The sequence below is a fragment of the Arachis hypogaea genome, chromosome 18, assembly GCF_003086295.3.
Source record: "Arachis hypogaea cultivar Tifrunner chromosome 18, arahy.Tifrunner.gnm2.J5K5, whole genome shotgun sequence".
Lineage (NCBI taxonomy): Eukaryota > Viridiplantae > Streptophyta > Magnoliopsida > Fabales > Fabaceae > Arachis > Arachis hypogaea.
In genome coordinates, this window is record NC_092053.1 from 90,241,557 (window position 1) to 90,313,645 (window position 72,089).

Genomic DNA, 72,089 nt, shown 5'->3' on the forward strand with positions numbered 1-72,089 from the left:
AAGGCTCAATACAGCTACCAGGAAGGATCATTTTCCTTTACCATTCATAGACCAGATGCTAGAGAGACTAGCAGGCCATGAATACTACTGCGTTTTGGATGGCTATTCAGGTTACAACCAAATTACAGTAGATCCTAAAGACTAAGAGAAAACAGCATTCACATGTCCATCTGGAGTATTTGCCTACAGAAAGATGCCATTTGGTATGTGCAATGCACCTGTAACCTTTCAGAGGTACATGCTCTCTATCTTCTCTGATATGGTAGAGAAATTTCTGGAAGTCTTCATGGATGACTTCTCAGTATTTGGAGACTCATTCAGCTCCTGTCTTGACCATCTTGCACTTGTTTTGAAAAGGTGCCAAGAGACTAACCTAGTTTTAAACTGGGAGAAATGTCACTTTATGGTGACTGAAGGAATTGTCCTTGGGTACAAAATTTCGAACAAGGGAATAGAGGTGGATCAAGCTAAGGTAGAGGTAATTGAAAAATTACCACCACCTGCCAATGTTAAGGCAATCAGAAGCTTTCTGGGGCATGCAGGATTCTATAGGAGGTTTATAAAGGATTTTTCAAAGATTGCAAAACCTCTAAGAAATCTGCTAGCTGCTGACACACCATTTGTCTTTGACACAGAGTGTTTGCAGGCATTTGAGACTCTGAAAGCTAAGCTGGTCACAGTACTAGTCATTTCTGCACCAGACTGGACATTACCATTTGAACTAATGTGTGATGCCGGTGATCATGCCATTGGTGCAGTATTAGGACAGAGACATAACAAGCTTCTGCATATCATTTATTATGCTAGCCATATTTTAAATGACACGCACAAGAATTACACAACCACAGAAAATGAGTTACTCGCAGTGGTTTATGCCATTGACAAGTTCAGATCTTATTTAGTGGGATCAAAAGTGATTGTGTACACTAACCATGCTACTCTAAAATATCTCCTCACAAAGCAGGATTCAAAACCCAGACTCATCAGATGGGTGTTGCTTCTGCAAGAGTTTGATATAGAAATAAAAGACAGAAAAGGGACAGAGAACCAGGTAGCAGATCACCTGTCCCGGATAGAACCAGTAGTAGGGGCGTCCCTCCCTCCTACTGAGATCTTTGAAACCTTTCTGGATGAGCAACTCTTTGCCATTCAGGAATTACCATGGTTTGCAGACATTGCGAACTATAAAGCTGTGAGATTCATACCCAAAGAGTACAGTAAGCAATAAATGAAAAAGTTGATTTCTGATGCAAAGTACTACTTATGGGATGAACCATATCTCTTTAAGAGGTGTACAGATGGAGTAATCCGCAGATGTGTGCCTAGAGAAGAGGCACAGAAGATCCTATGGCATTGCCATGGATCACAATATGGGGGACACTTTGGAGGTGAGCGAACAGTCACAAAGGTTCTCCAATGTGGTTTCTACTGGCATACTCTCTATAGAGACTCCCGAGAGTTTGTAAATAACTGTGACAGTTGCCAGAGAGCTGGTAATCTGCCTCACGGTTATACCATGCCTCAGCAAGGGATCCTAGAGATTGAGTTGTTTGATGTATGGGGTATTGACTTCATGGGGCCTTTCCCACCATCATACTCAAATACTTATATTCTGGTGGCAGTAGACTATGTATCCAAATGGATAGAGGCAATTGCAACACCCACTAATGATACTAAGACAGCGATGAAGTTCCTCCAGAAGCATATCTTCAGCAGGTTCGGTGTCCCTAGGATACTGATCAGTGATGGAGGCACTCATTTCTGCAATAAACAGCTTGACTCTGCTCTGGTCCGATATGGAATTAACCATAAAGTGGCAACTCCATATGATCCACAGACAAATGGGAAGGCTGAAGTCTCAAATAGAGAACTAAAATGAATCCTGGAGCAGACTGTAAGTACCCGTAGAAAGGATTGGGAAAGAAGTCTGGATGATGCTCTATGGCCATAAAGAACCTCATTCAAGACTCTTATAGGGACCTCTCCATACCAGCTTGTGTATGGAAAAGCCTGTCATCTGCCAGTGGAACTGGAACACAAAGCCTACTGGGCAACCAGGTTCTTAAACCTTGATGCTAAGGTAGCTGGAGAGAAAAGATTACTCCAGTTGAATGGGCTGGAGGAGTTCAAACTCAATGCTTTCGAAAATGCTAAAATTTACAACGAGAAAGAAAAAAGGTGGCATGACAAAAAGATGTCATCTAGAGTCTTTGAGCCAGGACAGAAATCCCGGTGTTTAACTCTAGGCTCAGATTGTTCCCTGGGAAACTGAAATCCCAGTGGAAGGGACCATATGTGATTACAAGTGTGTCACCATATGGTTATGTAGAGCTTCAGGATGTTGACTCTGACAAAAAATTCATTGTTAATGGACAGAGAGTCAAACATTATCTTGAAGGCAATGTTGAGCAAGAGTGCTCAAAACTGAGACTAAATTAAAAGCTCAGTAAAAGTCTAGCTAAAGACAATAAAGAAGCGCTTATTGGGAGGCAACCCAATATTTTTTATCTATGTTAATTACTTTTTTATTTCATTTTCCATTGTTAGTTTATGTTTTCTTTAGGTTGATGATCATGTGGAGTCGTAAAAACAGCTACAGAATTAAAGAAAAATAAAAAATAGCATCAAAAATAGCACACCCTGGAGGACAAACGCCAGTAAGGATAGCAGAATGGGCGTTTAACGCCCATGCAGGTTGCAATCTGGGCATTAAACACCAGAATGGGCAGCATTCTGGGCGTTCAGAAAAACGCCCAGTAAAGAAGGAATCCTGGCATTTAACGCCAGCCAGGGTATCTGGCTGGGCGTTAAATGCCCAAAATGGCAGTCAAGTGGGCGTTAAACGCCAGAATAGATAGCATTCTGGGCGTTTAACGCCAGGATGACACAAGGGAGGTAATTTTGTTTCCAATTTGATTTTTTTCAATTTTTCATGTTTTAATTCATAATTGTTTGCGTCAAACATATTTTAAACTTTCATCTTTCAATTTCTATTTTCAAAAATTAATAATCTTTCCAATTCTTTTTAATTCTCCTTTTAATTATTTTCAATTCCTTCCAAAATGTTTCAAAACTCACATATCTTTTCAAATTCTTTTCAAATTCTTTTCAACTCTTTTTCTTGTATACATTAATATGTTCTCAAAATTAATTGCATCACTCTTCTTCTACTCCCTTCTATCTTATTTTGCTCGAGGACGAGCAAAGCTTTTAAGTTTGGTGTGGAAAAGCTCAATTTTTTGTTTTTCCATAACTATTAATGGCATTTAAGGCCGGAGAAACCTCTAGGAAGAGGAAAGGGAAGGCAGTTGCTTCCAACTCCGAGTCATGGGAGATGGAAAAATTCATCTCAAAAGCCTATCACTAGAAAGAAGATGGAGCAAACAAGAGAGCCCACTCATGGACCTCAACAAGAGCACTCCATTATCCTCCATAAAATCTGAGAGGACCAAAAGGCCATCAAAGAGGAGCAACAAAGGCAAGGAAGAGATATTGAGGAGCTAAAGCACTCCATGGGATCTTCAAGAAGAAGAACTAGCTGCCATCACTAAGGTGGACCCGTTCTTTAATTTCCTTGTTCTTATTTTTCTATTTTTTGAATTCTATGCTTTATGTTTTGTCTATGTTTGTGTCATTATTACATGATCATTAGTGTCTAGTGTCTATGTCTTAAAGCTATGAATGTCCTATGAATCCTTCACCTTTCTTAAATGAAAAATATTTTTATTTGCAAAAGAACAAGAAGTACATGAATTTTGAATTTTATCTTGAAATTAGTTTAATTATTTTGATATGGTGGCAATACCTTTTGTTTTCTGAATGAATGCTTGAACAGTACATATTTTTGAATTTGTTGTTTATGAATGTTAAAATTGTTGGCTCTTGAAAGAATAATGAAAAAAGAGAAATATTATTGATAATCTGAAAAATCATAAATTGATTCTTAAAGGAATAAAAAGTAGTGAAAAACACAAAGCTTGCGAAAAAAAAAGAGCAAAAAAAAAAGAAAGAAAAAGAAAAAGCAAGCAGAAAAAGCCAGTAACCCTTTAAACTAAAAGGCAAGGGTAAAAAGGATCCAAGGCTTTGAGCATTAATGGATAGGAAGGCCCAAAGGAATAAAATCCTGGCCTAAGTGGCTAAATCAAGCTGTCCCTAACCATGTGCTTGTGGCGTGAAGGTGTCAATTGAAAAGCTTGAGACTGAGCGGTTAAAGTCGTGGTCCAAAGCAAAAAGAGTGTGCTTAAGAGCTCTGGGCACCTCTAACTGGGGACTCTAGCAAAGCTGAGTCACAATCTGAAAAGGTTCACCCAGTTATGTGTCTGTGGCATTTATGTATACGGTGGTAATACTGGAAAACAAAATGCTTAGGGTCACGGCCAAGACTCATAAAGTAGCTGTGTTCAAGAATCAACATACTGAACTAGGAGAATCAATAACACTATCTGAATTCTGAGTTCCTATAGATGCCAATCATTCTGAACTTCAAAGGATAAAGTGAGATTCCAAAAACTATTCAAAAGCAAAAAGGCTACTAGTCCCGCTCATCTAATTGGAACTAAGATTCATTGATATTTTGGAATTTATTGTATATTCTCTTCTTTTTATCCTATTTTGTTTTTAGTTGCTTGGGGACAAGCAACAATTTAAGTTTGGTGTTGTGATGAGCGGATAATTTATACCCTTTTTGGCATTGTTTTTACATAGTTTTTAGTATAATTTAGTTACTTTTTATTATATTTTTATTAGTTTTTATTCAAAAATTACATTTCTAGACTTTACTATGAGTTTGTGTATTTTTCTGTGATTTCAGGTATTTTTTGGTTGAAATTGAGGGACCTAAGCAAAAATCTGATTCAGAGGCTGAAAAAGGACTGCAGATGCTGTTAGATTCTGACCCTCCTGCACTCAAGTGGATTTTCTGGAGCTACAAAATCCCAATTGGCGCGCTCTCAATTGCGTTGGAAAGTAGACATCTTGGGCTTTCCAGCAATATTTAATAGTCTATACTTTGCCCGAGATTTGATGACTCAAACTGGCGTTAATAGCCAGCCAAAAACTTTCTGGCGTAAAACGCCAGAACTGGCATAATTCTTGGCGTTAAACGCCCATTTTGGCACCCATGGGGGCATTTAACTCCAACTTGAAGCATATGCACGTAAAAGCTTGAAAGCTCATCCCAAACACTCACCAAGTGGGTCCCGGAAGTGGATTTATGCACTATCTGCACTTAGTTACTTATTTTCTATAAACCTAAGTTACTAGTCTAGTATAAAAACTACTTTTAGAGATTCATTTTGGAACTCATGACATTTTACATTAGATAGTGTATCTTCTACAGCATGAGCCTCTAAACCCCATAGGTGGGGGTGAGGAGCTCTGTTGTGTTTCAATGGATTAATGCAATTACTACTGTTTTCTATTCAATCACGCTTGATTCTATTCTAAGATATTCACTCGTACTTCAATATAGAGAATATGATGATCCGTGACACTCATCATTATCCTCAACCTATGAACGCATGCCTGACAACTACTCCCGTTCTATCTGAGCTCAACGTAGTCATTGGGCGATAGCTTGATTGCGTATCTCTTGGGTTTCTAATCCATGGACCGAGTCTGAAGGTTAGAACCTTCGTGGTATAGGCTAGAACCAATTGGCAGCATTCCTGAGATCCGGAAAGTCTAAACCTTGTCTGTGGTATTCCGAGTAGGATCTGGAAAGGGATGACTGTGACGAGCTTCAAACCTGTGAATGTTGGGCACAGTGAGAGTGTGCAAAAGGACAAGGGTCCTATTCCGACGCTAGTGGGAACCAACAGATGATTAGCCGTGCGGTAGCTGTACATGGTATTTTTCATCCGAGACGAGAAATCCGACAGTTGATTAGCCGTGCAGAAATCGTACCTGGTATTTTTTATCCGAGATGATCATAAAACCTGCCCTTGAAGGAAGCCTTGTGTGTTTGGAGAAGAAGACAGTAGGAAAGCAGAGATTCAGATGACAGAGCATCTCCGGAAGCTCAGCCTGTTTCTCATTACTGAATCACAAGTACTATTTATTTCATGTTTTTTATTTTTCATATATACAATCACTCTTATCATTAATCTCCTGACTAAGATTTACAAAATAACCATAGCTTGCTTCAAGCCGACAATCTCTGTGGAATCGACCCTAACTCACGTAAGGTATTACTTGGACGACCTAGTGCACTTCCTGGTTAGTTGTGCGGAGTTGTGAAAAGTGTAATCACGATTTCCCATACCACTTACGCGTGGACCCCTCCCCTATTTTCAACCATTTCTTTCTTCTCTTTTATTTACATCTTTTCTTCCTTTCTTTTCTCCACCCCTGCCTTATCTTGTCTTTTCCATCTTTTCTACTTGTTTTACTTGGTTTTTGTTGCATCTCTGATGAATGGATAATTTATACGCTTTTTGGCATTGTTTTTACATAGTTTTTAGTATGATTTAGTTAGTTTTTAGTATATTTTTTATTAGTTTTTAAATTAAAATAACATTTCTGGACTCTACTATGAGTTTGTGTGTTTTTTTGTGATTTCAGGTAATTTCGGGCTGAAATTGAGGGACTTGAGCAAAAATCTGATTCAGAGGCTGAAGAAGGACTGCAGATGCTGTTGGATTCTGACCTCCCTGCACTCGAAGTGGATTTTTGGGAGCTACAGGAACCCAATTGGGGCGCTCTCAATTGCGTTGGAAAGTAGACATCCAGGGCATTCCAACAATAAATAATAGTACATACTTTGCCCAAGTTTTGACGACGCAAACTGGTGTTCAAACGTCAACTTCTTGCCCTATTCTGGAGTTAAATGCCAGAAACAGGTTGCGAATCAGAGTTAAATGCCAGAAACAGTCTACAACTTGGCGTTTAACTCCAAAAAGAGTCTCTACACATGAAAGCTCAATGCTCAGCCCAAGCACACACCAAGTGGGCCCGGAAGTAGATTTCTACATCATTTACTTATCTTATGTAACCCTAGTCACTAGTCTAGTATAAAGACTACTTTTAGTGATTTATTTTATATCTTTTGTTCATCTTTAGATCATTCTGTACACGTTTAGAGGGCTGGCCATTCGGCCATGCCTGGACCTTGTTCTTATGTATTTTCAATGGTAGAGTTTCTACACACCATAGATTAAGGTGTGGAGCTCTGTTGTTCCTCATGAATTAATGCAAAGTACTATTGTTTTTCTATTCAATTTAAGCTTATTCTTATTCTAAGATATCCATTCGCACCCAAGAACATGATGAATGTGATGATTATGTGACACTCATCACTATTGTCACCTATGAACGCGTGCCTGACAACCACTTCCGTTCTACATGAAAACAAGCTTGAATGTGTATCTCTTAGCCTCCATTCTGAAAGATCGGAGTCTTCGTAGTATAAGCTAGAATTATTGGTGGCCATTCCTGAGATCCGGAAAGTCTAAACCTTGTCTGTGGTATTTCGAGTAGGATCTGGGAAGGGATGACTGTGACGAGCTTCAAACTCGCGAGTATTGGGCGTAGTGACAGACGCAAAAGGATCAATGGATCCTATTCCAACATGATCGAGAACCGACAGATGATTAGCCATGCGGTGACAGCACATTTGGACCATTTTCACTGAGAGGACGGGAAGTAGCCATTGACAACGGTGATGCCCAGCATACAGCTTGCCATGGAAAGGAGTAAGAATGATTGAATGAAGGCAGTAGGAAAGCAAAGATTCAGAGGGAGCAAAGCGTCTCCATACGCTTATCTAAAATTCTCACCAATGAATTATATAAGTATCTCTATCCTATTTTATATTTTGTTTATATTTTAATTATCTTAAATCCCATAACCATTTGAATCTTCCTGACTGAGATTTGCAAGATGACCATAGCTTGCTTCAAGCCGATAATCTCCGTGGAATCGACCCTTACTCACGTAAGGTTTATTACTTGGATGACCCAGTGCACTTGCTGGTTAGTTGTGCGAAGTTGTGAAAAAGAATTAAGATTATGAATGTGCGTATTAATTTTTTGGCGCCGTTACCAAGGAATGAACAATCACGATTTTATGCACCAAGTTTTTGGCGCCGTTGCCCGGGATTGTTCGAGTTTGGACAACTGACAGTTCATCTTGTTGCTCAGATAAGGTAATTTTATTTTATTTTTATTTTCAAAAAATTCAAAAAAAATTTATTTATTTAATTTGTTCTTCAGAAATTTTAAGAATGAATTCTAGAGTTTCAGATGATGCTTTTATCATCACAGGAGCTAGTTAATTCCTATCAATTTGGCTGTTGTATGTAATGTTCTGCTGAAGCTTGTCTAGCCATGTCTAATCTTTTTAGACTGAAGCTTTAGACTAACATTGCATGATTCCTGGAATTCCTATTAAAAATTTTGAATTTATTTATTTTTCTTTCCAAATTATTTTCGAAAAATACAAAAAAAAAATTAATAAAATCATAAAAACCAAAAATATTGCGTTTCTTGTTTAAGTATAGTGTCAATTTTTAAGTTTAGTGTCAAGTGCATCTTTTTAATTTTTCTTAAAATTTTCGAAAACTCATGCATGGTATTCTTCAAGATCTTCAAGTTGTTCTTGATGATCTTCATTGTTTGATCTTTGCATTTTCATGTTTTGTGTCTTTTCTTGTTTTTCATATGCATTTTCAATATGTTAGTGTCTAAAGTTTGAAAATTTCTAAGTTTGGTGTCTTGCATGTTTTTCTTTTCCTAAAAATTTTCAAAAATAAGTTCTTGGTGTTCATCTTGACATTCAAAGTGTTCTTGCATGCATCATGTGTTTTGATTCATAATTTTCGTATTTTGAGTCTTTTTTTTGTTTTTCTCTTTCCTCATTAAAAATTCAAAAATAAAAAAAAATATCTTTCCCTTATTCTCTCATAAATTTTCGAAAATTTGGTTTGATTTAGTCAAAAAGTTTTTAAATTTAATTGTTTCTTATGAGTCAAATCAAATTTTCAATTTAAAAATTCTATCTTTTTCAAATCTTTTTCAAAAATCAAATCTTTTTCATTTTTTTCTTTCATATTTTCGAAAAATTCAAATTGATTTTCAAAAATCTTTTTCTTATTTTGTTTCATAATTTCAAAATCTTTACTAACAATTAAAGTGATTGATTCAAAAATTTTAAAGTTTGTTACTTGCCTATTAAGAAAGGTTCAATCTTTAAATTTTAGAATCATATCTTTTAGTTTCTTATTAGTCAAGTAATCAACTTTAATTTTCAAAATCAAATCTTTTTAATTTCCAATTCAAATCTTTTTCAAAATGATTTTCAATCATATCTTTTTCTATTTTAATCATATCTTTTTCAAAATCAATTTCAAAATCTTTTCTAACTTCTTATCTTTTCAAAATTGATTTTCAAATCTTTTTCAATTAACCACTTGACTTTTTGTCTGTTTTGCTAATTCTTATCTTTTTCAAAACTACCGAACTAATTTTCTCTCTCTAATTTTCGAAAACTCCTCACTTTTTTTTTTCAAAATTTTTTTAACCAATTGTTTCAAATTTTAATTTTAATTTTATTTCTCTTTTTAATTTTTGAATTCTAACTAATATTTAAAATAAAAACAAAAATATTTTTAATTTATTTTAATTAAATTCGAATTCTCCTCTCTCTCATCTCCTTCTGTTCATACCCTGGGTCGAGCTACCTGACCTGGGATGATTGGCGACAAAGCGACCAACCTCTTCAGGTCAGACTATCCGACCTCTTCCTAAAAGAGCTCGGCCAAATAGACAGGAAAGCCCAAAAAAGGGCCCAACCTAAGGAATACGACCCAGATCCAAAGGCAGCCCAAAGTCGATAGAGATAAGGGCGGTTCCATAGAAGATAAGCTGACCTCGCCAAAAGATAAGATAAGATAAGATAACCAACTTATCTTATCTAAAAAGGTCACTCTACAACTACTATAAATACACTGGAGCACCCAGGTATAACTCATACTCTGATTCTACAATAAACCTGCTTAATACCCGTGCTAACTTAAGCATCGGAGTCTCTTGCAAGTACCCCCACCTCCGGTGACCAAGGATCAGAAGTGCAGCCAGTCCAACAAGTCGGACACAACAACTCTGGCCGCCACCAGCCAGCCAGACACGTCATCTCTGACCAGTACAGAAGATCTCATCCGAGATCGGCCTACAGTTTCAGGTAACCCTCGGAACACCTCAACAACTTCAGAAGCAGAATGTACCTCACCGACGCCTCGGACGCTGTTCGCTGCAAATCTTTTCCAACGACCCTCACGAAAATAGCAATTAGATGGTTCGACAACTTACCTCCCAAGTCCATCTCAAGCTTTAACGACCTAGCCAAAAAATTCCTGGCCAGATTCTCCATCCAAAAAGAAAAGGCCAAGCACGCCCCCAGTCTACTAGGAATCAGGCAAGGAGATCGGGAAAGTCTTCGCAACTACATGGAGAGATTCAACAAAACATGGCTAGACATACAAAGCTTGCCAACAGAGGCCGCCATCATGGGCCTCATCAATGTTCTACGAGAGGGACCTTTCAGCCAATCTATATCGAAGAAATATCCCACATCTCTGGATGAGGTGCATGAGCGAGCGGAAAAATATATCAACATGGAAGAAAACTCTCGGTTGGGAGAAACCTCAAAATCCGGATTCTCCTACTGAGACAAAGATAAAGAATCCAAAAAGAAGGAAGATCGACAAGGGGAGAAAATTAAAAAATATCATAATTACACCCCTCTTAGGGTATCCCTGGTAGATGTCTACAAAAAAGTCTGCCATACGGAAAAGATACCCCCAGCTCGACCACTCAAAGGCAAAGGAGGAGGAGGAAATCGGAACGAATATTGTGAATATCACCGAGTCCGAGGGCATTCCACCAACGAATGTTTCGACTTAAAAAATATTATAGAAAAATTAGTAAGAGAAGGAAAACTAGATCGGTTTCTGGCCACCCGAGATGATGATCAAAGAAAGAGAAGAAGGGATGAAGATGTCGGACGAATTGAGCGATCACCTCGTACGCCAGAAAGACATGTCCATATGATACACGGAGGATTTGTAGGAGGAGGAATCTCTAAAGCATCCCGCAAAAGATATCTCAAAGAAGTATATCATGTCGAAGGAAAGGAGGAAGCTCCCGACATCCCTGCAATCACATTCACCAAAGAAGATGCATCCGGTATCATCTCAGGACACGACGACCCCATGGTCATCACCATCATACTGGCAAACGCCAATCTCTACTGCACATTAATAGACCAAGGGAGCTCTGCCGACATTTTATTCAAAACTGCCTTCGACAAGCTTGGCTTAGAAGAAAAGGAGCTTAAAGCATACCCGAACAGCCTGTTCGGACTCGGAGATACCCCAGTACAACCACTGGGATACGTGTCACTACATACAACCTTCGGAAAAGGGAACCAATCTAGAACACTCAAGATAGACTACATCGTGGTCGACGTGAGTTCAGCCTACAACGCCCTAATAGGTCGGACAATACTAAATCAACTCGGCGCAATAGTCTCAACTCCATAAGGGATAGCTACAATAAAAGCAGATCAAAAGACGGCACGCTGCTGTTATAACGAAAGTCTAAACCTCAGAGGCAGAGGAGAAGAGTTCTATACAATTGAGCTTGGTGGAATTCAGAGACATGAAGAACTCCGTCCGCAGCCCGAGGGTGAAGTAGAGAAAGTTCAGATCGGAGACACCTCGAACAAAACAACTAATATTGGCATGATTCTGATGGGAGATGTACTAGTACAGCTTTTACGAGATAATATCGATCTCTTCGCATGGAAAGTTGCAGACATGTCAGGCATAGACCCCAAGCTAATGTGTCACAAGTTGGCGGTCTATCCAGGATCTCGGCCGGTACAGCAGAGACGAAGAAAACTTGGGCCAGAACGATCCCAAGCTGTGAAAGAACAAGTACAAGCACTACTAGAGGTAGGATTCATAAGAGAAGTCAAGTACCCACTATGGCTAGCTAACGTCGTCTTGGTAAAAAATCAAATGGGAAATGGCGAATGTGCACCGACTACACCGATCTCAACAAAGCCTGCCCAAAAGATCCTTACCCACTCCCAAGTATTGACGCTCTGGTAGATGCTTTATCCGGATATAAATACCTCTCGTTTATGGATGCATATTCAGGATACAACCAAATCCCCATGTATCCACCAGATCAAGAAAAGACCTCATTTTTGATGCCAAAAGCAAATTACTGCTACATTGAAATGCCTTTCAGTCTCAAGAATGTGGGAGCTACGTATCAAAGGCTAATGAATAAAGTCTTTTCAGATCATATCGTAAAAATCATGGAAGTCTACGTGGACGACATGTTAATAAAGACACAAAGCGAAGAGACATTACTGTCCGACCTGGCTCAAGTATTCGACACTATAAGGAAGCATGACATGCGACTCAATCCCGCAAAATGCACCTTTGTAGTAGAAGCGGGAAAATTCTTAGGTTTCATGCTCACACAAAGAGGAATTGAAGCAAATCCGGACAAATGCCAGGCCATACTCGATATGAAGAGCCTAACTTGTGTCAGAGAGGTACAACAACTCAATGGGAGATTAGCAGCCTTATCCAGATTCTTAGTGGGATCAGCGATAAGATCTCTCCCCTTCTATGCCACTTTAAGGAAAGGAAAGAAGTTCGAATGGACAATGGAGTGCGAGCAAGCCTTCCAGGATTTCAAAAATTTCCTGGGACGACCGCCTATCCTAACTCGACCATGAGAGAAAGAACCACTCGTATTATACCTTACGGTAGGAAGTCAGGCAGTAGCCTCAGTGCTGGTTCGGGAGGATGACAAAGAGCAACAACCTGTATACTTCATTAGTAAAGCGCTGCAGGGATCCGAGCTTAACTACCAAAAAATAGAAAAGTTCACGTACACTCTCATACTGACATCTCGACAACTCCGCCCGTACTTTCAGGCTCACACCATTAAGGTTCGGACCGACCAGCCCAAAAAAGGGATACTGCAGAAAACAGATCTAGCAGGCAGAATTTTACAATGGGCGGTCGAGTTATCCGAGTTTGACCTCCAATATGAAGCTCGGACAGCCATCAAATCACAATACTTGGCCGACTTCATTGCAGAATTCACAGATACCCTGAAAACCCCCACAGAATGGAATCTCTACGTGGACGGGTCTTCAAATAAGACTGGAAGCGGCGCAGGTGTGATAATAGAAAGCAACCAAGGAACCCAAGTTGAGCTTTCCCTCAAATTTGGGTTCTCGGCCTCAAACAACTAGGCAGAATACGAAGCGTTACTAGCTGATTTGAAGCTGGCTAAGGAGGTTGGAGCTCAAAAACTCAACATCTTCAGCGATTCACAAGTAGTCACCTCACAAATAACAGGGAGCTACCAAGCCAAAGATCCCACCATGAAAAAGTATTTGGATAAAACCAAGGAACAGCTCGGACAACTCGGGGAATATAAGATCTGCCACATACCCCGCGAACAAAATGGCCGAGCTGATGCACTCTCAAAATTAGCCAGCATCAAACCAGGGGGCAACAATAGAAGCCTTATCTAGGAAATGCTGCAGAATCCATCAATCTTGGAAGAGGAAAAAGTCCTAACCATAACAAGTTAGGATCAAGGATGGATGACCCCCATAATTAATTACCTCAAAACAGAAACACTCCCCACAAATGAGAAGGAGGCAAATAGGTTAAAACGGGAGGCTCAGTACTACACCATCATAAACAACTGATAAACCCCAATTTTGTGGTTTATCTTGTGCTTAATTTGGGGGATTTTATCACCTTTTCTCACATTTATTCAATGAAATAGCATGGTTTTTCAATTCTCCCTTGATTTGTGCTTAAATGTGAAAACATGCTTTTTAGGCCCTAAAATTGGTGATTTTAATCCACTTTAATTCCATTCGATGCCTTGATGTGTTTGTTGAGTGATTTTAGGTTCATAAGGCAAGTATTGGATGGAAGAAGTGAGAAGAAAAGCATGCAAAGTGGGAGAACTCATGAAGAAATGAAGGAACCGTAAAGCTGTCAAGCCGACCTCTTCGCACTCAAACGACCATAACTTGAGCTACAGAGGTCCAAATGAGGCGGTTCCAGTTGCGTTGGAAAGCTAACATCTGGGGCTTCGAAATGATATTAAATTTGCCATATGTTGCTTCACGTCAAGGGGCGCGCACGCGCACTTTGCGCGTGCGTGCCGATTCTGCCGTGGCCCACTAAGGTGAAATCGCCCCCAGCGATTTCTGAAGCACTTTGGGCCCAACCCAACTCATTTCTAATGCTATTTCATGTAGAATTCAAGCTTGGGCAAGGGGGGAGCAATTTTTTGTAGCATTAGCATCATGTAGGTTAGTTTCTAGAGAGAGAAGCTCCCTCTTCTCTCTAGAATTAGGTTAGGATTAGGTTAATCTCTCATAGATCCATGTTTAATTCCTTGCTTTCATCTTGTTTCTTCTACAATTTCTTGTTCTTACTACTTGATTCTCTTAGTTCTCATGTTAATTTTACCTTTTATGCTCTTTTATGTTCATGGATGTTCACGTTGAATTTGATTTTCTTTTAATGAAATTTATGTTTGATGTTTCTTTTATTGATGATTTGAGTTATGATCTTATTTTTCTTGCAATTGGTAGTTGGTAGATTTACATTCCTTGCAATTTTACTATGCTTTCCTTGTATGCCTTCCAAGTGTTTGATAAAATGCTTGGAAGGATGTTAGAGTATATTTTGAGCATTCTTGGCTTGGAAAGAGTGATTGGGCATTCTTGAGTCATGAAAACCCAACTTATGTTGGTGATCTAGAGTTGTTAGCTAGTATTGTTTCCATTGACGCTAACCTTTTGCTAATTTAATTAGTAAGTTGGTTAGGACTTTTGGATTGATATTAGCTAGTCTCGTTAGACTTTCTCCCTATTTGTTGGAGTTGACGTAATGAGATAAATTCTTGTTTATATTTGTGACATGATTAATTAGTCTTATTTGACATTCTCCCGATGTGTGAGTTAACTAAATAAGGCGAATTAATCATGCATGACTAGGATAGAAAGCCTATGATCTCAATTCATTGCCATAAATGTCTCTCTTTATTACTTGCTTTTCTTTATTTACTTGTCCTCTTTAATTACTTGCTTAATTTCCTATTTTGTGTCATTTATTTTAGTGCCCTTCTTATCAACCCAAAATCCCCTTTACCCCTTCATAGCCAATAAGCATACACTTCATTGTAATTCCTCGTGAGACGACCCGGAGTCTAAATACTTCGGTTAATTCTTATTGGGGTTTGTACTTATGACAAAACCAAAATTTAATTTGATGTGAGAGTTGTTTGTTGGTTTGGAGCTATGCTTACAACGAAATTCTTCTTTTTATGAGAGAAATTCTTAACCAACACGATTCTTGCCTATCAAATTAATGGCGCCGTTGCCGGGAAGTTGCAATGGTGTTACATTATTGGCTATTGTATATATTGTGAATAGCTTGATTTTTGGTTTGCTTGTTGGTTTTTGCTAGTTGTAGGACTTAGTTTTCTTTATTTCTTGTTAGCTTTTGCTTTTATTTTCTCTTATCACCATGAATTCTCATCACTTTGGCTATGAGTGTGGTTCAAACTATGTTGTAGGAAATGAAAGCTTTAATGAGGATGTGCATCAAGAATTTGGAAATCGAAGATGGGAGGAGCCTCAAGCCTATGGACAACCTTCTTGGCAACCACCTCCTCCGGTTTCTTATGGGTACAATTCAAATCTTGATGCATACCAATCTAATGTATGTGATGACCCTCATTGTGGTTGTCAACCACAATCATCATATGCATATGAATCCCCTCCTCAATATACCCCTCCACCATACTCACATGCCTTATACCACCATTCACCTCCATATGATCCTAACCCATACCCACCATACCAACCACCATATGAACCACATCTAGAACCACCACCTTTCCAATACCAATACTCCTATGAACCACAAAGTTCACACACACCACGTCAAGAATTTTACTAATATGAATCACCTTCCAACTACAATACCCTTCCCTCAAACAATGAACCCTCTCTTCCACCCTCACCTCCCGATGAAGCCTCCATGTTGGAATTCGGAGATCTTAAATCTCATCTCTTAAGGCGACAAGAGGAGGATGAAAAGAAGTTTGCGGAGCTAAGAGCTAAGATGGTTATCATGGTAGAAGCCGTTAGCAACATCGTCTCATCTTGCCTAAGTCTATGCGATCAAGGCATTCCCATTGTTGAATATGGAGAAGCAACCAAGGAGCTTAGTGAGGGAGTGAACTTGAAGCTCCAAGGTGAAGAAGAGGAGTTAAATCAAGAAATGCAACCAGAGGAGAAGGTAGAGATGATTGAACCAAAGGAAGTAGTGGTTGGAACCTTGGGACATGTTGAGTACATAGAGGAATCACAAAGTGAAGAGCCTTCGTCCATGGAGTTTGAAGTTGATGTTGAGGAGGAGAGTGCACAACCTCCAAGGCACAATGTGATTGAAGAATTGGAAGAAGTGTCCCAAGAAATAGGTCCTCCTATTTATGACGATTCCGAGTTAACATGTGATCCTTTTGAGCTTGAAGAACCCTTCCCCACTCTACTTGGAATTGATGATGAGGTAGATTTCACTCAACCTCCTATTTATAATTTGAGTGACGGGGAAGAGCTAGAGGACATTGGTGAAGAAGAATCTGAACTTGAGGAAGTTTGGCAAGAGGTAGAGCATGAAGTATCTTGTCAAGTGGTGGAAGCCTTCCAAAAAGGATGGACGGGAGTGGAACGTGTTTTGTCAAGACCGTTGGGAACTCCTCCACCTAGGTTATTATCTAGTCCTTCATTTGAGTGGGTAAAACCTCTAACTCTTATCTTTATTATCCCACTTGAATATGGTTTGCTTGAGACAGATGGCCAACTTAGGGTGCTTTGTGGAATTAAGCGTAAGAGGAGGATGTTTAGTGGTTGGCATTGTAAGTCTAGGCTCATTATGGTTGGAAGCTCAAAATTGAGGAGCATGGATTGGTGTAGTGCTCAATTGAATGGGTCTAGGAGGATAGTTTGGTGCTTCCATGAGAATTCATCTCTCTTGCCACCCGGAGGAAATCACCATGATCAACTCAAGGACGGGTGTGAAAACAAAGTGTGGGATCCCGGACCACACAAGGAAAACTAACTTTGGGAGCCTAGGGTTTGTGAAGAACTCCATCAAAGCTTGGAGTTATTAACTTTGAATGATGATGCACAATGGAAGTCCAAGCATTGGTGGATGTTCAAGGATGCATTCAAGCACAAGCCGCCTTGATGAGGAGCTCTCCATAAGTCCAACTTAAGGACAATAAACAAAAGTGCTAGTGGGAGACGACCCACCATGGTAAACTCTTTTCATTTTATCTTTTGTAAATATTGGTAATTTAGGTTTAATTTCATATTTTGTTTAGTTTAATGAGTTTATTTGGGAATCTAGTAGGTTAAATAAGGTTTTATGATGTGGTTGGTAGTTGTTTGGAGATTTGGAATGCTTGGTTTGGTGCAAAAACATAGAAAACAATTTTTGAAAAATGGAGCACCAACCCGCGCGTGCGCGCACCTGGCGCGTACGCGTGCCTTGATAAACCCCGATTTCGTGGTTTATTTTGTGCTTATTTTGGGGGATTTATCCACCTTTTCCCACATTTATTCAATGAAATACCATGATTTTGTAATTCTCCCTTGAATTGTGCTTGAATATAAAAACATGCTTTTTAGGCCCTAAAATGGTGATTTTAATTCACTTTAATTCCATTCGATGCCTTGATGTGTTTGATGAGTGATTTCAGGTCCATAAGGCAAGTATCGGATAGAAGAAATGAGGAAAAAAGCATGCAAAGTGGGAGAACTCATGAAGAAATGAAGGAACCGTAAAGCTGTCAAGACCGACCTCTTCGCACTCAATCAACCATAACTTGAGCTACAGAGGTCCAAATAAAGCGGTTTTAGTTGCGTTGGAAAGCTAATATCCGGGGCTTCGAAATGATATAAATTTTGCCATATGTTGCTTCACGATCAGGGGCGCGCACGCGCACTTTGCGCGCACGCGCCGATGCTGTCCGTGGCCCACTTTAATGAAATCGCCCCCAGCGATTTCTGAAGCACTTTGGGTTTGGGCCCAACCCAACTCATTTCTGATGCTATTTGAGCCAAGGAATGCAGGGAAGTCAACACACTTAGTCATAGTCTAGTTACATTATGCTTTAGTTTAGTTTTCTAGAGAGAGAAGCTCTCACTTCTCTCTAGAATTAGGATTAGGATTAGGTTTAGTTCTTAGATCTAGGCTTTAATTCATGTTTTCTTCTACTTCTTCTTCTTAATTCCTTGTTGTTACATTTATCATTCTTCCATTGTTGTTATTACTCTCTTCTACTTTATTTGTAGATCTACTTTTGCTCATCCTAATTTCTTTTAGTGTAATTTGAAGTAATTCATTTAGATCTTGTTTCCTTTGATTGTTGTTATTGATTTCTTACATTCAATTGTTGTTAGAATTTACTCTTGTAACAAATTTACTATGCTTTGCTTTTATGCCTTCCAAGTATAGTTGGATCTCTTTTTAATTCTTGCATTTTGTGATGTTTACTTTTCTTGCACTCTAGGTGTTTGTTAAAATGCTTCCTCTAGTTTTTGAGTAGTGTTTTTTACTCTTGTCCTAGGCTAAGGGAATTGAGTGACCTTGAGTCATTGGGTCTCATTGAATTGGTGATTTGAGAACCCTTGGTGATCAATTTGATACTCATTGACGCCAACCCACTACTAATCTAGTTAGTAGGTAGGTTGGGACTTATGGGTTGATGTGATCAAGCCTATTTGACGTACTTCAAGCCTAGGAGTAGATATTACGTACTTAAGGCTTTGGAAGTAGACTTAATGGGTTGGCCTCTCATAATTATCAATATTTGGTATGTAGACAAGGATGGTGATCTCAATTACCTATATCTAGCCAAGAGTTCTTACTATTTCTTTTATTAGTTCTTGTTGTTTTACTTTCTTGTCACTTATATTTTTTTGTCAAATATCAAATCAACCCCCCTTTTGCATTTTCATAGCCAATAATTAAACACTTCATTGCAACTCTTCGTAAGACGACCCGGAGTCCAAATACTCCGGTTATAAATTCATTTGGGGTTTGTTACTAGTGACAACCTAAATTTTTGCATGAGAGGACTATTGTTGGTTTAGAAACTATACTTTGCAACGAGACTTCAATTGTGAATTCTAAACCATCAAAAATTCTCTTCATCAAAATGGCGCCGTTGCCGGAGAGTTGCAATGGTGTTGTGTTATTGGTTATTGTATATATGTGAATAGTGTGAATATCTTGTTTTTTTTCTTTATTCGCTAGTTTTTGTTAGTTTTATTTTGCTTTTCCACTATGAACTCTCACCTTGGCTATGAGTTTGGTTCTAATTGTGTTGTAGGAAATGTGAACTTCAATGATGACACTCATTATGGATGGAACCAACAAAGATGGGAGGAGCCTCAAGGAATTGATCACTCCTATTGGCAACAACCTCCGGATACTTATAGCCCTTAACAACCATACTCACAAGCCTCATATCACCAAACACCTCCATATGATCCCAACCCATATCCACCATACCAACCACCTTGTGAACCATATGAACCATATGAAGAACCACCCCAATTCCACCACCAATACCCTCAAGAACCACCACCTCCATACTATTACCAAGATGAATCACCTCCCATGTATGATAACTTTCAACCACATAATGAATTTCCCTTTCCACCACAACCCTCCAAGGAAGAACACCCACATCCATCCATCCAAGAGTCAATGGATCGTCTCAAGGAAGAAATGGATCGGCTTCAAGCAATAATCCGTCAAAAGGAGCAAGAGGAAGCCCAAAGGAGGAATTATGAAGCTATTGAGGCTAACCTTGCCAAAATCAAAGCCAACTTGGACTCATGGGACTCATGCAATAAGCAAAGCATCTCCACGGATGAATGTGAGAAATCAACCGAAGAAAGGAGCATGAAGGAGATTTTAGAATCTCAACATGAGGACAAGGAGATGGGGTATGTCTTACAACAAGTGGAGGAGGGAGAGATTGTTAAAGAAGAAGAAGTGGTTGAAGAGTTAGAGGAAGTTGAACAAGAGGTGGATTCCAAGTTTGAGAACACTTCCACACCAAGTAACATTGTTGAGGATTTTGTGGAAGTTGTTGAACCCTCTTCCATTGAGCTTGAAGGCGATGTTAAGGAGGGTGCGCAACCTCCTAAGCATATAATGAATGATGAAGAATTGGAAGAAGGTGAGCAAGCAACAAATCTTCCTCTTAAAGATGAGCCCACACCAACACATGATCCTTTGGTATTTGAAGAATCTTCTCCTCTTGAAATTGAGGTGGATATTGAGACAAGTTCTACATTACCTCCAAGTTGTGATATGAAGAATAGAGGAGAGCTAGAAGAGGTTGGTGAGGAAGTAATTGGACATGAAGAGCCTTGTCAAGAGGTGAACATGGAAGAAGCTTGCCAAGAGGTGGAGGTTGATGAGAGAACTTTTGCGTGGTCTAGAAAATTGCAGATAAATCCTCGTTGCAAGTATAGCTTCTAAACCAACAAAAGTCCTTTCATACAAATGTGTTGGGTGTCACAAGTAACAAACCCCTTTAAAAATTATTAACCGAGTATTCAAACCTCGGGTCATCTTTTCAAGGAACTGCGAGGAAGTATGTTCTTATTATTGGCTATAAAGGTTGTAATCGGGGTTTAGAAGATGAGAAGCAAGTAATTTAAATGACAAGTAAAGTAAATAGCACTTAAAATAAATAAATACTGTAAGGCAGACTTTTGGCAAGGTAAGAGAAGTTGGAGGTCCAACATAGTTATCTCTCTCAACTATAATGAAAGTTGAATCTAAACTCCACTTGGTCAACCTTTACTAGGGCAAGGGAAAGTCAAGGGAATAATTAAATTGACCTTTGAATCCTATTTATTTCCTAAGAAAAGGTTGGGATTCCTTAAGTTCAGCTCAATTAGCAAGATAACGATTATCAGTTATGTTGAGTTTAATAACTGTTGAGTTACTGAATTCTTAACCAGGACCAAAAGGGGAAAAAGTAAAATTGCTGGAATAATAAAAGAAATGTCCTTAGATGGGAAGCAATGGTAACTTAAATCAAAGAGAACAATCATAAACTGAAAATACCTCAATTATCATTAATTCAAATAACAGTTCGTAACATGGAAGAATTCATAGATTCAATTATAAAGGTAAATAGCCAACTCAGATACTGAAATAAATAAATAAAGTGAAAGGGAAGTTTAAAACAAAGAAATATAAAACCTGGATTGAGAGTCACTCTTAAAGCGAGAAGAAATCCTAAATCCTAATCCTAAAAGAGATAGAGGAGAAGATCTCCCTCTCAACTAAATCTAAATCATTGAAAGTAACAAAAATTGCGAGCTCCCTTTGAATGGGTGCATTCCCACACTTTATAACCTCTGGTCTATGCTGTCTGTACTTGGATCTGGGCCAAAAAGGGCTTCAGAAATCGCTGGGGGCATATTCTGTAAATTTTGATACGTGGCCTCTGGTCACGCGGTCGCGTCATTTGGAGCTTTTCCTTGCCACGCGGTCGCGTCAGTCACGCCTCCTCGTCGTATGCGTTCTGCTTATGTCGCGCGGTCGCGTCAGTCATGCGGCCGCGTCGCTGCATCTTCGCTTCTGGCACGCGATCGCGTTGTCCATGCGATCGCGTGAATACCAGTTTCCTTCAAAGCTCCCTTTTGCTTTCTCCTTCCATTTTTGTATGTTTCCTTTTCCATCCTTTAAGTCATTCTGCCTTAGAAAATCTGAAACTACTCAACACATTAATCACGGCATCGAATGGAAATAAAGGTAATTAAAATAGTTAATTTTTAAAGCTTAGGAAACATGTTTTTCACAATATGAAATAATAAGGAAGGGAAAGTAAAACCATGCAATTAATATAAATAAGTAGGTGGAGGATTGAATAAATCACTCAAATTAAGCACAAAAGAACTCATAAAATATGGGTTTATCAAAGGTATTCAAAGAAGAGCACAAGGGAATGGAACTTACAAGACCGTTGGAGACGTCCCTTCCTAAGTTACCATCCAACACAACATTCAAGTGGGTAAAACTCTTATCCCTAAGCTTTAATTTCTCACTTGAATATGGTTTGCTTGAGACGGATGGGCAACTTAGAGCTCTTTGTGGGGTTAAGAGCAAAAGAAAATTGAGTAGTGGGTGGAAATGCCAATCAAGGTTCTTTATGGTTGGAAATTCAAAGTTCAAGTGCAATGATTGGTATAATTCTCAACTAAAAGGGTCTAGGAAGATGCTTTGGTGTTCACTTGAGAATTCAGATCACTTCTCACCCAATTGGAATTGTGATGATCAACTTGAAGAGGGGTGTAGAAATAAGATTTGGGATCCAGGAATAGATGAAGATCAATTTTTGAAGCCCTTAGCTTGTGTGGAACTTCATCAAAGCTTGGTGCCATTAGTTTTGAATTTTGGAGCTTACTTGAAGTCCAAGCATTGGTGGAGGTTTCAAGATGAGTACAAGTACAAGCCACCATAACAAGGAGCTTTCCAAAAGTCCAACTTAAGGACTTAAACTAAAAGTGCTAGGTGGGAGACACCCTACCATGGTAAACTCTTTCCACTCTCTTTTAGATTTGGTCAATAAGTGATTGGAGTTGCCATTGTAGGTAGTTTTTCTTATTTTATATACTCTTATGCATTTTGCTTTTGTTGGTAGGTTGTTTATTGCATTCATGCTTTTCTTAGAATAGTTGTAGTTAGATTGCATTTTGCTTATAGTATAAGTTTTGTTTTTAGTGTATTTGAAAATTTTTCAAAAAAACCAAAAAGTTTTGTTTTTAGAATGTTTATAGATTAGGAGAGTATTAAATTCTGTGTTTGTGCTTCTTTAAAAAAAAAAACGGGAATCGGCGCCCAAGCCAGCAGTGCGCGCGCGCGGGTGGTGCATATCACACTCCTGGTACAAAAACCAGAGAGTTGTGCCCACTTTATGCCTACTTTGTGTCAGGCGATCCGCACGTAAGCACGCATGGCGTGCGCGCGCCGATTGTCCCTGTCGCATCCGCGCCCAGCGCATGGCGCGCGCGCGCGGATTGTACCTGCTGCATCCGTGCTTAAGCACTCATGGCGCATATGCACGGATTTGCACCCTGTTTTCCTCCTTTCTCTTTTCTCCTTCTTTCTTCTTCTCTTCTTCTTTCTTTCTATTTTTTTCTTCTTTTTCTTTTTCTTCCTCTCTTAAAATTTTTTTTTTAAAAAACAAAAAAATAAAAAATAAAAAATAAAAAAATAAAATATATATATATATAAAATAAAAAAAATTAAAATTTTTTTTTTCTTTTCTTTCTCTTCTCTTCCAATTTCTTTTATTGCATTTGATTACTTTCATTTATTGCATTTTAATTTTGTTTTTATAGCTTGTTCTTATTTTATTTTCTAAGTTTCTTATTTTAATAATGGTGTTGAATTTTCTTACTCAATTGTTGAGAATTTCTTGGTTAATCTTGCTGCTACTTAACTGGTTTGATATTGTTGGGTGATAAAATTTCTAATTCAATGCTTAACCCTTGATGATCCTTGTATCCTTTGTGCATTGATATGAGCTTACATATCTTTCATGACTCACTCTTTCTATTTGAACTTGATGCTTTTGAATGCTCTTTATGTTCTGACTTTTCTCTTGCATCAAGTATTAAAATGCACCGAGGACGGTGCAAATTTCTAAGTGTGGGGAGGTCGTCCGACCGATCTCCATGGGTAACAACTTCCTTTTTCAACACCAATTCGTAATTTTTGTCTTTGTTAGATTAGTTGTTGCATTGCATGATAGATTGCATGTTAGTTAGAATTTGTACATTTTTTTTACCACTTCCTTTTTATGTTAGGACTACTTGGTTAGGGTGATGATTTCTTTTCCAAGAAAAATTGTTTTTAGGGCACCCTACCAATTTGAAAAAAAATTGTATTAGACTTGCTTGAAGGAATTTATTTTGGAACATGGTTTTTGAGCTAAGAACACAAGCTTGTGAGATTTGAGCCTAACTGCGTGGTTACATTTTATAACCACTTATTCTTCCTTCTTGTGTGCAGTATTCTCTTTCTATGATTGTAATCTTTGATTTGTTTGATTCTCTATGTCCATTATTTTGTGTATTCATGCATTTATATGATTGAGGCCATTGTTTCATTAGCTCACTTACCCAAATATCCCTACCTCTTATCATCCATTGTTAGCCAATTTGAGCCTACGATTAACCCACTTTGTTCTTAATTTTAGCACATTACAAGCCTTAAAGCGAAAAACAATAAATGTCCTTTATTTGGATCTTTGATTAGCTTAGGCTAGTGTGTATGTGTATCATTCAAGTATGGGAATTCTTGGGACATTGGGTGAATAAAAGGGTAGTTTTGTGTTTTTGTTGTAAAAATTGGGAATTGGGTACATATTCATGTATTGATAAAATGTATAGACCTTATGCATTGATGTTCTTGTATATAGTTTGAAAAAAAAAAAGAGAAAAAGAAAAAGAACAAGAAAAAGAAAAAAAATAGAAAGAAAGGAAAAAGAAAAAAAAAGAAATAAAAAGGGGACAAAATGCCCCAAAGCAAAGTGAAGCTCAATAAAGATCAATGCATATGAGTTGTAATAAAAAAAGAAAATGCATGAGTATGTGAAAAAGTGAAAAATGGGTAGTTAGGATAGCCTAAATTGTATAGGTTGCTATACAGGTTAGGTGGAAAGTTTAAGGTAATCAAAGATTCAAATTTCAAGTCCACTTGACCAAATATACATCCTTACCTTAACCCTAGCCCCATTACAACCTATGAAAAGTCCTCATGATAGTTGTATGCATGCATGAAATAAATGTTGATTGTTAGATGAAAAACGAATCTTGGAAAGCATGATTAGAAGAGCATTGAGAGAATCGACCCTATACACTTGAGCGACTAGAGTGCAAACACTTCCAGTGAGGGTTCGATGCTCAACTCCATGACTCCCGACTTTCATGAGCGTTCTTCTTGCAAGTCTATTTGAACTTCATTTTTATACTTGAATTGGTAGGATTCATGAGTCGTCATACGACCTTAGCCCTACCCATTTATACATGCTCTTGGAGGATTGATTTAATTTTAACCAAGTAGGTAGAATAATTTTGCATTTAGTTGCATTTATATAGTTTAGGTTGCATATAGTTTATTTACATTGAATAAATGTTGATACCCTTTGTTCTCTCTTGATTTTAGCATGAGCACATGCTTAGTTTAAGTGTAGGGAGATTTGATAAACCCCGATTTCGTGGTTTATTTTGTGCTTATTTTGGGGGATTTATCCACCTTTTCCCACATTTATTCAATGAAATAGCATGGTTTTGTAATTCTCCCTTGAATTGTGCTTGAATGTAAAAACATGCTTTTTAGGCCCTAAAATGGTGATTTTAATTCACTTTAATTCCATTCGATGCCTTGATGTGTTTGATGAGTGATTTCAGGTCCATAAGGCAAGTATCGGATGGAAGAAATGAGGAAAAAAGTACGCAAAGTGGGAGAACTCATGAAGAAATGAAGGAACTGTAAAGCTGTCAGGTCCGACCTCTTCGCACTCAATCGACCATAACTTGAGCTACAGAGGTCCAAATGAGGCGGTTTCAGTTGCGTTGGAAAGCTAACATCTGTGGCTTCGAAATGATCTAAATTTTGCCATATGTTGCTTCACGTTCAGGGGCGCGCACGCGCACTTTACGCGCGTGCGCCGATGCTGTCCGTGGCCCACTTTAATGAAATCGCCCCCAGCGATTTCTGAAGCACTTTGGGCCCAACTCAACTCATTTCTGATGCTATTTGAGCCAAGGATTGCAGGGGAGTAAACACACTTAGTCATAGTCTAGTTTCATTATGCTTTAGTTTAGTTTTCTAGAGAGAGAAGCTCTCACTTCTCTCTAGAATTAGGATTAGGATTAGGTTTAGTTCTTAGATCTAGGCTTTAATTCATGTTTTCTTCTACTCCTTCTTCTTAATTCCTTGTGGTTACATTTATCATTCTTCCATTGTTGTTATTACTCTCTTTTACTTTGTTTGTAGATCTACTTTTGCTCATCCTAATTTCTTTTACTGTAATTTGAAGTAATTCATTTAGATCTTGTTTCCTTTGATTGTTGTTATTGATTTCTTACATTCAATTGTTGTTAGAATTTACTCTTGTCACAAATTTACTATGCTTTGCTTTTATGCCTTCCAAGTATAGTTGGATCTCTTTTTAATTCTTGCATTTTGTGATGTTTACTTTTCTTGCACTCTAGGTGTTTGTTAAATTGCTTCCTCTAGTTTTTGAGTAGTGTTTTTTACTCTTGGCCTAGGCTAAGGGAATTGAGTGACCTTGAGTCGTTGGGTCTCATTGAATTGGTGATTTGAGAACCCTTGGTGATCAATTTGATACTCATTGACGCCAACCCACTACTAATCTAATTAGTAGGTAGGTTGGGACTTATGGGTTGATGTGATCAAGCCTATTTGACGTACTTCAAGTCTAGGAGTAGATATTACGTACTTAAGGCTTTGGAAGTAGACTTAATGGGTTGGCCTCTCATAATTATCAATATTTGGTATGTAGACAAGGATGGTGATCTCAATTACCTATGTCTAGCCAAGAGTTCTTACTATTTCTTTTATTAGTTTTTGTTGTTTTACTTTCTTGTCATTTATATTTTCTTGTCAAATATCAAATCAACCCCCCCCTTTGCATTTTTATAGCCAATAATTAAACACTTCATTGCAACTCTTCGTGAGACGACCCGGAGTCCAAATACTCTGGTTATAAATTCATTTGGGGTTTGTTACTAGTGACAACCTAAATTTTTGCATGAGAGGTCTATTGTTGGTTTAGAAACTATACTTTGCAACGAGACTTTAATTGTGAATTCTAAACCGTCAAAAATTCTCTTCATCACGCCTCAAGCATTTTCGACCATCCACGCGGATGCGCCATGTACGCGTACGCGTGGATTGAGTTTTTTCACCCCTCCATACATTTTCCCGAGAGTTGTGCCTGGAGTGTGCCAACTTTGTGCCCAAAGGTATGCGCACGCGCAGCTTGTGCGGACGTGCCACTCTCGAAATAACCCACCGTCGCGCATGCGTGCCGTACGCGTCCGCGTCGCTTCCATTTCATCCATCCACGCTTAAGCGCACATGACGCACATGCGTGGATTGCCCTGTTTCACTCACTCTCTTTTCTTCTCCTCTTTCCATTTCTTTCCTTATTCTCTTCTCTTTCCACCCTTCAATCATCATCCAACACTACCAAGCATCATATAACACCTTTTCTTTTAGTTAGTTAGTTAGTTTAATTTTCATTTAACTTTTGTTTTCCATTATAAGTGTTGGATTACTGATCTTGTTTACTGTTTACTGCTGCTGCTTATTGATAGGATGTTAGTTTAACATCATTGGTGTTAATTGTCACTGTTGGATTCTTTGTTGAGGTTATATTTGGTTACTTGGTTTGGAATTTTTCATGTTCAACACTTTTGAATACCAAGTACATGTTACATTGCCTTCATGCTTCTTAACTCTTTTGAATTGCATGTTTTGGCCACCATGCATTCGTCATCTATTGTTAGGCAATTGCATATTATCAATGCATTTTTTTAGGATGCTTGTTCTAAGTGACCATCACCTATTTCATGCATTGAGATTGTAGAATTGTGAAATTTGATCGAAAGCTTACCTAGTGACATATTTTTGAGCTTCGTAAAGCTTTGTGGGCCATGCTTGCTATGTGATTGATTTTCACTTCTATCTTCTTTTTCCTAAGCTCCATAGCATCTATGTGTTTCACCTCTATGTCACTTAGGCGTTGCAACAACTTCAATATGTGTCATTGTTTGATGTGTGAGCTCTCTATACCATTTTGTTTATCAAATTTACTTACACATCAATCAATGTCCATGCATTATCCAATTTCACAATTGCTTGATTTTTGCTTGAATGCTTTTATACTTCTTCACTACTTGTTTGGTTGCCCTTACCCTACAAGTCTTTTGAAGTATTTCAAGCACACTAGAATGAGTGAAGTGTATGCTTTCTTTTGTGTAAATGTGACATAGCTTTTTATACTAGCGTGTGTGTGTGTTCTAAACCGCGCGTAATTTTAGAACCCACACACCTATTTTTCATCAATGTCACACTAATTCGCTCGTTCAATTCTAGTGACTCACCTCATTCTAACAATTCACGCTTCTTTGCTTTTATATTTTCTCATCTTACGGTGTTTATTTGGTTTTTCATGATTGATGCACCATAAGCAAAAAATGGAAGCGGAAGGAAGAACACGTAGCACCGGTTGACCCACCAGCTGAAGGTGGCAATTCGGAAAGTCGTCGTACCCCCTTGCTCATTTAGTGCACCGAGGACGATGCAATCTTTTAAGTGTGGGGAGGTCGTCCGACTGATCGGCGTTTTTAGGTGACAAGTTTCTAATCCTAACACTTTTGCATTCCATTTTAGGATTTTTAGTTGTATTTTCTTATTTTGCATATGCATATATTAATCTTAGTCAAAATCATGATATTTTCCAAGGATTTTATCTATAGGGCACCCCAATTTATTGGAAAATTTTTTTTTTAGAACTTGCTTGAATTATATACTTTGTGGAACATGATTTTTGAGCTAAGAACACAAGCATGTGAGATTTGAGCCTAATTGTGTGGTTACATCATACATAACCACTTATTTTCATTCTTGTGTGCATTATTCTCTTCCGATGATTGTAATCCTTGATTTGTTTAATTCTATTTGTCCATTATTTTGTGTATACATGTATTTATATGATTGAGGCCATTGTTCAAATAGCTCACTTACCTAAATAAGCCTACCTTTTATCTTCTATTGTTAGCAAATTTGAGCCTATGGTTAACCCATTTGTTCTTAATTGTAGCACATTACAAGTCTAAGTGAAAAATAATAAATGTCTCTTGTTTGGATCTTTGATTAGCTTAGGCTAGTGAGAGTGTTTATCATTTGATTTTGGGAGAGTTGGGAACATTGGGTAGAGATAAAAGTGTGTTTGTGTTTTTATTGAAAAATTTTTGGGAATTGGGTACATACTCATATATTAATCATGTGTAAACCATATGCATTGATGTTCTTGTATACATTTTAGTTTGAAAAGAAAAAAGAAAAAAAAGAAAATATATAGAAAAGAAAGAAAAAGAAAAGCAATAAAAAGGGGACAAAAATGCCCCAAAGTTCAAAGTTCAATAAAGATCAATGCATGTGTGTGGTAATCAAAAGAGAATGCATGAGTGTGTGAAAAAGTGAAGAATGGGTAGTTAGGTTTGTTTAGAATTGTATAGGTTGTCATAGGTTAGGTGGGAAGTTTAAGTTAATCAAAGATTCAAATCTCAAGCCCACTTGACCATATGCATCCTACCTTGACCTAGCCCTATTACAACCTATGGGAAAGCCCTCATGATATTTGTATGCATACATAAAGTAATTGTTGATTGTTAGATGAAAAATAAATCTTGGAAAGCATGATTAGGGGAGAATTGAGTGAATCAACCCCATACACTTGAGTGCCTAGAGCGGATACACATCCGGTGAGGGTTCGATCGCTCAATTACATGTCTCCACCCATGATCATCTCTTTTCTTGTAAGTTTGTAAAATCTTTTTAATAATTCAATTCAATTGAGGGTTGAGTGATTGCTATTGCCTTAGCCCTTGTGTCTGTATATGTATTCTTGGGAATTGATTTATTTTGACTAAGTGGATGCATTCATGTAGATAGATTGCATATAGATAGGTTGCATGTAGTTAGATTGCATTGAATAAATGTTGATGTCCCTTTGCTTCTTTCTTGATTTTAGCATGAGGACATGCTTAGTTTAAGTGTGGGGAGATTTGATAAACTCCGATTTTGTGGTTTATCTTGTGCTTAATTTGGGGGATTTTATCACCTTTTCTCACATTTATTCAATGAAATAGCATGGTTTTTCAATTCTCCCCTTGATTTGTACTTAAATGTGAAAACATGCTTTTTAGGCCCTAAAATTGGTGATTTTAATCCACTTTATTTCCATTCGATGCCTTGATGTGTTTGTTGAGTGATTTTAGGTTCATAAGGCAAGTATTGGATGGAAGAAGTGAGAAGAAAAGCATGCAAAGTGGGAGAAGTCATGAAGAAATGAAGGAACCGTAAAGCTGTCAAGCCGACCTCTTCGCACTCAAACGACCATAACTTGAGCTACAGAGGTCCAAATGAGGCGGTTCTAGTTGCGTTGGAAAGCTAACATCTGGGGCTTCAAAATTATATAAAATTTTCCATATGTTGCTTCGCGTCAAGGGGCGCGCACGCGCACTTTGCGCGTGCGCGCCGATTCTGCCGTGGCCCACTAAGGTGAAATCGCCCCCAGCGATTTCTGAAGCACTTTGGGCCCAACCCAACTCATTTCTAATGCTATTTCATGTAGAATTCAAGCTTGGGCAAGGGGGGAGCAATTGTTTGTAGCATTAGCATCATGTAGGTTAGTTTCTAGAGAGAGAAGCTCCCTCTTCTCTCTAGAATTAGGTTAGGATTAGGTTAATCTCTCATAGATCCATGTTTAATTCCTTGCTTTCATCTTGTTTCTTCTACAAGTTCTTGTTTTTACTACTTGATTCTCTTAGTTCTCATGTTAATTTTACCTTTTATGCTCTTTTATGTTCATGGATGTTCACGTTGAATTTGATTTTCTTTTAATGAAATTTATGTTTGATGTTTCTTTTATTGATTATTTGAGTTATGATCTTATTTTTCTTGCAATTGGTAGTTGGTAGATTTACATTCCTTACAATTTTACTATGCTTTCCTTGTATGCCTTCCAAGTGTTTGATAAAATGCTTGGAAGGATGTTAGAGTAGATTTTGAGCATTCTTGGCTTGGAAAGAGTGATTGGGCAATCTTGAGTCATGAAAACCCAACTTATGTTGGTGATCTAGAGTTGTTAGCTAGTATTGTTTCCATTGACGCTAACCTTTTGCTAATTTAATTAGTAAGTTGGTTAGGACTTTTGGATTGAGATTAGCTAGTCTCGTTAGACTTTCTCCCTATTTGTTGGAGTTGACGTAATGAGATAAATTCTTGTTTATATTTGTGACATGATTAATTAGTCTTGTTTGACATTCTCCCGATGTGTGAGTTAACTAAATAAGGCGAATTAATCATGCATGACTAGGATAGAAAGCCTATGATCTCAATTCATTGCCATGAATGTCTCTCTTTATTACTTGCTTTTCTTTATTTACTTGTCCTCTTTAATTACTTGCTTAATTTCCTATTTTGTGTCATTTATTTTAGTGCCCTTCTTATCAACCCAAAATCCCCTTTACCCCTTCATAGCCAATAAGCATACACTTCATTGTAATTCCTCGTGAGACGACCCGGAGTCTAAATACTTCGGTTAATTCTTATTGGGGTTTGTACTTATGACAAAACCAAAATTTAATTTGATGTGAGAGTTGTTTGTTGGTTTGGAGCTATGCTTACAACGAAATTCTTCTTTTTATGAGAGAAATTCTTAACCAACACGATTCTTGCCTATCAAATTAATGGCGCCGTTGCCGGGGAGTTGCAATGGTGTTACATTATTGGCTATTGTATATATTGTGAATAGCTTGATTTTTGGTTTGCTTGTTGGTTTTTGCTAGTTGTAGGACTTAGTTTTCTTTATTTCTTGTTAGCTTTTGCTTTTATTTTCTCTTATCACCATGAATTCTCATCACTTTGGCTATGAGTGTGGTTCAAACTATGTTGTAGGAAATGAAAGCTTTAATGAGGATGTGCATCAAGAATTTGGAAATCGAAGATGGGAGGAGCCTCAAGCCTATGGACAACCTTCTTGGCAACCACCTCCTCCGGTTTCTTATGGGTACAATTCAAATCTTGATGCATACCAATCTAATGTATGTGATGACCTTCATTGTGGTTGTCAACCACAATCATCATATGCATATGAATCCCCTCCTCAATATACCCCTCCACCATACTCACATGCCTTATACCACCATTCACCTCCATATGATCCTAACCCATACCCACCATACCAACCACCATATGAACCACATCTAGAACCACTACCTTTCCAATACCAATACTCCTATGAACCACAAAGTTCACACACACCACCTCAAGAATTTTACCAATATGAACCACCTTCCAACTACAATACCCTTCCCTCAAACAATGAACCCTCTCTTCCACCCTCACCTCCCGATGAAGCCTCCATGTTGGAATTCGGAGATCTTAAATCTCATCTCTTAAGGCGACAAGAGGAGGATGAAAAGAAGTTTGCGGAGCTAAGAGCTAAGATGGCTATCATGGTAGAAGCCGTTAGCAACATCGTCTCATCTCGCTTAAGTCTATGCGATCAAGGCATTCCCATTGTTGAATATGGAGAAGCAACCAAGGAGCTTAGTAAGGGAGTGAACTTGAAGCTCCAAGGTGAAGAAGAGGAGTTAAATCAAGAAATGCAACAAGAGGAGAAGGTAGAGATGATTGAACCAAAGGAAGTAGTGGTTGGAAGCTTGGGACATGTTGAGTACATAGAGGAATCACAAAGTGAAGAGCCTTCTTCCATGGAGTTTGAAGTTGATGTTGAGGAGGAGAGTGCACAACCTCCAAGGCACAACGTGATTGAAGAATTGGAAGAAGTGTCCCAAGAAATAGGTCCTCCTATTTATGACGATTCCGAGTTAACATGTGATCCTTTTGAGCTTGAAGAACCCTTCCCCACTCTACTTGGAATTGATGATGAGGTAGATTTCACTCAACCTCCTATTTATGATTTGAGTGACGGGAAAGAGCTAGAGGACATTGGTGAAGAAGAATCTGAACTTGAGGAAGTTTGGCAAGAGGTAGAGCATGAAGTATCTTGTCAAGTGGTGGAAGCCTTCCAAAAAGGATGGACGGGAGTGGAACGTGTTTTGTCAAGACCGTTGGGAACTCCTCCACCTAGGTTATCATCTAGTCCTTCATTTGAGTGGGTAAAACCTCTAACTCTTATCTTTATTATCCCACTTGAATATGGTTTGCTTGAGACGGATGGCCAACTTAGGGTGCTTTGTGGAATTAAGCGTAAGAGGAGGATGTTTAGTGGTTGGCATTGTAAGTCTAGGCTCATTATGGTTGGAAGCTCAAAATTGAGGAGCATGGATTGGTGTAGTGCTCAATTGAATGGGTCTAGGAGGATAATTTGGTGCTTCCATGAGAATTCATCTCTCTTGCCACCCGGAGGAAATCACCATGATCAACTCAAGGACGGGTGTGAAAACAAAGTGTGGGATCCCGGACCACACAAGGAAGACCAACTTTGGGAGCCTAGGGTTTGTGAAGAACTCCATCAAAGCTTGGAGTTATTAACTTTGAATGATGATGCACAATGGAAGTCCAAGCATTGGTGGATGTTCAAGGACGCATTCAAGCACAAGCCGCCTTGATGAGGAGCTCTCCATAAGTCCAACTTAAGGACAATAAACAAAAGTGCTAGGTGGGAGACGACCCACCATGGTAAACTCTTTTCATTTTATCTTTTGTAAATATTGGTAATTTAGGTTTAATTTCATATTTTGTTTAGTTTGATGAGTTTATTTGGGAATCTAGTAGGTTAAATAAGGTTTTATGATGTGGTTGGTAGTTGTTTGGAGATTTGGAATGCTTGGTTTGGTGCAAAAACATAGAAAACAATTTTTGAAAAACGGAGCACCAACCCGCGCGTGCGCGCACCTGGCGCGTACGCGCGCCTTGATAAAACCCCGATTTCGTGGTTTATTTTGTGCTTATTTTGGGGGATTTATCCACCTTTTCCCACATTTATTCAATGAAATAGCATGATTTTGTAATTCTCCCTTGAATTGTGCTTGAGTATAAAAACATGCTTTTTAGGCCCTAAAATGGTGATTTTAATTCACTTTAATTCCAATCGATGTCTTGATGTGTTTGATGAGTGATTTCAGGTCCATAAGGCAAGTATCGGATGGAAGATATGAGGAAAAAAGCATGCAAAGTGGGAGAACTCATGAAGAAATGAAGGAACCGTAAAGCTGTCAAGTCCGACCTCTTCGCACTCAATCGACCATAACTTGAGCTACAGAGGTCCAAATAAGGCGGTTCTAGTTGCGTTGGAAAGCTAACATTTGGGGCTTCGAAATGATATAAATTTTGCCATATGTTACTTCACGTTCAGGGGCGCGCACGCACACTTTGCGCGCACGCGCCGATGCTGTGCTTGGCCCACTTTAATGAAATCGCCCCGAACGATTTCTGAAGCACTTTGGGTTTGGGCCCAACCCAACTCATTTCTGATACTATTTGAGCCAAGGAATGCAGGGAAGTCAACACACTTAGTCATAGTCTAGTTTCATTATGCTTTAGTTTAGTTTTCTAGAGAGAGAAGCTCTCACTTCTCTTTAGAATTAGGATTAGGATTAGGTTTAGTTCTTAGATCTAGGCTTTAATTCATGTTTTCTTCTACTCCTTCTTCTTAATTCCTTGTTGTTACATTTATCATTCTTCCATTGTTGTTATTACTCTCTTCTACTTTATTTGTAGATCTACTTTTGCTCATCCTAATTTCTTTTAGTGTAATTTGAAGTAATTCATTTAGATCTTGTTTCCTTTGATTGTTGTTATTGATTTCTTACATTCAATTGTTGTTAGAATTTACTCCTGTCACAAATTTACTATGCTTTGCTTTTATGCCTTCCAAGTATAGTTGGATCTCTTTTTAATTCTTGCATTTTGTGATGTTTACTTTTCTTGCACTCTAGGTGTTTGTTAAAATGCTTCCTCTAGTTTTTGAGTAGTGTTTTTTACTCTTGGCCTAGGCTAAGGGAATTGAGTGACCTTGAGTCATTGGGTCTCATTGAATTGGTGATTTGAGAACCCTTGGTGATCAATTTGATACTCATTAACGCCAACCCACTACTAATCTAATTAGTAGGTAGGTTTGGACTTATGGGTTGATGTGATCAAGCCTATTTGACGTACTTCAAGCCTAAGAGTAGATATTACGTACTTAAGGCTTTGGAAGTAGACTTAATGGGTTGGCCTCTCATAATTATCAATATTTGGTATGTAGACAAGGATGGTGATCTCAATTACCTATGTCTAGCCAAGAGTTCTTACTATTTCTTTTATTAGTTCTTGTTGTTTTACTTTCTTGTCATTTATATTTTTTTGTCAAATATCAAATCAACCCCCCCTTTGCATTTTCATAGCCAATAATTAAACACTTCATTGCAACTCTTCGTAAGACGACCCGGAGTCCAAATACTCCAGTTATAAATTCATTTGGGGTTTGTTACTAGTGACAACCTAAATTTTTGCATGAGAGGACTATTGTTAGTTTAGAAACTATACTTTGCAACGAGACTTCAATTGTGAATTCTAAACCGTCAAAAATTCTTTTCATCAAAATGGCGCCGTTGCTGGAGAGTTGCAATGGTGTTGTGTTATTGGTTATTGTATATATGTGAATAGTGTGAATATCTTGTTTTTTTTTCTTTATTTGCTAGTTTTTGTTAGTTTTATTTTGCTTTTCCACTATGAACTCTCACCTTGGCTATGAGTTTGGTTCTAATTGTGTTGTAGGAAATGTGAACTTCAATGATGACACTCATTATGGATGGAACCAACAAAGATGGGAGGAGCCTCAAGGAATTGATCACTCCTATTGGCAACAACCTCCGGATACTTATAGCCCTTAACAACCATACTCACAAGCCTCATATCACCAAACACCTCCATATGATCCCAACCCATATCCACCATACCAACCACCTTGTGAACCATATGAACCATATGAAGAACCACCCCAATTCCACCACCAATACCCTCAAGAACCACCACCTCCATACTATTACCAAGATGAATCACCTCCCATGTATGATAACTTTCAACCACATAATGAATTTCCCTTTCCACCACAACCCTCCAAGGAAGAACACCCACATCCATCCATCCAAGAGTCAATGGATCGTCTCAAGGAAGAAATGGATCGGCTTCAAGCAATAATCCGTCAAAAGGAGCAAGAGGAAGCCCAAAGGAGGAATTATAAAGCTATTGAGGCTAACCTTGCCAAAATCAAAGCCAACTTGGACTCATGGGACTCATGCAATAAGCAAAGCATCTCCACGGATGAATGTAAGAAATCAACCGAAGAAAGGAGCATGAAAGAGATTTTAGAATCTCAACATGAGGACAAGGAGATGGGGTATGTCTTACAACAAGTGGAGGAGGGAGAGATTGTTAAAGAAGAAGAAGTGGTTGAAGAGTTAGAGGAAGTTGAACAAGAGGTGGATTCCAAGTTTGAGAACACTTCCACACCAAGTAACATTGTTGAGGATTTTGTGGAAGTTGTTGAACCCTCTTCCATTGAGCTTGAAGGCGATGTTAAGGAGGGTGCGCAACCTCCTAAGCATATAATGAATGATGAAGAATTGGAAGAAGGTGAGCAAGCAACAAATCTTCCTCTTAAAGATGAGCCCACACCAACACATGATCCTTTGGTATTTGAAGAATCTTCTCCTCTTGAAATTGAGGTGGATGTTGAGACAAGTTCTACATTACCTCCAAGTTGTGATATGAAGAATAGAGGATAGCTAGAAGAGGTTGGTGAGGAAGTAATTGGACATGAAGAGCCTTGTCAAGAGGTGAACATAGAAGAAGCTTGCCAAGAGGTGGAGGTTGATGAGAGAACTTTTGCGTGGTCTAGAAAATTGCGGATAAATCCTCGTTGCAAGTATAGCTTCTAAACCAACAAAAGTCCTTTCATACAAATGTGTTGGGTGTCACAAGTAACAAACCCCTTTAAAAATTGTTAACCGAGTATTCAAACCTCGGGTCGTCTTCTCAAGGAACTGCGAGGAAGTATGTTCTTATTATTGGCTATAAAGGTTGTAATCGGGGTTTAGAAGATGAGAAGCATGTAATTTAAATGACAAGTAAAGTAAATAGCACTTAAAATAAATAAATACTGTAAGGCAGACTTTTGGCAAGGTAAGAGAAGTTGGAGGTCCAACATAGTTATCTCTCTCAACTATAATGAAAGTTGAATCTAAACTCCACTTGGTCAACCTTTACTAGGGCAAGGGAAAGTCAAGGGAATAATTAAGTTGACCTTTGAATCCTATTTATTTCCTAAGAAAAGGTTGGGATTCCTTAAGTTCAGCTCAATTAGCAAGATAATGATTATCAGTTATGTTGAGTTTAATAACTGTTGAGTTACTGAATTCTTAACCAGGACCAAAAGGGGAAAAAGTAAAATTGCCGGAATAATAAAAGAAATGTCCTTAGATGGGAAGCAATGGTAACTTAAATCAAAGAGAACAATCATAAACTGAAAATACCTCAATTATCATTAATTCAAATAACAGTCCGTAACATGGAAGAATTCATAGATTCAATTATAAAGGTAAATAGCCAACTCAGATACTGAAATAAATAAATAAAGTGAAAGGGAAGTTTAAAACAAAGAAATATAAAACCTGGATTGAGAGTCACTCTTAAAGCGAGAAGAAATCCTAAATCCTAATCCTAAAAGAGATAGAGGAGAAGATCTCCCTCTCAACTAAATCTAAATCATTGAAAGTAACAAAAATTGCGAGCTCCCTTTGAATGGGTGCATTCCCACACTTTATAACCTCTGGTCTATGCTGTCTGTACTTGGATCTGGGCCAAAAAGGGCTTCAAAAATCGCTGGGGGCGTATTCTGTAAATTTTGATACGTGGCTTATGGGTTGATGTGATCAAGCCTATTTGACGTACTTCAAGCCTAGGATTAGATATTACGTACTTAAGGCTTTGGAAGTAGACTTAATGGGTTGGCCTCTCATAATTATCAATATTTGGTATGTAGACAAGGATGGTGATCTCAATTACCTATGTCTAGCCAAGAGTTCTTACTATTTCTTTTATTAGTTCTTGTTGTTTTACTTTCTTGTCATTTATATTTTCTTGTCAAATATCAAATCAACCCCCCCTTTGCATTTTTATAGCCAATAATTAAACACTTCATTGCAACTCTTCGTGAGACGACCCGGAGTCCAAATACTCCGGTTATAAATTCATTTGGGTTTCGTTACTAGTGACAACCTAAATTTTTGCATGAGAGGACTATTGTTGGTTTAGAAACTATACTTTGCAACGAGACTTCAATTGTGAATTCTAAACCGTCAAAAATTCTCTTCATCACGCCTAAAGAATTTTCGACCATCCACGCGGATGCGCCATGTACGCGTACGCGTGGATTGAGTTTTTTCACCCCTCCATACATTTTCCCGAGAGTTGTGCCTGGAGTGTGCCAACTTTGTGCCCAAAGGTATGCGCACGCGCAGCTTGTGCGGATGCGCTGTAACAACCCTGATTTTCGAGTACGTGAGATCTTTTCTGAAGGCATGGATTTCTACGAAAGATCAGTAAAGGGAACACCTCTGTTATATCATCAAGCATCTCAATCCTTATTATCATTATGTCATCCTTAAGCTAGAACCTTTTCCGAGGCAAGCTCGATAACGCGGTCACGAAGAACCTAGTTTTTGAACCGTATCGGTTGGCAGTTTTGATTCTGATTTTCGTAAATAGTCTCTGTTTGACGAACCGGACTCGATTCATGAGAGGAGCGAGATAATAGTATAATATTATCATTATATTAGTATTAGAACATGCTTGAATGATATTATAAGGTTACCTGGTCTGTTTTTGTTAAAAACAGAAAATCGGTTTAACCGGGTTTACGGTTTACTGGTGTAGCTTAGCACCAGCACTCTCTGATGACTTTAGCAATGCTAAGGCCTCATTATACATGTTCTATTCTCATAATAAATATGTTACTAGTGTCATTTATGCTAGTAGCTCAGAAAATAATTTTTAGAGATATTTTTACAAGTGTTCCGATACATCTAGTTTTAGTAGTTGTACACCTGAGATATTTTAATATTATTTTAACCCACCTCCAAGCCAACCAATCACAACTCACCTTACACCCCCAAGACCTCCAAGGCTGTCTCATTTCATCATTTTGGCCGAAATTGAAAGGAGAGAAAAGAGAGAAAACTTCATGAACACTTAATCTTCAAAGCTTGATTTCTTCTGAACCAAAACTCAAATTAAAACTCCGATTTCACCAAAATGATCCTCTCTTCTTCCTTTACATAACCATGTGACTTATCAAGGCTGAAAATAAGGTGAGATGTCTGTCTCCCTCCCTCTTCAATTCGGTTTTCAAGGAAAACCATGCCAAACATGTGTTTTCTTGATGTTCTTCCTTAGGAATCATGCTTAACTTGACTTGAGGGCCAAGAAACATTAATTTTCAGCAAGTCTAAGGTGAGATATCTCTTCCTAACGTGCTGAGGGAGATTTGGTCAGTTGAGAGTTTGTGGATTTAAAGTTGTTCTTGATGTGTTTTAGGAGGAAAAAGTGCTTAAGGACCACCTGAAAGTCTAACCGAATTTGGAGCAGCAAATCAAGGTAGGGTGTGACGAATTTAATCTTGATTGATTGTGTTTGAGATGTGTGATTATGATATGGTTTGGTTATGCTTGAAATTGATTGCTTATATGAGTTATTCTTGATGAAAGTTTGTTGAAATTTTGATGAAATTTGATGATATTCAAGCTATGAATGTTGTTCTTGAGGGCTGCTGGAAAAACGAACCCTAGGCCTTAAATTGGGGTTCAATTTGTGCTAAAATCATGTAGAAAAGATGGGATTTTAGTGGCTGAGAATTTATTATGAATTATAGTAAAAATCGGTTGCTGAAAAGACTGAAAAACAGGTAAAAACAGAGAAAGAATCTGAGGAATATACGAAGAACACGAAGAACACTTTGAGTGTGGTGAAGAACATTGAAGAACACCTTTTAGATCTTAGAAAGGGCAAGGAAGTAAATATTTTGGTGTTTGAGGGGTTATTTGGTAATTTCTGAAAGTTAGGGTGGTAAAAGTAGAAATATTAAAAGTTACGGGTGGTAAAAAGTAAATTTTAAAGGTTAAAGGTAATGTTAAGTTAATTTTCGAAAATATATTAATAAAATAATAAATAATAATAAAATATTAAATAATAATATTTAATTAAAAATAATATTTTAATAAAAATAATAAAATAATGCGGAAAAGGCAATTTTCTGTAAAAGTTTTAGAAAGACAACTTTAAGCACAGAATCTCATAATTACCTTCATAAAACACCTAGGGAGTGGTAAGAACATATTAGTGAGGTAAAGATAAATAAAAGATAAAAAGTTAAAGAAAAGATAAATACCAAAGAAAAGTCTGTAAAGTTTTAACGACAGAAAAACAGACAAAGACTAGTAAACGAACTAGGGCAACTTAGTTAGTACTTGAGTCGCGACTAGGGTTAGGTATTATATGAAAAGTTAAACTGTTTCAGTATAGACTTAATGAACCTATACTTGGGACAGACTAACTATTCATACAGAAATTTACATAAGCTTTAAATACATACGTTAAACAGAGAAATCAGAGCAGAGTAAAGAAAACACAGAGAACAGAGTAACCAGAGAAAAGTAAAGAGATACAAAGAAAAGTGTAATCAAAGTAGAGTAAAAAGACAAAGTGAAAAGAGTAATATGATAAAGAGAAATGGTTTGAGCCAAGATACTGTGAAATTGAAAGATGTAAAGTTTGTATAGTATGATTGAATAGAGAAAGAAAGAAGTACTGCATAAGAATGTGAAAGTGATGATGAATAATGAGAATGATATTGAATGATGATAATGAGAAAAGAGTAATATAACAAAGAGAATAGAGGAGAAGAGTATAAAAATAAAGAGTTAAGCCTTGTGGCATGATATTCTATTATATGTTCATCTGATGCTTTTCTATTGGCCCTAGAGGTCTTGTAGGCCCAAGTTCACCTACAGTAAGTTATTATTCCTGTAGGCCGAAGTTCACCTGCAGTGAATATCAATTGTGTATCTCAGGGTGTTGCTCCTGTAGGCCGAAGTTCACCTACAGAGAGTTGTGATACCTGTAAGCCGAAGTTCACTTACAGGGGCGCCATTTCTGTAAGTCGAAGTTCACTTACAGAGGTGCCATTTCTATAGGCCGAAGTTCACCTATAGAAAGTTGTTATGTTGTGATTGAACTATTCCTGTAAGCCGAAGTTCACTTACGGGAGTGCTATTTCTGTAGGCCGAAGTTCACCTACAGAAAATAAAGCCATATCTAGGACTAGTTCCTAGGTAATGTCGGGTTGCAGGGTGTAAACCGACACGTGAGCTCATGGCCTGCATAGGACAGACATGCATCATACTTGGTTGCGCATTTCCTCTGTTATGATTGTTGTTTGAATGTATGCTTTCTTTGTTTTCATTCTATTCTCTGTGTCTGTGTTTTGTTTTATTGTATTCTTTTGTTTGTGTTTTTCTTTCTATTTTCTCTATTTATCTGTTTCTTCTGTTCACCACTTCTTGGTATTCTGCTATATATATCTGCTAAGCGACACAAATTAATGAACTTAACTAATAACCCCGACCCTACTAAGAACTCCCCAGTTCTTACCCCTTCTCTCTCCCTTCCCCCTTCAGATGGAAGTAAGAGTACCTTACCATAGTTCGCTGATGACCGTTCGCAAGAAGAGGATTCTGCTCTAGATAGTCTTATGAGTCTAGGGTGAATATCGTTCTCTGATTATATGTAAATACTGTGAGACCAGCCAACGTTTGCACCCCTTCGTATGCGCACTTTAACCTAAATCCTGTGTACGAGATTTCTATTTTGTGGATACTTCATGAGGTACCAGAGAGACGTCCTATGGAAAAGTCTGATCGTGCAGAGGAGTAGCAGATGATGTTCTATCTTTTGATGACGTTCCACCTGACTTGAGTTGTGAAGACTTAGAACGTACTTTCCCTCACATTAGTAGTTTAGAGGGACTAGGTGAGTATAGAGTCTAGGCTAGCCTGGGCGCCAGCTTAGGGACTTCTTGAACAGGTCAGGACCTGGGATGTTGTATGTTTATATATGTATATAGATATTATTTAGCTATATCTAGGGGTGTTCTAACTAAAAGGCTATACTCTAATAAAGGCTGGATCACGGAATGATATCAACTGCTTGTGATATATTTATGTATGGTTGTTTATAACTGTTTTATCTGTTATCAGTTGTGAATTACTTATGAATGATTTCGTCTATTAATCCAAATGTTTTCAAAAAAAAAAAGTACCTCGCAAATTAACTACGTTTTTAACAATGAATCAGGCTCATATGATAAATAATAGATAATAATTAGGAAGACAAGTTGGTAGCGCTCAATTTCTAGTATGATCATGACGTACCAGAAATTGGGTCGTTACATGCGCCACTCTCGAAATAACCCACCGTCGCGCATGCGTGCCGTACGCGTCCGCGTCGCTTCCATTTCATCAATCCACGCTTACGTGCACATGACGCACACGCGTGGATTGCCCTGTTTCACTCACTTTCTTTTCTTCTCCTCTTTCCATTTCTTTCCTTATTCTCTTCTCTTTCCACCCTTCAATCATCATCCAACACTACCAAGCATCATATAACACCATTTCTTTTAGTTAGTTTGTTAGTTTAATTTTTATTTAACTTTTGTTTTCCATTATAAGTGTTGGATTACTGATCTTGTTTACTGTTTACTGCTGCTGCTTATTGATAGGATGTTAGTTTAACATCATTGGTGTTAATTGTCACTGTTAGATTCTTTGTTGAGGTTATATTTGGTTACTTGGTTTGGAATTTTTCATGTTCAACACTTTTGAATACCAAGTACATGTTACATTGCCTTCATGCTTCTTAACTCTTTTGAATTGCATGTTTTGGCCACCATGCATTCGTCATCTATTGTTAGGCAATTGCATATTATCAATGCATTTTTTTAGGATGCTTGTTCTAAGTGACCATCACCTATTTCATGCATTGAGATTGTAGAATTGTGAAATTTGATCGAAAGCTTACCTAGTGACATATTTTTGAGCTTTGTAAAGCTTTGTGGGCCATGCTTGCTATGTGATTGATTTTCACTTCTATCTTCTTTTTCCTAAGCTCCATAGCATCCATGTGTTTCACCTCTATGTCACTTAGGTGTTGCAACAACTTCAATATGTGTCATTGTTTGATGTGTGAGCTCTTTATACCATTTTGTTTATCAAATTTACTTACACATCAATCAATGTCCATGCATTATCCAATTTCACAATTGCTTGATTTTTGCTTGAATGCTTTTATGCTTCTTCACTACTTGTTTGGTTGCCCTTACCCTACAAGTCTTTTGAAGTATTTCAAGCACACTAGAATGAGTGAAGTGTATGCTTTCTTTTGTGTAAATGTGACATAGCTTTTTATACTAGCGTGTGTGTGTGTTCTAAACCGCGCGTAATTTTAGAACCCACACACCTATTTTTCATCAATGTCACACTAATTCGCTCGTTCAATTCTAGTGACTCACCTCATTCTAACAATTCACGCTTCTTTGCTTTTATATTTTCTCATCTTACGGTGTTTATTTGGTTTTTCATGATTAATGCACCATAAGCAAAAAATGGAAGCGGAAGGAAGAACACGCAGCACCGGTTGACCCACCAGCTGAAGGTGGCAATTCGGAAAGTCGCCGTACCCCCTTGCTCATTTAGTGCACCGAGGACGTTGCAAACTTTTAAGTGTGGGGAGGTCGTCCGACCGATCGGCGTTTTTAGGTGACAAGTTTCTAATCCCAACACTTTTGCATTCCATTTTAGGATTTTTAGTTGTATTTTCTTATTTTGCATATTCATATATTAAGCTTAGTCAAAATCATGATATTTTCCAAGGATTTTATCTATAGGGCACCCCAATTGATTGGAAAATTTTTTTTTAGAACTTGCTTGAATTATATACTTTGTGGAACATGATTTTTGAGCTAAGAACACAAGCATGTGAGATTTGAGCCTAATTGTGTGGTTACATCATACATAACCACTTATTTTCATTCTTGTGTGCATTATTCTCTTCTGATGATTATAATCCTTGATTTGTTTAATTCTATTTGTCCATTATTTTGTGTATACATATATTTATATGATTGAGGCCATTGTTCAAATAGCTCACTTACCCAAATAAGCCTACCTTTTATCTTCTATTGTTAGCAAATTTGAGCCTATGGTTAACCCATTTGTTCTTAATTGTAGCACATTACAAGCCTAAGTGAAAAATAATAAATGTCTCTTGTTTGGATCTTTGATTAGCTTAGGCTGGTGAGAGTGTTTATCATTTGATTTTGGGAGAGTTGGGAACATTGGGTAGAGATAAAAGTGTGTTTGTGTTTTTATTGAAAAATTTTTGGGAATTGGGTACATACTCATGTATTAATCATGTGTAAACCATATGCATTGATGTTCTTGTATACATTTTAGTTTGAAAAGAAAAAAGAAAAAAAAAGAAAATATATAGAAAAGAAAGAAAAAGAAAAGCAATAAAAAGGGGACAAAAATGCCCCAAAGTTCAAAGTTCAATAAAGATCAATGCATGTGTGTGGTAATCAAAAGAGAATGCATGAGTGTGTGAAAAAGTGAAGAATGGGTAGTTAGGTTTGTTTAGAATTGTATAGGTTGTCATAGGTTAGGTGGGAAGTTTAAGTTAATCAAAGATTCAAATCTCAAGCCCACTTGACCATATGCATCCTACCTTGACCTAGCCTTATTACAACCTATGGGAAAGCCCTCATGATATTTGTATGCATACATAAAGTAATTGTTGATTGTTAGATGAAAAATAAATCTTGGAAAGCATGATTAGGGGAGAATTGAGTGAATCAACCCCATACACTTGAGTGCCTAGAGCGGATACACATCCGGTGAGGGTTCGATCGCTCAATTACATGTCTCCACCCATGATCATCTCTTTTCTTGTAAGTTTGTAAAATCTTTTTAATAATTCAATTCAATTGAGGGTTGAGTGATTGCTATTGCCTTAGCCCTTGTGTCTGTATATGTATTCTTGGGAATTGATTTATTTTGACAAAGTGGATGCATTCATGTAGAAAGATTGCATATAGATAGGTTGCATGTAGTTAGATTGCATTGAATAAATGTTGATGTCCCTTTGCTTCTTTCTTGATTTTAGCATGAGGACATGCTTAGTTTAAGTGTGGGGAGATTTGATAAACCCCGATTTTGTGGTTTATCTTGTGCTTAATTTGGGGGATTTTATCACCTTTTCTCACATTTATTCAATGAAATAGCATGGTTTTTCAATTCTCCCTTGATTTGTACTTAAATGTGAAAACATGCTTTTTAGGCCCTAAAATTGGTGATTTTAATCCACTTTATTTCCATTCGATGCCTTGATGTGTTTGTTGAGTGATTTTAGGTTCATAAGGCAAGTATTGGATGGAAGAAGTGAGAAGAAAAGCATGCAAAGTGGGAGAACTCATGAAGAAATGAAGGAAGCGTAAAGCTGTCAAGCCGACCTCTTCGCACTCAAACGCCCATAACTTGAGCTACAGAGGTCCAAATGAGGCAGTTTCAGTTGCGTTGGAAAGCTAACTTCTGGGGCTTTGAAATGATATAAAATTTGCCATATATTGCTTCGCGTCAAGGGGCGCGCACACGCACTTTGCGCGCGCGCGCCGATTCTGCCGTGGCCCACTAAGGTGAAATCGCCCCCAGCGATTTCTGAAGCACTTTGGGCCCAACCCAACTCATTTCTAATGCTATTTCATGCAAAATTCAAGCTTGGGCAAGGAAGGAGCAATTGTTTGTAGCATTAGCATCATGTAGGTTAGTTTCTAGAGAGAGAAGCTCCCTCTTCTCTCTAGAATTAGGTTAGGATTAGGTTAATCTCTCATAGATCCATGTTTAATTCCTTGCTTTCATCTTGTTTCTTCTACAATTTCTTGTTCTTACTACTTGATTCTCTTAGTTCTCATGTTAATTTTACCTTTTATGCTCTTTTATGTTCATGGATGTTCATGTTGAATTTGATTTTCTTTTAATGAAATTTTTTTGATGTTTCTTTTATTGATGATTTGAGTTATGATGTTATTTTTCTTGCAATTGGTAGTTGGTAGATTTACATTCCTTGCAATTTTACTATGCTTTCCTTGTATGCCTTCCAAGTGTTTGATAAAATGCTTGGAAGGATGTTAGAGTAGATTTTGAGCATTCTTGGCTTGGAAAGAGTAGATCTAGAGTAGATCTTGAGTCATGAAAACCCAACTTATGTTGGTGATCTAGAGTTGTTAGCTAGTATTGTTTCCATTGACGCTAACCTTTTGCTAATTTAATTAGTAAGTTGGTTAGGACTTTTGGATTGAGATTAGCTAGTCTCGTTAGACTTTCTCCCTATTTGTTGGAGTTGACGTAATGAGATAAATTCTTGTTTATATTTGTGACATGATTAATTAGTTTTGTTTGACATTCTCCCGATGTGTGAGTTAACTAAATAAGGCGAATTAATCATGCATGACTAGGATAGAAAGCCTATGATCTCAATTCATTGCCATGAATGTCTCTCTTTATTACTTGCTTTTCTTTATTTACTTGTCCTCTTTAATTACTTGCTTAATTTCCTATTTCGTGTCATTTATTTTAATGCCCTTCTTATCAACCCAAAATCCCCTTTACCCCTTCATAGCCAATAAGCATACACTTCATTGTAATTCCTCGTGAGATGACCCGGAGTCTAAATACTTCGGTTAATTCTTATTGGGGTTTGTACTTATGACAAAACCAAAATTTAATTTGATGTGAGAGTTGTTTGTTGGTTTGGAGCTATGCTTACAACGAAATTCTTCTTTTTATGAGAGAAATTCCTAACCAACACGATTCTTGCCTATCAACAACACCCTATATAAAAGAGGGATTTCAATACCACTACTAAAATGTGTGCCGACCTCCAACACAAGGGAAGTTTTAGAGGAAGTACACAGTGGCATTTGTGGTAATCATCTCGGAGCACAAGCTCTCACAAAAAAAGTACTCCGGGCGGGATTTTATTGGCCAACCCTACAAAAGGAAGCTACAGAGTTTGTAAGGACATGCCCACCATGCCAGAAACATGCCAACTTTCACATCGCCCCACCAGAAGAGCTCATCAGCGTAACATCGCCTTGGCCATTTGCAAAATGGGGACTCGATCTTCTCGGACCCTTTCCCCAGGGATCGGGACAAGTTAAATTCCTCATAGTCGGGGTAGACTATTTCACAAAGTGGATCGAGGCAGAGCCCCTAGCCAACGCCACTGCTCAAAGGAGCCGGAAATTCCTATATAGGAATATTGTCACAAGGTTTGGGGTTCCATACTCCATCACTACAGACAATGGCACCCAATTCACAGACGCGGGCTTCAGAAAGTTAGTAGCCGACTTAAACATAAAACACCAGTTCACCTCCGTTGAACATCCCCAAGCCAATGGACAAGCCGAAGCGGCCAACAAAGTCATATTGGCTGGGTTGAAACGGAGACTGCAAAATGCGAATGGAGCTTGGGCTGAAGAACTTCCACAGGTCCTATGGGCATATCGAACTACGCCACATTCCACCACAAACGAATCACCGTTTCGATTAGCGTACGGAGTGGAGGCAATGATCCCAGTAGAGGTCGAGGAAGGGTCGCCTAAAGTAGTCCACTACAATGAAGAAGCCAACTCTCAACTTCAAAGAGAAGAGCTCGACCTACTTCCGGAAATCCAAGAAAGAGCTCGGATCAGGGAAGAAGCGCTAAAGCGCCGAATGGCTTCAAGATATAATCAAAAGGTAGTGCCAAGAGGTTTCGCGGAGAATGATCTCATCCTAATCCAAAATGATATTGGAACAACTCGACCCGGAGAAGGAAAGTTGGTAGCAAACTGGAAAGGACCCTACCGAGTCATAGAAGTACTTGGGAAGGGCTACTACAGACTATCCGAACTCAATGGACGAGAGCTTCCCAGATCGTGGCACGCCTGCAACCTAAGAAGGTACTATAGCTAGAGAAGGTAAAAGATCTCATCATAGGATGCACTCTTTTTCCTGAAAAGGTTTTTTAATGAGGCACCAAGTTGAGATCCAGAAATTATCCGACTTAAAAGGATGAAAAACTCCAACATGATATATTTGCACTTTTTTTTGAATAAAATATATTTTAGATATTCTATAAATTCTCAAGACGCATTAATTTGAAGCATTCATCGTCCGATTATAAAGCAACAGATCGGCAGAAAGTGAAAAACAGATTCACTGCACGATCACGATAAAAGACCAATAAAGATGAAAACGCGATTCATCTAAAGGTCGACCAAAGAAAGATAGAAACCACCTTCTACAAATCGGCAAAGATGAACACAGAATAATGCAAGAAGTTATCGAAAGTGATCCGAAAAAAGAACCTGACGAGGTCTTATGGATTGCTAAATAATAACTTAAAGACTGGCCGACGTTGAGAAGTCGGACCAAGTCAACCCAAGTTATCAGCAAATCCCTGGAAAGAGGTCTGGCCAACCCTATAAAAGAGGAATTGCTATAACTTAGAAGAGATAAACGTGACGAAGTCGGTCTCCTACAAACAACAAGTTATAAAAGTAATCCCTAAAAGAGACCTGACAAAGGTCCAAGAAAGAGGATTACAAAAAAAAACTTAGAAGAGGACGACGTAAAGAAGTTGACCTCCCACAAATAAGTTGTAAAAGTAGTCCCTGAAAGAGACCTGACAAGGGTCCATGAAAGAGGATTACAAAAATAACTGGAAAGCGGACCAACGTGAAGAAACCGGTTACGAAGTGCTAGAAATAAATACAAGTAAAAGCGAGAAAACCGAAATACAAGTTGGACCCACATATCCACAACCTCAAAGGATCCAAGCTACAAGAAATAAGTACAAAGCAATCTGAAGAGGCCGAGCAGCAAGGCTCTAACACTCTCAAAACCCAGAAAGGTGTCAAGACAAGTGCAAACAAGCATAATATATAATACAATATTATAACAAGCTTCAAGGTCAGGCCCAAAAAGCTTGAAAGCTACTTGTTGTTTTCTCAAAATCAAAAGTTGCTAAACAAGCAACCAAAAGGAGTATCAACAGTCAACATAATATTCAAGACTACAAAATAAAGAGTTTAAAAGTCCACAAGTCGGGCTATCCACACAAATATCCAAGAAAATTCAGCTAAGATCAGAAGACTTCTCGGCAGCATCAGTCTGAGATGAAGGAGGACGAGCCTGAAGAGGCACTGCATCCACTGTACCGTCGTCCCTATTCAGAATTTGACAATCGGGATCTAATTCTGGACGAACGATCCCAGCGGGAGGAGCTATAGAAGTCAACACTTTAGCAGCAGGTACAGGGGGAGCCCAACATCATCATCATCCTGGTCGTCCGGGACAATCTTACCATCTCTTATAACGTTGTTCAAGCTGAAGAGAGTAAGGTCAACCTCAGGAGCAAGAACTTGAACCTGCTCCTTTAAATTATCATAAGCAGCATTTACGCTACGGACAAGATGACCTTGGAGCTCAGAGTAGTTAACTTGGGCAGACTCCAACTCCTCCCTCAGACGTATTACCTCCCGATAAGATGTGACGTAACTGTCCTTATGCCTCAACGCAGTGTCCTCGGCCAACCTCACAGAGGCCGCCAGGGTAAGAGAGCTAGCCTTCTCGTTCTCCAGATCCTTCTCCAGTTTAGATACTTTCACCTCAAGCTCCTCCTTCAAGCCCTTCATCCGATCAAACTCTTGTTTGGCCTCCTCCATGAAGGCTTTGGTGGCATGAAAAGGAAGATTTTGAGCAGTCCGATACAGGGCAGCCCCCATATAGGCCATCTTGATGCTACTCCAAGTTATGAAGTCCAAATGGCAAAGGAGAGAAGCGTCGCCAGTAGGGACGACACCATAAGGACCGATCTGTTGGTCAACAAACTCCACTGCATCAAAGTCAGGAGCGTCGAGGTTGAAAGGCTCAATCGTTTTTTGTTTTTTGTTAGGAGGAGCACCAAAAGTAGCGACAGAAGTCTGTGGAGGGTTAGCCAGACGAACTCGGGGAGTGGGGATCACCTTCTTCGGCCCAGGAGAACTCGGCACGGGCGGCTTCATTGGAACTTGAGAAGATCCCTCTCCCACCACCTTGGCCGAGATATTTTGAACAGCAGCAGCCTTATTTGCCTTTTTGTAGGCCTTCATGGAATCATTGTTTTTTGACATCTCTGAAAATACAAAATCGACCACAGCAATGGGTTACAATCACAAAAAGAAGAAGCAAAACTAAAAAGCAAGTATAGAAACAAGTCAGACAGTACCCAAAGCAATTCGAATCAAAGATGGATCACTCAAAAATCTTTTCGTATCAAGATGGGGTGGTTCCCCCCATAAATCTTCAAGAACAATTACAAAAGCCCGCTCAACCTCGTCAAGCATCTCCCATATATAGCGAGACACTCTCACATTCTTTTGCCATTCTAGAGGAAAGGCAGGCTCATCATTTTCATCAAGAAAAAAGGGGGCGGGCCTCCTCAACAGCACGGACTCGGAAGAAATAATTCTTAAAATCTTTAAAAGATTCATCATACATGGCAAAAACTTTCTTTTTGGAAGACCCTCCGGGCTTGGCAAAAACAAAAAGATAGAGGAAAAGAGTCTGAAAAGGTGTTATGCCTAACTCTTGGCAAAGCAGCTGACAAATCTTGATAAAACCCCAAGAATTCGGATGAAGCTGGGATGGGGTAATATTACAAGACCACAACAAGTCGGTCTCGAAAGCAGTAAAAGGAAAAGTAATGTCCAACTAGCTGAAGAAATATTCATAGGCGTAGAAAAAGGGACGCTCCCCCTCGACAGAAGTAGGAAAGCAAACCCTCTCGTCAGAGTCCGGCGCCACAAGCTCATAATCTCTCTCTCGGGCACCACCACCACAAACCCTATGACGTTTCCTCAGCTCTACACAAAACTCAGCATCCACAACAGAGACACACATTAAGACAAGGGAGACCAGCCAATCAGACATCCCCTCGAGAACTTTAGAAGACATCTCTACAATGTTATGACAAGAAGACATGAGGCCAACTAATCCTACAATAAGAAAAGAAGATTGGATTACTAAAAAACATCTCGGATGAGGGGCAAAACAACTCGACTAATATGACACAGAAGAACAAACAGCAAAGGAAAACCCCAAGACTCAAACCAAAGCCCTGGGACATCCTTTGGAGGCAATAACAAAGCAAGAATTCAGGAAAAATCTACAGTTTACGTCCATATCTCAAACAAGAAAAGCCAAATCACAAACATTTCAGAAAGTCAAAACACAAAAACGAATCAAAGCCACTATCTTTTTACAGTCTATCAGCAAAAAGCATCGACAACATCAAACACGCCAAGCGGAAATCGTCAAAGGCACAACCTTTTTTCAGAATAAAACAAAATCATCATCAAAGGAACAAACAGAAACAGTGATAACATGCAAAAGCTTTAAGAACATCAAGCAACAGGAAAGATGAAAAGGTTCATGCAAAAGGGCGAAGAAACTCCCAAAACACACATTACAACAGTAATCAGGCACAGCAAAAGAAGAAAGATCCAAACTTTCTCCAAACAAAATCAAAAATTCACCACAAAACTAAAGACAAAGCAACAAAGACGAGAAGAAATTGTAAATGGAACCAACCTGGAAATAAGTAGAGCTTCAGAAGGGTTGAAGATGGAAACACGGAATCGCCGGATCGCTGAATGACGCCGCAAAGGCAAAATGTAGGCGAAAAGCAGAAGGTGAGAGAATGAAGGGAGAAGTTACAAAGAAAGATGAAGGAGAGAAACCATTTTCTGAGTGCAGAAATTCATAATAAAGCCAAAGGAAACGGGGCAATTAATACCAATTAATGAAGGTATTAAACCCTCGCACGTTCCTAAGAACAAAGCGCTAATACACGAGCGTGCGCTTTTTAGAAGAAAAAACGTTCCACATTCAAAAAGGTCCTACAAAGGAAGGAATCGACTAAATGCTTGAGTTCAGCTTCACTAGAGAAGGACCGAAGTCAAGGACTCGACCTCAAAAAAGAAGACCGAGCTCAAGCAGGGGCACTGTTCATACCCTGGGTCGAGCTACCCGACCTGAGATGATTGGCGACAAAGCGACCGACCTCTTCAGGTCAGACTATCCGACCTCTTCCTAAAAGAGCTCAGCCAAATCGACAGGAAAGCCCATAAAAAGGCCCAACCCAAGGAATACGACCCAGATCCAAAGGCAGCCCAAAGCCGATAGAGATAAGGGCGGTTCCATAGAAGATAAGCTGACCTCGCCAAAAGATAAGATAAGATAAGATAACCAACTTATCTTATCTAAAAAGGTCACTCTACAACTACTATAAATACACTGGAGCACCCAGGTATAACTCATACTCTGATTCTACAATAAACCTGCTTAATACCCGTGCTAACTTAAGCATCGGAGTCTCTTGCACGTACCCCCCACCCTCTGGTGACCAAGGATCAGAAGTGCAGCCAGTCCAACATGTCAGACACAACAACTCTGGCCGCCACCAGCCAGCCGGACATGTCATCTCCGACCAGTACAGAAGATCTCATCCGAGATCGGTCTACACTTTCAGGTAACCCTTGGAACACCTTCTATTTATTTATTCATCTACTAATATTTCTCTTCCACCTAAAATTCGAACCCCATCTTTTTCTCTGTGTTCGAGTTTTTCTCGTCCCCTTCTTCTATTCTCCCTTTCTTCTACTTACATAAGGAATCTCTATACTGTGACACAAAGGATTCCATATTTTCTTTGCTCTCTTCTTTTCCATATGAGTAGGAACAAGGATAAGAACACTCTTGTTGAAGCAGATCCTGAACCTGAAAGGACTCTGAAGAGGAAGCTAAGGGAAGCTAAAGCACAACTCTTTGGAGAGGACCTAACTGAAATTTTCGAAAAAGAAGGAGACATGGCCGAACCTAACAACAATGGTAGAGATACAAGGAAGATGCTTTGTGACTTTATTGCACCCTCTTCTAACTTCTATGGAAGAAGCATTTCAATTCCTGCAATTGGAGCAAACAACTTTGAGCTTAAGCCTCAATTAGTTTCTCTAATGCAGCAGAATTGCAAGTTTCATGGACTTCCAATGGAAGATCTTCATCAGTTTTTAGCTGAATTCTTGCAAATATGTGACACTGTCAAGACCAATGGAGTTGATCCTGAGGTCTACAGGCTTATGCTTTTCCCTTTTGTTGTAAGAGACAGAGCTAGAACATGGTTGGATTCACAATCTAAGGAAAGCCTGAACTCTTGGGATAAGCTGGTCAATGCTTTCCTGGCCAAATTCTTTCCTCCTCAAAAGATGAGCAAGCTTAGAGTGGAAATCCAAACCTTCAGACAGAAGGAAGGAGAGTCCCTCTATGAAGCTTGGGAAAGATATAAGCAACTGATCAAAAGGTGTCCTACTGACATGCTTCCAGAATGGAGCATCATAAGTATATTCTATGATGGTCTGTCTGAGTTGTCAAAAATGTCATTGGACCATTCTGCAGGAGGATCTCCTCACGTGAATTCCCCTGCAGAAGCTCAGGAACTCATTGAAATGGTTGCAAATAACCAGTTCATGTACACCTCTGAAAGGAATCCTGTGAACAATGGGATGCCTCAGAAGAAGGATGTTCTTGAAATTGATACTCTGAATGCCATATTGGCTCAGAATAAAATATTGACTCAGCAAGTCAATATGATTTCTCAGAGTCTGAATGGGTTGCAAGCTGCATCCAACAGTACTAAAGAAGCATCTTCTGATGAAGAAGCTTATGATCCTGAGAACCCTGCAATAGCAGAGGTGAATTACATGGGAGAACCCTATGGAAACACCTATAATCCTTCATGGAGAAATCATCCAAATTTCTCATGGAAGGACCAACAGAAGCCTCAACAAGGCTTCAATAATAATGGTGGAAGAAATAGGTTTAGCAATAGCAAGCCTTTTCCATCATCTTCTCAGCAACAGACAGAGAATTATGAACAGAGCCATTCTGGCCTGGCAACCATAGTCTCTGATCTATCCAAAACCACACTAAGTTTCATGAATGAAACAAGGTCCTCTATTAGAAATTTGGAGGCACAGGTGGGTCAACTGAGTAAGAAGATTACTGAAACTCCTCCCAGTACTCTCCCAAGCAATACAGAAGAAAATCCCAAGAGAGAGTGCAAGGCCATAACCTTACTTGGTGTGGCCGAATGCCCAGAGGAGGAGGAGGACGTGAATCCCAGTGAGGAAGACCTCATGGGACGTCCTCTGGACAGAAAGGAGTTCCCCTTTGAGGAACCAAAGGAATCTGAGGCTCATACAGAGACCCTAGAGATTCCATTGAACCTCCTTCTACCATTCATGAGCTCTGATGAATACTCTTCCTCTGAAGAGGATGAAGACATCACTGAAGAGCAAGTTGCTAAGTATCTAGGAGCAATCATGAAGCTGAATGCCAAGTTATTTGGTACTGAGACTTGGGAGGATGAACCCCCTTGTTCACTAAAGAACTGAATGCATTAATGAGGCAGACATTACCTCAGAAGATATCGGATCCCGAAAAATTCTTCATGCCTTGTACCATATGCACCATGACCTTTGAGAAGGCTCTGTGTGACTTGGGGTCAGGGATAAACCTCATGCCACTCTCTGTAATGGAGAAACTGGGAATCTTTGAGGTACAAGCTGCAAGAATCTCACTAGAGATGGCATACAAATCCATGAAACAGGCTTATGGACTAGTAGAGGACGTGCTAGTGAAGGTTGAAAGCCTTCACATCCCTGCTGATTTCATAATCCTAGACACTGGGAAGGATGAGGATGAATCCATCATCCTTGGCAGACCCTTCCTGGCCACAGCAAAAGCTGTGATTGATGTTGACAGAGGAGAGTTGGTCCTTCAGTTGAATGAGGACTACCTTGTATTCAAGACTCAAGGTTCTCCTTCTGTAACCATGGAGAGGAAGCATGAGAAGCTTCTCTCAGAACAGAGTCAAACAAAACCCCCACATTCAAACACTAAGTTTGGTGTTGGGAGGCCACAACCAAACTCTAAGTTTGGTGTTGAGGGGCCCCAACATTGCTCTGGTTTTTTGTGAGGCTCCATGAAAGCTCACTGTCAAGCTATTGACATTAAAGAAGCGCTTGTTGGGAGGCAACTCAATGTTATTTAATTATATCTATTTATTTTCCATTGCTATTTTATGTTTTCTTTAGGTTGATGATCATGTGAAGTCATGAAAACAACTGAAAAATCAAAAACAGAATGAAAAATAGTATTAAAAATAGCTCACCCTGGAGGAAGAGCTTACTGGCATTTAAACGCCAGTAAGAAGCATCAAACTGGCGTTTAACGCCAGAAAGAAGCATCAAGCTTGCGTTAAACACCAGAAACAAGCACCAAACTGGCATTTAATGCCAGAACAGAGCATGAAATTGGCATTTAATTGCCAATAATGGGAGAAAAGTTGGCGTTAAATACCAGAAACAAGCAGCAAGCTGGTGTTTAACGCTAGACATGCATTCTAAGGGCGTTTTGCACGCCTAAATGGAGCAGGGATGCTAAGTCCTTGACCCCTCTGGATCTGTGGACCCCACAGGATCCCCACCTACCCTCACCTCTTCTTCTCTCCTCTTCACACCTTTTCATAACACTCTTCCCCAAATACCCTTCACTAATCACCTCTATACCTGTTCCCCAAATACCCTTAACCACTCACATCCATCCACTCTTCCCCATAAACCCTACCTACCTCCAAAATTCAAATTCTTTTCCCTTCCTAACCCAAACCTAATGGCCGAAACCTACCCTCCCCCCACCCCTATATAAACCCCTTAACACTACTTCATTTTCACACATCACAAACACTACTTCCCCCCTTGGCCGAATACACTCTCTCACTCCATCTCCTCTATTTTCTTCTTCTTCTACTACTTTCTTTCTTCTTTTGCTCGAGGACGAGCAAACCTTTTAAGTTTGGTGTGGTAAAAGTATTGCTTTTTGTTTTTCCATAACCATTAAGGGCACCTAAGGCCAGAGAAACCTCAAGAAAGAGGAAAGGGAAGGCAATTACTTCCACCTCTGAGTCATGGAAGATGGAGAGACTCATCTCAAAGGCCCATCAAGACCACTTCTATGAAGTTGTGGCCAAGAAAAAGGTGATCCCTGAGGTCCCATTTAAGCTCAAAAAAAGCGAGTATCCGGAGATCCGACAAGAGATTAGAAGAAGAGGATGGGAAGTACTCTCCAATCCTATTCAACAAGTCGGGATCTTAATGGTTCAAGAGTTCTATGCAAACGCATGGATCACTAGGAACCATGATCAAAGTATGAACCCGAATCCAAAGAATTGGCTTACAATGGTTTGGGAGAAATACTTAGATTTCAGTCCGGAAAATGTAAGGTTGGCGTTCAACTTACCTATGATGGAAGAAAACGCACGCCCCTACACTAGAAGGGTCAACTTTGATCAAAGGTTGGACCAAGTCCTCATGGACATATGTGAGAAAGCAGCTCAATGGAAAATTGACTCAAGAGGCAAGCCGGTTCAATTGAAAAGGCATGACCTTAAGCCTGTGGCTAGAGGATGGTTAGAGTTCATCCAACGCTCTATCATTCCTACTAGCAACCGATCCGAAGTAACTGTGGATCGGCCTATCATGATCCATAGTATCATGATTAGGGAGGAAGTAGAAGTTCATGAGATTATACCTCAAGAACTCTACAAGGTGGCTGACAAGTCCTCCACTTTGACAAGGTTAGCCTTCCCTCACCTCATTTGTCACCTCTACAATTTGGCTGGGATTGTCATAGATGAAGACATCCACATTGAAGAGGACAAGGCCATCACTAAAAAAAAGAATGGAGCAAACTAGAGAGCCCACTCATGGACCTCAACAAGAACATGAGGAAATTCCTCATCATGAAATCCCTGAGATGCCTCAAGGGATACACTTTCCTCCACAAAACTATTGGGAGCAAATTAATACCTCCCTAGGAGAATTGAGTTCCAACATGGGACAACTAAGGGTGGAGCACCAAGAGCACTCCATCATTCTCCATGAGATTAGAGAAGATCAAAGAGCTATGAGGAAGGAGCAACAAAGGCAAGGAAGAGACATAGAGGAGCTCAAGAACACCATTGGTTCTTCAAGAGGAAGAAGACACCACCCTCACTAAGGTGGACCCGTTCCTTAGTCTCCTTGTTCTTATTTTTTTGTTTTTCGGTTTTTGAGCCTTATGTTTTACTTATGTTTGTGTCTTTACTACATGATCACTAGTGTCTAAGTGTCTATGTCTTAAAGCTATGAATGTCCTATGAATCCATCACCTTTCTTAAATGAAAAATGTTTTAATTATAAAAGAACAAGAAGTACATGAATTTCGAATTCATCCTTGAAATTAGCTTGATTATTTTGATGTGGTGGCAATACTTTTTGTTTTCTGAATGAATGCTTGAACAGTGCATATGTCTTTTGAATTTGTAGTTTATGAATGTTAAAATTGTTGGCTCTTAAAAGAATGATGAAAAAGAAAAATGTTATTGATAATCTGAAAAATCATAAAATTGATTCTTGAAGCAAGAAAAAGCAGTGAATAACAAGGCTTGCGAAAAAAAATGGCGAAAATAAAAGAAAAAAAAGAGAGAGAAAGAAAAAAGAAAAGCAAGCAGAAAAAGCCAATAACCCTTTAAACCAAAAGGCAAGGGTAAAAAGGATCCAAGGCTTTGAGCATCAGTGGATAGGAGGGCCCAAAGGAATAAAATCCTGGCCTAAGCGGCTAAACCAAGCTGTCTCTAACAATGTGCTTGTGGCGTGAAGGTGTCAAGTGAAAAGCTTGAGACTGAGCAGTTAAAGTCGAGGTCCAAAGCAAAAAAAAAAAGAGTGTGCTTAAGAACCCTAGACACCTCTAATTGGGGACTTTAGCAAAGCTGAGTCACAATCTGAAAAGGTTCACCCTGTTTTGTGTCTGTGGCATTTATGTATCCGGTGGTAATACTGGAAAACAAAGTGCTTAGGGCCACGGCCAAGACTTATAAAGTAGCTGTGTTCAAGAATCAACATATTGAACTAGGAGAATCAATAACACTATCTGAATTCTGAGTTCTTATAGATGCCAATCATTCTGAACTTCAAGGGATAAAGTGAGATGCCAAAACTATTCAGAGGTAAAAAGCTGCTAGTCCCGCTCATCTAATTCGAGCTAAGTTTCATTGATATTTTGGAATTTATAGTATATTCTCTTCTTTTTATCCTATTTGATTTTCAGTTGCTTGGGGACAAGCAACAATTTAAGTTTGGTGTTGTGATAAGCGGATAATTTATACACTTTTTGGCATTGTTTTTACATAGTTTTTAGTATGATTTAGTTAGTTTTTAGTATATTTTTATTAGTTTATAAATAAAAATCACATTTCTGGACTTTACTATGAGTTTGTGTGTTTTTCTGTGATTTTAGGTAATTTCTGGCTGAAATTGAGGGACTTGAGCAAAAATCTGATTCAGAGGCTGAAGAAGGATTGCAGATGTTGTTGGATTCTGACCTCCCTACACTCGAAGTGAATTTTCTGGAGCTATAGGAACCCAATTGGAGCGCTCTCAATTGCGTCGAAAAGTAGACATCCAGGGTTTTCCAGCAATATATAATAGTCTATACTTTTCCCAAGTTTTGACGACGTAAACTGGCGTTCAAACGCCAACTTTCTGCCCTATTCTGGAGTTAAACGCCAGAAATAGGTTGCGAATCAGAGTTAAACGCCAGAAATAGGCTACAACTTGGCGTTTAACTCCAAAAAGAGTTTCTACACATGAAAGCTCAATGCTCAGCCCAAGCACAGACCAAGTGGGCCCGGAAGTAGATTTCTACATCATTTACTTATCTTATGTAACCCTAGTCACTAGTCTAGTATAAAGACTACTTTTATTGATTTATTTTATATCTTTTGTTCATCTTTAGATCATTCTGTACACGTTTAGGAGGCTGGCCATTCGGCCATGCCTGGACCTTGTTCTTATGTATTTTCAACAGTAGAGTTTCTACACACCATAGATTAAGGTGTGGAACTCTGCTGTTCCTCACGAATTAATGCAAAGTACTATTGTTTTTCTATTCAATTTAAGCTTATTCTTATTCTAAGATATCCATTCGCACCCAAGAACATGATGAATGTGATGATTATGTGACACTCATCACCATTCTCACCTATGAACGCGTGTCTGACAACCACTTCCGTTCTACATGAAAACAAGCTTGAATGCGTATCTCTTAACCTCCATTCTGAAAGATCGGAGTCTTTGTGGTATAAGCTAGAATTATTGGAGGCCATTCCTGAGATCCGGAAAGTCTAAACCTTGTCTGTGGTATTCCGAGTAAGATCTGGGAAGGGATGACTGTGACGAGCTTCAAACTCGCGAGTGTTGGGCGTAGTGACAGACGCAAAAGGATCAATGGATCCTATTCCAACATGATCGAGAACCGACAGATGATTAGCCATGCGGTGACAGCACATTTGGACCATTTTCACTGAGAGGACGGGAAGTAGCCATTGACAACGGTGATTCCCAGCATACAGCTTGTCATGGAAAGGAGTAAGAATGATTGAATGAAGGCGTAGGAAAGCAGAGATTCAGAGGGAGCAAAGCGTCTCCATACGCTTATCTGAAATTCTCACCAATGAATTACATAAGTATCTCTTTCCTATTTTATATTTTGTTTATATTTTAATTATCTTAAATCCCAAAACCATTTGAATTTGCCTGACTGAGATTTGCAGGATGACCATAGCTTGCTTCAAGCCGACAATCTCCGTGGGATCGACCCTTAGTCACGTAAGGTTTATTACTTGGACGACCCAGTGCACTTGCTGGTTAGTTGTGCGATGTTGTGAAAAAGAACTAAGATTATGAACGTGCGTATTAAGTTTTTGGCGCCGTTACCAAGGAATGAACAATCACGATTTTGTGCACCAATCTCATTTTTTATTCTAGTAATTATATTAGTTTCATTTAGTTGTTTATTAGTTGAATAAGTTGCAAGTGTTTGATTAATGATTAATTGGGTTGTTTCTTAATTGAATTACACCAATGCACTTATACTATGATTTAAGTAACGAGTACCCAGTGGATTTGAAGACTCATGTTTTTATTATACCACTAGGACAAATTATATATGTGCATTAAATTATGTGAATTGATTGGAAACTTACTTGTCCATCATGATTTCCATATTAAATTTATCACATGACCGGTACTTGCTCCTTGTTAATGCTTTGCATTTGTTTGAGTGACTTAGCTTGATTCTTATCACGCTTGTCACTTTTTGTAACAAGTACCTGTACCATGTGACTTTTTCTTTGTTTTTCATGATGCATAAGTAGTTTTCTTTTCATTAATGGATCGGATGTTGTTTATTGTGCTATTTTATATCACTCTTGAGCTTTCACTTGCACAATTTCAATATCCAATATTCTTAATTTAATTCACTCTTGTTGCAATTACCTAAGTTTGCTTATGTTTGATTGATGCTCATTTATTGCTTGCATCTTAGGCCATTTAGTTGAGGAACTCATGCTTACTTTTTCATTGTATGGATGCCACATTAGCCAGCCATTGTGTGTATTCCATATCACTATGCGAACTTCCTCAATTAGATACTTATGTACTCTCTCCTTTACCCTCTTGTACTACTTTCCTTATGATTCTAACTATACTTTGCTCTTTTTTTGAGGATGAGACATGAAGGCAAGGAACGGGAGAGGAGGAGGACACCGAGGATGGAGATGCCGCGAATGCATTGAGCTTGGCAATTTCCATGCAACCCGGAGCCCCTGCATCCGCCAGCTGAAGGTGGAGCACTTCAAAGCCATTCTCCCCGGATTGGGTTCGTGCACGGAGGACCGTGCAACGCTTAAGTGTGGGGAAAGATTCGTTATTTTGGGAGCGTAAACTTTCTTTTCCAAACACTTCGCACTTTATTTTTGTTTCTTTTTATTATGTTTCTTGTAACAACCCTGATTTTCGAGTATGCGAGATCTTTTCCGAAGGCACGGATTTCGCTAGAAGATCAGTAAAGGGAACACCTCTTCTATATCAACAAGTATCTCAATCCTCATTGTCATTATGTCATCCTTAAGCTATAACCTTTTCCGTGGCAAGCTCGATAACACGGTCACGAAGAACCTAGTTTTTGAACCGTATCGGTTGGCAGTTTTGATTCTGATTTTCATAAATAGTCTCTGTTTGACAAACCAGACTTGATTCATGAGAGGAGAGAGATAATAGTATAATATTATCATTATATTAGTATTAGTAAATGCTTGAATGATATTATAAGGTTACCTGGTCTGTTTTAGTTAAAAACAGAAAATCGGTTTAACCGGGTTTACGGTTTACTGGTGCAGCTTAGCACCAGCACTCTCTGATGACTTTAGCAATGCTAAGGCCTCATCATACATGTTCTATTCTCATAATAAATATGTTACTAGTGTCATTTATTCTAGTAGTTCAAAAAATAATTTTTAGAGATGTTTTTACAAGTGTTCCGATACATCTAGTTTTAGTAGTTGTACACCAGAGATATTTTAATATTATTTTAATCCACCTCCAAGCCAACCAATCAAAACTCACCTTACACCTCCAAGACACTCCAAGGCTGGTCATTTACTCCCTTTGGCCGAAATTGAAAGGAGAGAAAAGAGAGAAAACTTCATGAACACTTAATCTTCAAAGCTTGATTTCTTCTGAACCAAAACTCAAATCAAAACTCCGATTTCACCAAAATGATCCTCTCTTCTTCCTCTACATAACCATGTAACTTATCAAGGCTGGAAATAAGGTGAGATGGCTGTTCCTTTCCCCTTTCAATTCGGTTTTCAAGGAAAACCATGCAAAACATGTATTTTCTTGATGTTCTTCCTTAGGAATAATGCTTAACTTGACTTGAGGGCCAAGAAACGTGAATTTTCAGCAAGTCTAAGGTGAGATATCTCTTCCTAACATACTGAGTGAGATTTGGTCTGTTGAGAGTTTTTGGATTTAAAGTTGTTTTTGATGTGATTTAGGAGGAAAAAGTGCTAAAGGACCACCTGAAAGTCTAACTGAATTAGGAGCAGCAAAATCAGGTAGGGTGTCACGAAATTAATCTTGATTATTTGTGTTTGAGTTGTGTGAATGTTGTATTATTTGGCTGTGCTAAAAATTGGTTGCATATATGATTGATTCTTGGTGAAAATTTGGTGAAATTTTGATGAAATTTGATGAAATTTAAGCTTTAAAGTTCATGTTCTTGGGCAGCTGGAAAAACGAAACCCTAAGCTTAAATTGAGGTTCAATTTGTGTTGAAATCATGTAGAAAAGATGGGGTTTTAGTGGCTGCTAATTTATTATGAATTATAGTAAAAATCGGTTGCTGAAAAGACTGAAAAACGAGTAAAAACAGAGAAAGAATCTGAAGAATTTATGAAGAACATGAAGAACACTTTGAGTGTGATGAAGAACAATGAAGAACACCTTTTTGATCCATAAAAGGGCAAGGAAGTAAATATTTTGGTGTTTGGGGGGTTATTTTGTAATTTTTGAAAGTTAGGATTGTAAAAGTAGAAATATTAAAAGTTACGGGTGGTAAAAAGTGAATTTTAAAGGTTAAAAGTAAAAGGTAAGTTAATTTTCGAAAATTAATGATAAAATAATAAATAATAATAAAATATTAAATAATAATATTTAATTAAAAATAATATTTTAATAAAAATAATAAAATAATGCGAAGAAGGCAGTTTTCTGTAAAAGCTTTAGAAAGACAACTTTAAGCGCAGAATCTCATAATTACCTTCATAAAACACTTAGGGAGTGGTAATAACATGATAGTGAGGCAAATATAAAGAAAAGATAAAATGTTAAAGAAAAGATAAAATCCAAAGAAAATTCTGTAAAGTTTTAATGACAGAAAAACAGACAGAGACTAGTGAACAAACTAGGCCAACATAGTTAGTCCTTGAGTTGCGACTAGGGTTAGGTATTATATGAAAAGTTAAACTGTTTCAGTATAGACTTAATGAACCTATACTTGGGACAGGCTAACTATTCATACCGAAATTTACATAAGCTTTAAATACATACGTTAAGTAGAGAAATCAGAGCAGAGTAAAGAAAACACAGAGAACAGGGTAACCAGAGAAAAATAAAGAGATACAGTGAAAAGAGTAATCAAAACAGAGTAAAAAGACAAAGTGAAAAGAGTAATATGATAAAGAGAAATGGTTTGAGCCAAGATATTGTGAAATTGAAAGATGTAAAGTTTGTATAGTATGATTGAATAGAGAAAGAAAGAAGTTCTGCATAAGAATGTGAAAGTGATGATGAATAATGAGAATGATATTGAATGATGATAATGAGAAAAGAGTAATATAACAAAGAGAATAGAGGAGAAGAGTATAAAAATAAAGAGTTAAGCCTTGTGGCATGATATTCTATTATATGTTCATCTGATGCTTTTCTATTGGCCCTAGAGGTCCTGTAGGCCCAAGTTCACCTACAGGAAGTTGTTATTCCTGTAGGCCGAAGTTCAGCTGCAGTGAATATCAATTGTGTATCTTAGGGTGTTGCTCCTGTAGGCCGAAGTTCACCTACAGAGAGTTGTGATACCTGTAAGCCGAAGTTCACTTACAGGGGTGCTATTTCTGTAAGCCGAAGTTCACTTACAGAGGTGCTATTTCTGTAGGCTGAAGTTCACCTACAGAAAGTTGTTGTGATTAAACCATTTCTGTAAGCCGAAGTTCACTTACAGAGGTGCTATTTCTGTAGGCCGAAGTTCACCTACAGAAAGTTGTTGTGATTAAACCATTTCTGTAAGCCGAAGTTCACTTACAGAGGTGTTATTTCTGTAGGCCGAAGTTCACCTACAGAAAGTTGTTGTGTTGTGTTTAGACTATTCCTGTAAGCCGAAGTTCACTTACGGGAGTGCTATTTCTGTAGGCCGAAGTTCACCTACAGAAAATAAGCCATATCTAGGACTAGTTCCTAGGTAATGTCGGGCTGCAGGGTGTAAACCGACAGGTGAGCTCATGGCCTGCATAGTACAGACATGCATCATACTTGGTTGCGCAATTCCTCTGTTATGATTGTTGTTTGAATGTATGCTTCCTTTGTTTTCATTCTATTCTCTGTGTCTGTGTTTTGTTTTCTTGCATTCTTTTATTTGTGTTTTGTTTTCTAATTTCTCTATTTATCTGTTTCTTTTGTTTATTGCTTCTCGGTATTCTGCTATTTATCTGCTAAACAACACGGAATTAATGAACTTAACTAATAACCCCGGCCCTACTAAGAACTCCCAAGTTCTTACCCCTTCTCTCTCCCTTCCCCCTTCAGATGGAAGCATGAGTCTCTTTCCGTAATTCGCTGACAATCGTACGCAAAATAGGATTTTGCTCTAGGTAGTCCTCTGAGTCTAGAGTGAACTCTGTTTCTGTTTATATGTATATACTGTGAGACCAGCCAACGTCTGCACCCCGTTCGTATGCGCACTTTAGCCTAAATCCTGTGTACGAGACTCCTATTGTGTGGCTACTTGATGAGGTACTAGAGACACGTTATATGGCAATGTCTGATCGTGCAAAGGAGTAGTAGATGATGTTCTACCTTTTGCTGATGTTCCACCTGACTTGATTTTTGAAGACTTAGAACGTACTTTCCCTCGCTTTAGTAGTATAGAGGGACTAGGTGAGTATAGAGTCTAGGCTAGCCTGGGCGCCAGCTTAGGGACTTCTTGAACAGGTCAGGGCCTAGGATGTTGTATGTATATATATGTATATATATGTATATAGTTATTATCTAGCTATACCTAGGGGTGTTCTAACACTAAGTCTATACTTAAATAAAAGTTGGATCACTGAATGTTGTTGACTGCTTGTGATATATTTATGTGTGGTTGTTTAAAACTTTTTTATCTGTTATCAGTTGTGAATTGATTATGAATGATTCCGTCTATTAATACAAATATAAAAAAAATACCCCGCAAATTAACTACGTTTTTAACAACGAATCAGGCTCATATGATAAATAATAGATAATAATTAGGAAGACAAATTGGTAGCGCTCAGTTTCTGGTATGATCTAGACATATTGAAAATTGGGTCGTTACATTTCTTGTAAATATTTGGAATGTTTTTTATTGTTGCATTGCACTTTCTTCTAGTATATATATACATCTTAGTTCATCCATAGTTATTGCATTTTTGCATCCTTTTCATAGTATATATTTTATATAGATAGAAGTATGATTGGATGATGTGAATAGTATAGCGCCTAGTTCAATTTTGTCCTAATTGTTCATGTTAATTTTTGCTTGTTGAAAATTAGGAAGAGAACTAGGAATTTTTGAAAATTGCATCCATCACAACATCATACATACATATAGGAAATAATTTTGGTGAAAAACAATAGAAATTTTCAAGAATTTTGTTTCTAGGGCATTCTATTGAATTAATTTGGAAATTTTTTTTTAAACTTGCTTGAATGATTTTTGTGGAACATAGAAGAGAGAAAAAACAAAATACCTTGTGAGTTTTTGAGCTATATTGAGTGGTTACACCTTTTAACCACTAATTTTGTTCATTGTGTGATATATCTCTTCTATGATTGTGATCTTGGTTTTGCTTTATTCTTTATTTCTGATGTTTGATGTCTTGAATACATTTAGCATGATTGAGGCCATCTTTGATAAAAGCTTACTTTACCCATATAGACCTACCCTTGCATCTATCTTTGTTAACCCCTTTGAGCCTTATTTGACCCCATTGTTTGTAATATAACCACATTACAACCTTAAGTGAAAAACCATGAATTACCTTGAATTGCTTCTTTGATTAGTTTAGGTTGAGGAGTGTGTGTCATTTAAGTGTGGGAGAAATTTTGGAAAGCATTGGTAGAGAAAAATTTTGTTTTGGATAATTATTAAAAAATTTGGAAAATGGGTGCACATTCATGTTTCAATTTGATTTAACCATATGCCTTTGTCATAGAAAAAAAGAAAAGGAAATAGAAAAGAAAAAAAAAACAAAAAAAATGATGATGAAAAAAAAATAAAATGAAAAAAAATTGGAATAAGAAATGCATATGTATTTAGAATAGAAACTAAGGCATGGATGTATGTGTGAAAAGAAGTAATGGGTGGCTAGGATGCATTGTTGTGATTTGATTGATATAGGTTGTGTTGGATACTTGTGCTAATCAAAGATTCAATCTTTTAGTCCACTTAGCCATATTTATCCTACCTTAACCCTAACCCCATTACACCCCTCTAAAGACCTCATGATACTTGCATTCATACATCACATATTTGTTGATTGTTAGATGAAAAGCAAATCCTTGAAAGCATGATTAGAGGAGACTTGAGTGAATTGACCCTAAACAACGAGCGTTGAGAGTGTATACACACCTAGTAAGGGTTCAATTACTCAATTCTATGTCTCTATCTTTCTTATCATGCATTCTCGCAAGTTGCTTCTTTTTTATGAATGAATTAATTCTTTAGATTTTGATTGCATTGAATTGCTTAGCCCGACATGTCTATATACTTTCTTGGGAATTTGATTGTTTGTTTTCACCAATTCAATAGGTTACTATAGTGTATATAGCTACATATAGTATATACATACTTGCATGCATATAGATAGTTGCATTCAATAAGATGTTTACCCTTTCATTCATCTTCTTTGTTGTATTTAGCATGAGGACATGCTTGATTTAAGTGTGGGGGAATTGTTGAGTCCATATTTTACGATATATTTTGGTTTGATTTGAGTGGATTTCATCACATAAACCCACATTTATTCATCTAAATAGCATGCTTTTGAGATTTCTCCCTAAATTGTGCTTAAAAGTGAAAACATGCTCTTTTGTGCTTAATTTGGTCAATTTTAATTCACCTTAATCCCATTTGGTGTCTTGATGTGTTTGTTAAGTGATTTCAGGTTTTTAAGGCAAGTTTGGGTTGAAGAAGTGAAGAAAGAGCATCCAAAAGGGGAGAAATCATGAAGAAAATGGAGTTTGGATGCTATAGCAAGGGTGCGTACGCACAACGGTGACTTCGTGCAAGGATTCGTACGCACCAAATGTCGTGCGTACGCACGATGGGAATTCTGCGCAACCGTGCATACGCATAGTGGGTCGTGCATACGCACGCATGCATGCACGTAGGTCATTAATTGCAAATCACTGGGGGCGATTTTTGGGCCTCCAAAACCCAGTTCAACTCATTTTTTGAAGTTATTTAAGGCCAAAGTGAAGAGGAATGAAGGGGGGCAATTAGGTTTAGTTTTTATGATGCTTTCTCTTATTTTCTAGAGAGAGAGGCTCCCCCTCTCTCTAGAACTAGGGTTCTTTAGTTTAATTTCTTGTAATTTCTACTTTTAATTCTTGTTTTCATTTACTTTTCCTTGTCATTTATTGTTATTGCATCTTGTTCTTCTTCATTTCTCTTGTTTTTTCCTTTATTTTGTCACTTTTATGTTTTATGAACACTTTTGTCATTTTAATTATAATTAATGCAATTTTATGTTTTCATGTCATTTATTGCTTTCTCTAATTGTTATTGTTACTTTCTTGTTTTGGTAGTTGTAGAATTTATTTTGTTGCAATTTAATATTATTTTATTCTCATGCACACCAAGTGTTTGATAAAATGCTTGGCTTAGTTTTCATTTAGTTTTTCTCCACTCTTGGCTTGAAATTGTTGACTTTGGTGATCCTTGAGTCATTGATGTCCATTCTTGTTTGATATATTAGAGTGGTTAGTTGATTTTGTCTCCCTTGACTCTATGTGACCCCTTAGTGTTGACATAGGACTTAGGGATTAAAATTAACTATGCGTATTTGACTTATCTTCGATGTAAGGTTGACTAAGTAGGATTAACAATTCATAATCATCATATGTTTGTGGTCAACAACTAGGATAGGTAGCCTTAGCCTTCAATTACTTGCCAAGAGGTTTTCTTGCATTTGAAGCTTCCTTTCCTTGCATTTAATTTCTTTGACTTTTATTGCTGTTATGTTTAATTTCTTGCATGTTTAGTTTCCACACTCTTGGTTGAGAAATTGGGTGTTTGGGTGAAATTGAGATGTGGATGTCCATTCCGCATTGTGTGAGAGTAGTTAATTGGTTTGGTTTCCATTGACGCTAGTCTTTCACAAAGTTAATTAGTGAGTTGACCAAGACTTATAGATTGAGATCAATTATGCTTTTGACTAATTCTCAAGGAGGATTGACTAGTTTTGATTGATTCCACATAATTGCCATGTTTGTGGTCTACAACTAGGATCGGAAACCTAAATTTCCTAATTCTTGCCAAGAGTTGCCATTTACATTCCTTGCATGATCATTTAATTGCTTTAATTTAATTTCTTGCATGTTTATTTTCTTTCTTGCTATTTACATCTCTTGCTCTCTTGCATTCCCAATTCCCCATGCTCTCTCCCACAGCCAATAATTGTACATTTCATTGCAACTCCTAGAGAAGACGACCCGGGAGTCTAAATACTCTCGGTTATATTTGGTTTGAATTGAGATAACATTTGATCGATGGTCAATTTGTTGGGTTAGGACTATACTTATAATGCCAATTCCATTTTGATAGTCAAATCCTAACCTATGCAAATCGGTCATTGTCATTGTACATAAAGGAGATTGTAAGGATGCACGGAGTGCCATCGAGCATAGTGTCAGACCGTGATCCCCGATTCACATCAAGATTTTGGGAAGCCTTTCAAAGAGCTTTCGGTACGAGACTATGTCTCAGCATAGCATATCATCCGCAAACGGATGGACAATCAGAATAGACTATTCAGACGTTGCAGGATATGCTAAGGGCGTGTGTGTTGGACCAACCGGGAAGTTGGGACCGTTACATGCCATTGGTGGAGTTTGCATACAACGACAGCTTTCATGCGAGCATTGAGATGGCTCCGTATGAGGCTTTGTATGGACGGAAGTGCCAGTCTCTACTGTGTTGGTATGAAGCCGGTGAATCAAGTGTGTTGGGGCTTGATTTGGCAGCAGAGACCACTGAGAAGATAAAAGAGATTCAAGCTTGGATTTTGACTGCATAGAGTGATAAACAAAATTTCCTAATATTTCTCAAAAATTTTGTCGTGTCGGTATAGAATTTCACACAAAATGAATTAATTCTCGTTGCAAGTATAGTTCTACACTAACAAACAATCCTCCTAATAAAAAATATTGGTTGTGTCACAAGTACAAACCCCAATGAATTTATAACCGAAGTATTTAGACTCCGGGTCGTCTCAGAAGGAATTGCAATGAAGTGTATGCTTATTGGCTACGAGGAACAAAGGGGGTTTGATTGATAAGGGGCAAGAAAGTAAAGGGGCAAGAATTAAATGACAAGAAAAGTAAAGAGAGCAATTAAAGAAAGCAATTAATAAAGAGGGACATTCATGGCAAGGTTGAGATCATAAGCTTTCTATCCTAGTCATTAATCATAATAATAATTAACAAGAATTTATCTTATTTCGTCATCTTTAACATTGGAAGAAGGTATAAGTTATCTTCCATGAGAGAAAGTCAAACAAGACTAGTTAATCTCAAATCAAAATTCCTAATCAACTTACTAATTGAATTAGCAAAAGATTAGCGTCATTGAAAATGATATTAACTAACAACTCTAGATCACCAACATAGGTTGGGTCTTCATGACTCAAGATTGCCTAATTACTCTTTCCAAGCCAAGAATTCTCAAAGTCTACTCTAAAGCCCAACCAAGCATTTTGTCAAACACTTGGTGGGTGTATGAGGAAAGCATGGTAAAATTGCAAGAATAATAAATCTATCAACTACCAATTGCAAGAAAACTAAATCAACAATTCAAATCATCAATAAAAGGACATCAAACATTCAATTTCATTAAAAGTAAACAAAATTCAACATGAGCATTCATAAATATAAAAGAGACATGAAAGTAAAATTGACAAGAGAACTAAGAAGAATAGAGTAGTAGAATAAGAAATTGTAAAGAAAATAAGATGAGAATATGGAATTAAGCCTAGATCTAAGATGGATTAACCTAACCTAATTCTAGAGAGAAGATGGAGCTTCTCTCCCTAGAAACTAACCCACATGATGCTATACTACCAAGCAATTGCTTCCCCCTTGCCCAAGCTTGAATTCTGCATGAAATAGCATCAGAAATGGGTTGGATTGGGCCCAACATGAGTTGCAAAATCGTTGGGGACGATTTCACTTTAGTGGGCCACGAGCAGCATCGGCGTGCACGCATACATGGCGCGTGCGCGCCCCTGAACGCGAAGCAACATATGGCAAATTTTATATCATTTCAAAGCCCCAAATGTTAGCTTTCCAACGCAACTAGAACTGCCTCATTTGGACCTTTGTAGCTCAAGTTATGGTCGATTGAGTGCGAAGAGGTCAAGCTTGACAGCTTTACGGTTCCTTCATTTCTTCATGAGTTCTCCCACTTTGCATGCTTTTCTCCTCACTTCTTCCATCCAATACTTGCCTTATGAACTTGAAATCACTCAACAAACATATCAAGGCATTGAATGGAATTAAAGTGAGTTAAATTTAGCTATTTTAAGGCTTAAAAAGGATGTTTTCACATTTAAGCACAAATTCAGGGAGAATTGTAAAACCATGCTATTTCATTGAATAAATGTGAGAAAAGTTGATAAAACCACCCAAATTAAGCATAAGATAAACCACAAAATCGGGGTTTATCAAATCTCCCCACACTTAAACTAAGCATGTCCTCATGCTAAGAATAAAGAAAGACAAGAAAAGGGATATGAACATTTATTCAATGCAAAGAAACTACATGCACCTATCTATATGAATGCAACTAAATGCAAGATGATTCTATCTACTTGGTCAAAAGCAAATCAATCTCTAAGAGCATGTATGAATAAGTTGGGCTAAGATCATATGATGATTCATGAATCCTACCTATTCAAATATCAAGATGAAGTTCAAATAGACTTGCAAGAAGAAAGCTCATGAAAGCTGGAAACAAGGAATTGAGCATCGAACCCTCACCGAATGTGTATCCGCTCTAGTCGCTCAAGTGTATAGGGTTGATTCACTCAATTCTCCTCTAATCATGCTTTCCAAGATTTGTTTTTCATCTAACAATCAACAATTATTCAATGCATGCATACATTCATCATGAGGACTTATTCATAGGTTGTAATGGGGCTAGGGTAAAGGTAAGGATGCATATAGTCAAGTGAGCTTGAAATTTGTATCTTTGATTAACCTAAGCTCTCGCTAAACACATATAACAACCTATACAATTCTAATACACAACCTAGCTACCCATGATTCCCACTTTTTTACATACTCATGCATTCTCTTTAATTCATCACACATATGCATTGATTTTTATTGAACTTTACTTTAGAGCATTTTTGTCCCCTTTTTATTTCTTTTTCTTTCTTTTTTTTTATTTCTTTATATTTTTTTATATATTTTTTTCTACATTTTTTTCACATTTTTTTCAAAGTATATACAAACGTATCAATGCATATGGTTTTACATATAGTGCATGAATATGTACCCAATTCCCAATATTTTTAACAAAAATAAAAATTACACTTTTACCTCAACCAATGTCCCAAGTTTTCCGTACCCAAATGATACGCACCCTCACTAGCCTAAGCTAATCAAAGATCCAAATTAAGGACATTTATTGTTTTTCACTTAGAGGTAATGATGTGCTAACATGAAGAACAAAAGGGATTAAATAGGCTCAAAATTGGCTAACAATAGTTGATGAAAGGTAGGCTATTTGGGTAAGTGAGCTATATGAAATGATGGCCTCAATCATATAAATGCATGTATATATAGAATAATGGACATAAAGAATCAAACAAATCAAAGATTACAATCATAGAGAGAGAATAATGCACACAAGAATGAAAATAAGTGGTTATAAGATGTAACCACACAATTGGGCTCAAAACTCACATGCTTGTGTCCTTAGCTCAAAAACCATGTTCCAAAATAAATTCT